Here is a 72,089-nt window from a genome sequence, read left to right as displayed (position 1 = left end):
TACGTATAGTATCACCAAATCCAAAACTGAGTAGGTCAAGCAAAGCCAGTGGGGATACGAACTAACCTTCCCCTTTACGAAACTCACGATTTTTCTTTGGATGCAGGCACCAGGATTGCAAAGTAATCAAACATACTATACACTCATGGGACAAACATTATTCAGGAACACGACTCTCTGAATCGTTACACTTGCAAACATTTGCTATCAGCATACACCAGTGATGCCCTGTATGTCACAGTGATCCAGTAATCGCAACACCGCAATCTACTATCAGCTAAGAAAGCTCTACTACCATTAGCCATTTTATTTCTTGCATAAGGCTACCATTCTGCCTTCTGAGGTTAAGCTCTACCTCCATCTCCAATCTGCATAAGGCTACTATTCTACCTTCTGAGACTAAATGTTGTCCCTATCTGCATTCTTGCATAAGGCTACCATTCTGCCTTTCAAGGATAAGCTCTACCTCTATCTGCATTTGCATTGCATAAGGCTACTGTGAGCACGTGATTTTTGTTTTACGCGACAATCGCTCCAAAAGAAATAAAAAATAATAACAAATGGTCCTGCTGTACAATTTTTGGATTTTACATGGCACTTTGTTAATTATTTATGATTTTTTTTGCCCATTTTTATTTTATTAAAACAAAATAAAAAAAATGTATGTGTCATGCGTAATTTGAACCGTAATCCGGTTGTTAAATAGAAAAATCATAAATATGCATTTTTTTTGTCCGTGATTGTTGTCTTATTTAATTTTACCTACTTTTAACATTTTTTATATGTGTGTAATAAAAACATTAAATATTAATTAATGGTTTTAGTTTTATTTAATTAGGTTGTGTGTTTAAGAAAATCAGAAATAAAGGAAAAGAGGGTAAAACTTGTTTTAAATGAATTTGGGCCGATTCCCATTTCAAAATCTGAGGCCCAAATGAGCAACCCAAGCCACCAGTCCGAACAACCCACCCCCAGGCCACAAAACGACGTAGTTTGACACCAAAACTACGTCGTTTCAATGACAATCCATCTCAACCATTCAAACCAAGCTGATCCAACGGTCCGGATCTCTCACCCATAACCCCCATTACTCGACCCGTTACCCGAACCAACTCTGACCCCTACTAAGCCAAACGACAACGTTTCTTTTAAGCCTTCAGATCCAAGCCGCCCATCTCTCCTCATCCAACGGTTGAAATCAATCCACCCATCCCATATATAAGTTTCCTATCATACCCTGCCCCCCCCCTATCCAAGACCCCAGCCTTCGTCCTCATCCCCTTCCCCACGAAACCCTAGCCGCCCCCTTATTCCTCACCATTAATCCCGGCGGCATGAATGCCGGTGGCCGTCACCTTAACACCCAAGGACCACTTTGACACCCTGAACATGGATCCACCAACCTTTCAGCTTGAATCCCCTCCCACCTTCTCGAATCTTCATTTGAAGATTCGAGTCAGAACCTGACTTACACCAATCGACCTCAACTTCACACTAGATAGTCCCCAGACCCCCCTCGTGACCAAACCATGCTTGGTTTGGTCCGAATCTGACCAGGGAAACATGAATCCCATATCTGATTTTTTGAACCCCAAGGTTCCTCGTGACTGGTCCGTATCTGTTTAAGCCAAGAGATTAAGGTCTAATGGACCTTAATCGAAGTATTTCTCATCTGAGAAACACTTCGATTAAAGTCCGTTCAACCTTAAGAAAGGCCTGTTCGAATCCAAGCTAAGGTTCTTTGATTTTTCGGGATTTAAAGTGAGTTTTGTTTTCCTTTTTCTTTATTCCATGTGCTGATTAAAGGTCTGTTCATGTTTTGTTTTAATTCGTGTTTTTGAATTTTACCTACTGTTTCCTGTCCACCTTGCCTGAACCTCTGTGTTTGATTGAGTCCTTCTTCTACTTGTTACTGATAATGTGTATATGTGTATGTGCTATGCGAACAATTGAACTTCAAATTTTGACTGATCAACTGATTCCTCGAGTACAATTTTGCTTAGTCAGTACAATTCGAATCATGTGTTTGATACTGTTAAATGTCTGATTTTGGTGTCGATTGTACGTGTTATGATTAGTATAGTCGAGTCGACATATGTCGTCAATTAGTTTCAGTTGTCCGAACAATAACCAATTGACCTGCTTCTATTAAGCATTGCCTGAATCAATTAGGGACTGGGTTTAGTAACTTATAGTTGTTAATTTGATTTCAGAAATCTAAGGTTTGGTCTGTAATTGCAATCTGAATTGATGGCATGTGCACTTGTGCACAACATGTGCATAAAGGCCTTTTTTTGAATTAAAATAGTTTGACAGCATATGCTGTCAGATTACATTCTGCTGCCCATATTCTACTTTAGTTTAAGGAATAATAAACCTTACTCAAAAGTTAAAGTCTGCCAGGGAATATCATGGGAGTGTGCTTTTATTTAATTGGTAAGTGGAAACTGAAAAGAAGATAGCACATGGGAGGGGTATTCGGATTGTCTAACAGGCTATTAAAGGGCTGATTTTAGGTTGATAAAAGGGAGAACTTCCATCAGTTTAGGGACAGATTTTGACATATACACACACACAGAGAGAGACACAGATACACATAGGGAACCCAGACTGAATATATTGAGCTGAGTTCTGAGAGAAGAAACAGATAGAGAGGGGACTAAAAGTTGACACTAAATTTCAGAAGAAGAAAGAAATAGAGAGAACATACAGATACATATTGAGAGAGGGATAACACAAAAATAGGAATTGCATTTCCATCGTTGTCTTGATTCTCACTGGCCTGGATTTGCCTGTTCCATATTGATTTTTTTTGAGTCCCGATTGAGGTTACTGGTTGTGTTGTAACATTAGTTCATTTCCGGATTTGTTCTGCCTAAATTCTGATTCCATACTACTGGGAATTTGCTTCATTCTGCCATTTTTCCATCGGCTCTAACTGCATCTTGCACTGGGATTTGTCCTATTGGTTACCTGCTGTTACTGCTGCTGCATTTGTTGCCATTGTTACTCTGCTGACTTCTCTTTTCTCTTCAATTGTAAAACACTTCCAGGTACACAACTTCTGAAACCATATGTTGTTGAAAGTTTGAAGTTTGAAGCAGAAATAAAGAAACGAATGTCTGTTTACTTTATAATACTTGTGTTCAAAATAGGTCAAATGTTAGTTTAGCCTGTATTTGTTTAACTTCAAACTGCAAGTATTCTGTATGAATTAACATACATTCTGATTTGAGATGAACTATTAGATAGCATTTGCTTGTTAGATCAGATGTGTTTTAATGCATACAACCATTAGGTTTTGTTTTAGTTATGACATTATAACATAGAATCATAGCAAGCATCTGTATGTATTTTGGTCTAGATCTCTGAACGGTCAAATCTGTTATATTTGGTTCCGTTTAATTTCAAGATAAGTGTACCCCAAACTAATTCTCATGCAGCATTACGTTAACAGGGTGACAATGTATGTCAACCCTCTTGTTAGACTACTTGTCCCTATATAGGTTCGATATGGGCTTCAATATAGATTCATTGTTTCGAAATAATGCTATGACTTTTTGAGGAAAATTAATAGGCATTCTCGAATCCAATTAATAGTACTCTTTCTTAATAAATAGCCGATTTCATTTATCAAGCCTAAATAAGTTAATTTTAAAATTCAAACTTAAGGTTTGTTTAATGTAAATTTAGTATGTGTTATTTGGTTTGCTTGCAATCTCCTTTATCAAATTAACAAAGCTTATTCACCCTTTGAAGACAAGGAATGAAATGATTCTCACCTCATAAACAACCAATTAGGTAATCAAGCAAAATTCGGATTCGTCACACATAGTAGAGATTTAATATGTTAGTAGTTTAAACAAGTAAGCTTGGTATATTTTCTTTTATTTTCTTTTTAGAGACAAATATAATAGAAATGTAGTCGCTTTAGGATGTCTTTTTTTTCTAAAAAATAATGAGACGAGCCTCGCCAAATAAAAATGCAAATTGCGGGGCCCTCAATAACTAATCATAATATTTAGAATTCAGGATAGGCCGTTTAGTGAATCTCATGGCCTTCTCCAAAAAATAATAACGCGTTAGACTCTTTAGGCGCGGCTCAAATAAATTATATTCTTAAATTCGGGTGCACATTGATGTGACCCAAATCCAAATCTCAACGGAGTCAAAATGTGTTGACGATCACGGGTGCATTGATTGTGACGTGGTTCGAGATGCATTTTCACGACGTTGCAATTCTATAAAAATAAATGATAATAATAAAAGCGGTTTAAACTTAATAAAAGCACGTAAGTCATAACATGTATTTAAATCAGATATTTAGTCATTATAACAATTTAAGCGACCGTGCTAGAACCACGGGATTCGAGGGTGCCTAACACCTTCCCTCGGGTCAACATAATTCCTTACTTAGAATTTCTGGTTCGCAGACTTCATTTGGAAAAGTCGAAAATTTCCTTGATTTGGGATTCAAGATAAACCGGTGACTTGGGACACCAAAAGTCAAACCTTTCCCAAGTGGCGACTCTGAATCAAATAAATAATCCCATTTCGAATATTGTCACTTAAATTGGAAAAACTCCCTCGCGCATTTACCCTTCGGGGCGGGCGCGCAAAAAGGAGGTGTGACAGCTACTATTTTGCCTTTCGAGACTAAACGCTGTCTCCATCTACATTCTTGCATAAGGATACCATTCTGCCTTCCGAGGTTAAGCTCTACCTCCATCTGCATTTGCATTGCATAAGGCTACCATTCTGTCTTCCGAGACTAAACATTGTCTCCATCTGCATTCGCATTGCATAAGGCTACCATTCTGCCTTCCGAGGTTAAGCTCTACCTCCATCTACATCTACATTGCATAAGGCTATTATTCTGCTTTCCAACTTGCATAAGGCTACCTTTCCACCTTCTAATTGGCATAAGGCTATCATTCTTCCTTCCGAGGTTAAGCTCTACCTCCATTTGCATTTCTGCATAAGGCTACTATTCTGCTTCCCGAGAATACTTGTATAAGGCTGTCATTCTACCTTTCGAGGTTAAGCTCTACCTCTCTCCACATTTGCATCTTTGCATAAGGCTATCATTCTGCCTTCTGAGGCTAAGCTCTACCTCCAATTTTCTTCGAAACTAAGCACTATCTCAAGCATCGTTTATTTCGTTTCTCTTACGGGCTAAGCTCTGCCCTTCAATTCGCAAGACTAAGCTTTGTCTTGTCCGCATCATGCTACCGCATCTCATGGGCTGAAAGATCGTCTCATATTGTATCTCATGGGCTGAAAGATCGCCTCATACTGCATCTCATGGGCTAAAAGATCGCCTCATACTGCATCTCATGGGCTGAAAGGTCGCCTCATACTGCATCTCATGGGCTGAAAGGTCGCCTCATACTGCATCTCATGGGCCGAAAGGTCGCCTCATACTGCATCTCATGGGCTAAAAGGTCGCCTCATACTGCATCTCATGGGCTGAAAGATCGCCAAATTATCCAAAGGCGTCATCATTCGGAGGCACCATCTTCATAGCCCGAGAACACCATGTCATGGCCTGAAGATCCCTTCCAATCTTTTTGCATATCATTATTAAAAGGCATCATGATTCAGAGGCACCATCCTTATAGACCGAGAGCATCATATCATGGCTTGTGAATCCTTTATCATACGCTTCATGGCCTAGGACGTCATCCTACCCATTCAAAGACAACATTCATGGTCCGACGGGAATTTGCATCATGTTTAAATTTATGCGCAATATACGCTTTATTGTTTCTAATTGCAGGTAAATCGGCGAGCAACGTCCATCCCGGTAGGAGCGACCCCGCTCTAGTACTCGCAGCCATATCAAACCCTAACTATTCCCATAAACCTGCCACTCATTCGACCCTAGATATTGCGTCCGTTCTTGAAAAGTCTCAATCGGCATACTCCGCCGGTGGATTCTGAACTACATATGGCCTGATTTCTGTAAAACTGGGGATATGTAGGCAGCTCAGAAGTCAGGGTGCGGCCTATATTCTTCAAACCATTTCGCTGGGTCAAAATTGGCCATCATATCTTTACCCGACAACTCTTTCATCCTTCCCGGGTAAAGATGGGCAGTTGTTGATACCCAATTTTTTCCCTATATATTTTCAATATGAAAAATACCTTCAAAATAGCATATATATGTATATACATGTATGTCCAAATGTTTTATCATTTTCCATAATTTTTTTAAAGGTTTTAAAATCAATTTATTCCCTTTTTTATCCATAAAAACCCAATAATTATTTCCAAAAATTGTTATTTTGGTAATCCGTCTATTGGATTTTTATATTTTATGCTAAATATAGCTAAGATAATTTTTGCATATTTATACAAATTTATTTAGTATATTTAAGCTAAATTGCATATAATTGCAATATTAGCCCTTTTAAGATTCAATTGGGTTTTATGTTTTATATTCATAAAATTAAGTCCTATATTTTTAAATTATTAATTATATGTTACAAATCATTTTAGTGCTTTCAATTTATTACCAGAAATTGATTTACTATTTTTATAATTTTAAAAGAGAAAAATTGGCTATTTAAATAATAGCCCAATTACATTTCAATTGTAGCCTAAATTTGATCCCAAATTAAACACAATTTCCCCAACCCAATTCCATTTCAAATCCGACCCCTAACCCAATTAAATGACCCAACTCGAATTCCCCTACCTACCATTTTGAATCTAGGTCGTTGATCTGAACTATTCGCCCTTCCATAATTAAACCCAAAAGACCCCTAAACCTACCTCATTTTTCGCCAACCGTTGCCTCAGGATCCCTTCCCTCTCAACTCTCTCTGCAATCCCTCATGAACCCTAATCCGCCTTAACCTCTGCGTATCCATGGCCTCTCGTGGCCATTGGAGATGTGTATCAGCCTCATATGACTCCTGGGCGTTTGTTTCTATGGTTTCATGGCCAGACCTCGAAGGGATCTGGTCCAATCCTTGCTTGACATCTGTTCATGGCCTTTCTCCGGCCATCCATGACCTTTCTCCGGCCATTCATGGCCTTTCAAGGCAGGTCCTTGACTTTCTTGGTTAGATCGGTAACTTTCAAGGTCTTTCTCACCTTTTCTGGATTTTCTAAAACCCTAATCTTTAAGGTCTTTCAATTTTCTTTCAGATCTACCTTAGATCTGTACTTACTATGAATTTCTTAAGTGCTTTCTCGAAGGTTCTTCAAACTTTTCTTCCGATTAGGGTTTCTCTTAACCTCTTTTTTAAAGATCTTTTCTCTGATTTTGGTGTTGTTTCATGATTTTGCTATGTTACCTGTTTATGCTTTCCTTCTACTTGAGTCAGCATGTTTAAAACCCTAGTTCCTTTTAGTCTTATCCGAGTTCTGAAATTATTTGCTTAAATGTGTGCTTATCTTAAGTTCTTCGTTTATGACTCTCTTTTCTTTGTTCGACTTGTCTAATTTGAGTTCTTTTCATCTTTTAAACTCGACTACCGTCGAAGCCCTAATTTCTTAAAAAGGGTTTTCTTTTCACTTATTACTACTGTGAGACATTTACTTGTTTCTGATTCTCTTTACTTGTTGCTATGTTTCTTCACTGTTGATTCTACGTGACTACTTGACCTACGCGACTACTGTGCTCCAAATATCTTTCTTACTGCTGAATCCTAGCTTACTATGTTGTTATTGTATGCCTGTGTTATATCTTTTGCTAATGTGTTTAGCATCGCATGTCTGATGCTTCTGTTCACTCTATTTATATACTGAAGTGCAGAATCATGTTTCTTACTTGATTGATCTTGATTTTGTGACTGATTGCAAAAGCTTTCCTTTTGTGAACCCTAATTTCACTCGCTTGTTTAAATTAATTGACTCCTTTCCTTTACTCTGATGTTTTGCCTTGCTGAACCCTTTCCCAAAATAAGCCTATTTTGTACTTAGACTTGATTGTTTATTTCATACTTTTACCGCCCCCTTATATGGCAATAATCAATATGTCCCCAAATTGATTTCTTTCCTTAATTAAACCTGCTACTACCCGATAAACAGTGATTCCTTAATTAAAGGGAATCACTTGTGTTAATTGATTCTGACTTGTGATTGTTTCCATGTTTGTGTTTAAGATTTTACCTCTTCTTCACTCGTTTTCAAAACTATAAATACTCACCCCCTCTTCTTTCAAGGACATGAACAATTGAGTTCAAGAACACACACTTACACTCAAAATTTTCTCTCTTTTCTCTATTACTACTTGTGTTACTTCTTTGTCTAGCCAGCTGAAAGCCAAAGCTAGACTGTGGAATCTTGCTTATTTCTTTCTTTCTGCACTTTGCTTCTCTACAGGTATGTCCTAGTTAATCTTCAAGCATCAACAACAACATGTTTCTTTAGCTATTTCAGTTTCCTTCACTCTTGCCTGTTTCTGCTTATGTTTGTGCAATCAAGTTACATTACTAAGCATGTTGTAATCTGCTCCCTCCCCTTCTAAATTAATGTTTTCCCTTATGTATGCACTATGTCAGTCACTTGTTATGTGATTTGCTGACTTATGAATCCCAAACTCCCATATCCTCCTATGTGTTTGTGTTCTTTGGATGGATTGTGGGCATGCCAGCATCATCTATTGATGTATATGACCAAACCTGACCCTTTCTGGGGTCATATGCTTCATGCTATGTAATCCCAAAACCCCTGACCCCTTTGTGTAACTGTTGATTCTATGTAGTTTGAGTGTTACTACTACTGTTTTCAAATCGCCCTTACCATTTACTATTTTCAAACCAGTTTTAGATAAATCTTTGTATTCTGCACTTCCACTATATTCTTAGAACCTAGGTTCTGCCCCTCTTGTGTGAGCCTTGCCTTGGGACCCTTGAGCTCCCTCTGAACTTGGATACATATGGGCTGGCCCTTCCACACTGCACTCATCTCTATCTGGTTATGCAAACCTGGGTGTAAGCACTGCTCGGAGTCCCTTGAGACCCTTAGGTTACTTTGACACACCCGGGTCTGAGAAAAGCTTTGAAACAAGTGGCATTTGAGGTGATTTATTCCATAACTCAGAGAGGAAGTCGGAATCAGGCTTCCTATGGTTGTATATTCTTATTTTACACTTTTCTGATGTAATTCAGTATTTGGTCTATAATAATTTGTAACAAATATTGGGGTTGGCTAGTGAAAAGGGATGGGGTAATTATGCATGTTTTAGCTATTAGGAAGGTAGAGAACATGCTCATAGGATCTGTTCTGTTTTAATTCAAGTTCTGCATGCTTTACTTTCACGCACTTAGATAACATGCCTATAGGATCTGTTTTTAATAAATTCTGCATGTTTTAATTCCACACTTAGACACCATGCCTATAGGATTTAAATGGATATAATCAGACATCATGTCTAAAAGGTTAAAATCAGCTTTGAAATTAGATGTCATGTCTATAGGATTAAAATCAGTATTTTTATAGAAATCATGCCTATAGGAATTTCGCTGTAAATCCTGCCTGCTTCATTTAATGTTCAATTAGATATCATGCCTATAGGACCAAATCAGCCTTTGATACTCAAATACCATGTCTATAGGATCTAAAACCAGTTTAGATAAAATCAGTTTGACTCGTACTGTTCTTAATCAGTTTAAACAACCTACTCTTTTTATTAATACGGTCTAGAAAGCATGCCTATAGGATCCAAATCGCCTGTTTAAATTAACCACTGCTCTACTGCATTCTTAATCAGTGATAGATATCATGCTTATAGGACATCACCAATACACACTTAGGCAAGTTTTAGGTAATTGCTTAATAAGATTGGATTCGCCTTTGTTTAATTAGCAACTGCTACAACGAGCAGGCAGGCCCGATTCGGACTACTTATCTGAGTTATGTAATAAATATGGTCTGCTTCAACAATTAAAACATCTTGCTTTAGTACTTTAAATTCTGACACTAACTATATTTAAGTCATGCCATTTATGTGCATTGTCTGCGGAGGTATATATGAGCCTCTTATTTGTTTATATGTTTCCCCCTAATATGCAGTCCTACGTGTTTTGTATGTTACCTTAGCCTTTTTACCTTTAAAACCCAAGAGTCAGCCTAAAACCCTCCCTCTTATAGGAATAGTAGTCCTAAATTCCTCCGGGACTGATAGGAACGGGACGGATAATAGTAGCATGCAATAGAGGTCTAGGCCAATCCGCACTTTAATACCTTAACGGGGTGGGAAGGGTAGATATGGATATGATGACCGGTGCGCTAATACCACGTGTATCCCCTCTTCTGAGGAGTATCATACCGGGTATCACATTGATGTGATCCATATTGTAAATAAACCTAGGACCCCCCTCCTCCTTTTTATATTCTCAAGTGTTTGTAGAGCTGTAACTCTTTTCAAAATTTGCCTTTTAATAATTATTTTCAAACTCTTATGTGTTCAAACTGAAATCTCCTACTATTTGAGCCTATATTTGTCTATCTGCTAATTGTACAAATTCACAAAAACTATCTGGTCGGGAACCACACTAGTGGATCTTGAGGGGTACCTAACATCTTCCCCTTAGGATAATTTCAAGCCATTACCCTGTCTCTGGTTATCAAACCAACTTAGAAATGAACCTTATAGGTGTCCTGATGCACCTTAAATCATTAGGTGGCGACTCTCCAAATGCAAACCCAGTTCCCAAAAGGAATGAGTTGTCCTACCCCAAAAATGTCATAAACCCAATTTTCCGATGCAAAGAGGGAAAAAGGGGGCGTGCACCTATGGCATAACAAATGTCTGGGCAAGTACACATCATAGCGTACATCAAGCTCCCGACAATATTTGAATACGAAACTCGAGACATGTCTTCCTTTTCATTTTCAATCATGGGACACATTTCAAGCTTAAAGTTTCACCTTTTGCTATAGTAGTATCCATGGATTTGCAACTATTCGTGCGAAAACTTTCCAAAATTTTCTTTATATAAGTTTCTTGAGATAGACTCAATAACTTTTTGGAACGGTCTCTTTAAATCTTAACTCCACGGATATAGTCTGCTTCACACATATCTTTCATGTCAAATGACTTTGAAAGCCATGACTTGATAGTTTTCAAATACTCCAAATTATTTTCGGCCAATAAAATATCATCCACATAAAGAGAAAGAATTACAAACATCCCATTGAATTTCTTCATATAAATACGATGGTCTTCACTGATCATGGTGAAATCATACGAGATCACCTCCTTGTGAAATCTCAAATAGCATTGCCTTGAAGATTGCTTCAGGCCATAAATAGATCTTTTTAATTTATAGACCTTTTCTTGGGCTTTAACAATGAAGCATATAGGTTGTTCCATGTAGATTTCTTCGTTTAGTTCTCCATTAAGAAAAGTTGTCTAGTCCATTTGATGTAATTCCAAATCTAAACATGCAACAATAGCCAAAAGTAAGTGAATTGAGGTAAATTTTACAACTGGTGAAAATGTTTCCTCATAATCTATTCCAGCTTCTTGAATAAAGTCTTTTGCCATCAGTCGTGCCTTGTATCTTTCTATTGAGCCATCCGCTTTGCGTTTAACTTTGAGAACCCATTTGTTCCCAATGGCTCTTCGTCCAGGAGGAAGGTCAACTAGATCCCAGACTTTGTTGGTTTGTTTTCATGGACTCCAATTCTTCTTTCATTGCTTTCATCCACTCATCTTTCCAGGGCTCGATAAAGTCTCAGTCACAGATTTTAGCTCATCCATTTCTGTGGGTGATACCAAGTAAACGTAATCTTCAATCTCATAAGTACGTTTTGGTATATTTTTTCTGGTGCTCTTTCGTAGTTGAAATTCAGATTCGTTAGAACGATTTTGGGATTGAGAACTCCCACTCCCACTCGGATCAAGAACAAGATCTTGATCGATTTGATTATCAATTATGTTAGAAACCACTTGCTGACTATCTGAGTTCAACATTTCATAAAGAGGCTCTCCATTCTTTACCTCGCCCTTCTTTGAAAAACTATTTTCTAGAAATGTGACATCTTGTGATTCAATCTCAGTAACACTTCCATCCTCTAATTCACCAATGAACACATACCCTTTGGAGTGTTCTGAATATCTTATTAAGATAGATTTCTTACCTTTTGGACCTAATTTACCAAACTTGCTAAAAGAATCTTTTACGTATGCAGCACAACCCCAAGGTCGTAAATCTTTTAAATTTGGTTTATGACTAGTCCATAGCTCATAAGGAGTGGAAGAAAATGATTTAGAAGGCACTTTGTTCACTATGTAGGTTGCAGTCAATAACGCATCTCCCCAAAAGGAGATAGGTAAATTTGTCTGCGCCATCATGGACCTTATCACGTAATGTTCTATTCCTCCTTTCTACTATACCATTTTGTTAAGGTGTGTGAGGAATGGTTAGCTATCTGGTGATGCCCTTTTCATTACACAATTCTTCAACTTCTTTTGAAAGATATCCACGCCCTCTATTGGTTCTTAAGGTCTTAATCCTTTTATCTAATTGATTCTCAACTTCATTCAGATATTTCTTAAAGCATTCAAGTGCTTCAGATTTATGAGAAATCAAATAGACATAACCAAAGCGCGTGAAATCGTCAATGAACGTAATGAAATATAAAGCACCAGACCTAGCCCTTATATTTATTGGACCATAGATATCTGAATGGATTAATTGCAATGGAAAATCAGCTCTCTTAGCATTTCCAAATGGTTTACACATAATCTTTCTGGCAAGATAATTTTCACAAGTTGGCATTTCAATTTTAGAGAAAGAACCCAAATGTCCTTCTTTAGCCAATATATTCATTCGATCCTACACTATGTGACCTAATCTTGCATCCATGTAATAACATCAACATCATTGTTACTCGAATAACATGACATAACACAACGGTCAACATAATAGTTATATATATAGAAGGATTACAATCTAACACAATGAAATCATCATAACGATGTACATGTAGGACGTCATGCAACATCAAGGATCGGCCACCACGCATGTCCATTCTGCAAGTGCCTATCCCTTTGACATCAAGCTTTGCATTATTTCCCATATGTACATGCCTTGATCCAGGTGGAACTCGATGAAACTCTATAAATGCTTCTCTATCATGGCTCATATGGTCGGTGGCCCCTGAGTCTACAATCCACACGGGATAAGATTCAGTTAGTAAACAGTACTAGATATATATATATATATATATATATATATATAGCACTTAGAGATGCATTTTAAAATACTACCTTTTTTGGCTCAGTGCACTCACGAGCAAAATGCCTGGAACTTGACAATTGTAGCACTTCATCTTGCTTTTGTCTTTCTTCTTGTAGAACCATTTTCCTTTCTTGGAATTTGGCTTATTTCTTTTCTTGGAGGATCTTTCTCCGGTATCCTTACCCTTTCGGTCATTTTTCCAGTTTCTCTTGCGCTTGAAGCTTGATCTCTCTATACCACTTGATTCTGCCACAAAGGCATTAGGTACAGCTTTAGCAGCACCAAGTCGCTCGTCTTCAAGCTCCACATGACGGGCAACATCAGCAAAAGTTTTGATGCTATTATTGTGGGTCAAGTTAGATGTTCCCAATTATTAGGAAGAGACCGAATCACTGCCTGAACCTGCTGCTCATCAGAGAGAACATGACCAACACTTTTGAGTTGAGCAATCATATTTAACATCACCCTTAGATGCTGCTTGACACTGTGATCATGACTTTTTTGTACGTGTCAAACTTGATTGTCAACTGTCAAAGGCGAGTCACAGTTGTATCCCCATATGCCTCTCTTAAATGTGCCCATATGGCTTGAGTAGTAGGATATTTCTTACATTGGTGGATGAGATCATCAGCAACTGAACTTACAATAATTTCACGTGCAGTGGAATCTTTCTTTTTCCAAATATTGTAAATTTCCAGATCCCTCTTGTGTTGGGCAATGTTACCCTCCTCTGGGCGACTCATAACATGGTTAATACTTTCAAGAGCATCTTGCTCTTCGAGTACATACCACATTTTACAATTCCAAATGTCATAATTTTCACCATTCAGTTTGGCACCCTTATTCAAGTCAACAATGATACTTTTCGATGTCATATTTGTTATTAGAGACAATATTACAAGTTTAACTCATCAATTAGATATTGCAGTCAATTTATGCATGTGATTACACACTCGAGCAAATTAATTTTAATATTAACTCTACATTTAGTATAGAATCGAAAGATCACTACGTTTTCATTCATCATCTATAACTAAATATTTTAATTAATATTAAAAATTACTTCTTAGTGTGTACTTTATTTAAAGTCTCAATCCATTACAAAATAAAATAATAAATAATATATGTAACTGATGAGATAAACAACATAATTTAAATTTCACTAAAATAAAACATATAATAACAATTTACATGTTTGCTAGGACATCCATGTACCAAACGAATACTAACTTTTGCACATGTACGTTAAAAGGTGCACTAGGCCAAATATCATGATAAATCTTAGTTAAAATTTCATCTCAAGGCTCTTGAAGAGAGTCCACTAAAATAGCTAATGTTTCCCAATCAGTAATTTCTACGTAATTTGCCAATTCAACTCTTTTTAACTGAAAAGGGTGTACAAGTTCAGGTACGGAAGCATCAGGGCCCATTTAAATTCCTTAAACTCCTTAAATTTCTTTTCTCCTTCCTTTTGTTTAGCCCTTCGATTCTTTTAACTCATTTTGCCTCACTCTTAGGATATTCCTGATGACTTCAGGCTCCGAGTCTGAATCATTATAGAAATAAGTCATGCGACAACGTATCCTTCTATGGTGTACCCTTCATTGACTTCGAGAACTTCTACTTGGAGAATTCGATCTTGTCCCTGTTCGGCCATATCTGAAATAGAGCTAAGGAAACAATAAGAATGGCTACAATCATTCAATATTACAATATATATCATAATTACTTGTAGAAGGATATCAATTGAGGGGTTAAGACTAAACTTATTTTTTATACTAAGAAGGCAGTAAAATTATTAAGATCTTCAAAGTTTAAAAGTTTCTGTCCTTCGAAGTTTTGTATGCAATGACATACTTGGGTTCACATCTCAAGAAACAATAATCATATTCATATGTAAAAACACTACAACATGTATGGAACCCATTCTTCTAGTTTTATGATTTCATGTAAAAGTTAAAATAATTTAATTAATTAAGATATTCGTCCACAGATTCAGTCAAATACAGTTAGATGACCATTGCAGTGAAAAATGTGACGATGGGTCATTAGGAACAATCAGAAGCCTCAATCTTTACTTATGTCACCAATGCCTTCGAGAAGATTTGTGTAACAAAAAATGTCAGCATTATGACAAATTGGTGATACCACACCAACACACAGTAGCAATAGCCATTGCTTTTATGTAAGAGAATTATATGGCTTCATGAGAATACTCAACACATAGAAGAGAATTCTATGGCTTCATATCCTTTTTTTTTCTTAAATCTTTATAATAGTCTTTTAAGTTCACATAAAATTCTTAAAAGTATGTCTCTGTTTAAGACAAACTCTAAGCAACAGAATTTTTTATTCTATTTCTAAGGCTACATAGAGCCGTACCAACACTGTTCAGTTAAGCCGAAACTATTCGACAAACAACAACAATCATTGATGGACTCGATCAAATCCACACACGGATTAAACCAAACAACAATACCTTAATAAATTAATAAGATTCTCACAAACATCATAAACAACAAACACAAGAGTCCAGTCACGATTCTCTTATTAACAGTGAATATGATTAATATTGTCAAGTAAATTTGATCACATATTACTGTAACATTTATTCGACGCAGATTTTCTTCCAATCTTTTCAGTCACGGTTTAGGAATCAAATAAAACTTATGGATCTGATGTCAATGATGATCTAATAGTAACAGGGACATCGAATTTGTGTACCCGTTAATAGCAGCAGAAGATTATTGAAATTTGTGTGATAGAAATTGCTCCACGCCGATTCTATTTCATTTTGATAATAGAATTTTTTATTCCACAAACTAAGTGTCCTCTGTGTATTTCTTGTGAGAAAAGGAGAGGAGTTCTTTGTATTCTTCTTCTTCATCTTCTTGTCTCTTTGAAGAGTACGTATTGTTCCCTTTTTATTCAGAGTTAAGGAAGAAAGCAGTTCTGAAGAAAAAACTGTTCCTACCAAAAAAAATAACCATATAGAATATATTCTCATAAACTCAACGTGTGGAGTTACTTCTCGTAAGAGGTTATTTATTCTTATCTATTCATAAATGGGTCGGGTCAGCCCACATGAAGCGACCCGCGACCCAAATTGAAAATAAATCCAACAAGTACTAGACGACATGCCTTAAAATTTACATTCAAATCATATTATTTCTATACAAGCAAAAATAGTTAGAAGGTAACACACACATCAAAACATATGTGCAATAGTGTAAGAATATTTCCAGAAACCTGGACTTAGGAAGAAATATTATTCCAAATACAACTTTCTTTGTTTAAAAAAGAATGAACATATTACTATTTGGGGATTCAAAATTTTCTTTGACCAAGTCTTTTGCAAATAGTTTTTAAATAATTTAAATCATTCACTATTATGATTATAATACCTTTTACGTAGTTTCTAGATATTTAAATTTTATTTCAAAAAATTAAAGATTTTATATCGGAATTCACACAAAAAATAATCAAATTAACCCTCGAACTCTGAAAATGTTAAAAAAAACTGAAACGGATGGAGTAGCTAGCTTTCTAGGTCTTTTTCCTGACTTTTTCTCTTGGTGTTCCTTTATTATTTTGGCATTAATCTCCTATCTAAATTTTTTTAATAAGGAATGCGCGATGTTTGGGATGTTATAGAGTGCATTACGTGCATCAAATTCGTGTCAATATGTTGAACGTTACATATCAATGACAAAATAAATATTTTTTGTTTGAAAATATGTATCATTATATTTTTTAAAAAAAAATAAAAAAATCTTGATCACAATGCACAAATCAAGTTGTATTAACTGATTAAAAAACATCTAAATGAGAGCATATTCCAATTGTCTCACGGAATAATTTCATGTGGAATATGTGAGTGAATATAATTAAAACTTTACAACTTTATCATGTATTATTGATTTGCAATCCAGGAAATTGACACCTTATTTTATCATTAACGGATTCTAAAATGACTATTTAGCTTTCCAAATTTAGTGCACAAATATGTATACAGAAATGTAAAAGTGCCACTAGTGTAAGTACGATTTGTGGAACAACATTTGTGTACCAAGGGAAAAGCATATAACAGAAAAGACATAACGCATTAATTTTTGATTGTGCGATGCCTTTGCACCTATGACGTGACAATATGAAACAATAGGATAAGGGTGAAATTAGGACGATTCATTTTTTCCTTCTTTTATTATTTTTAATATAATTATTTATTTCAAGAAATGGCTTTTTCCATTTCAAGAGATTCATGGCTGCTAATTGACGTCCGTATGTCACAATTGGATTCTGTTCTTTTAATTTATATTCTTTGATTTGTCTGCATCAAAACCTATTTGTTGGATTAAATTTATGGCACCTACTAGCATAGGCGAAGCTAAGATTTATTTAGCTTCCACTTTAAGTTATTTGGTTTCAAATTAATAATTTATATATATTAAATAATTTTTTAAGATAAATATTCAATTTGTATAAAAAATACTAGATTTGATCGAACTCGCACCTCGATCTCTAGCTCCGCCCTGCCAACTAGGAATGAAGTCACTACCAATAATAACAGCAAAGTCGTACGTAACAACTTTACAAGCATCACTGTAGAAGATGATTGAAATGATAAAGATGAAGAAACAGCCGTACAACATTTTTCCTGTTCTAATTCCTTGATTCCTTGATTTGATCTATCAATAAATATTCTTTTCGGTTTACCCTTTTGTAATAAAAGAATTATTTAAAATTAGGAAGATGCCTCATTGTGGGTTTTAACTTTCAATATGTTGGTTTTTGTTCTAAGACATAATGTCTTTCTAGATCGCTAGTGCCCGTAGAAATAGAGCTGTCAAAACGGTTCAGCCCAACCCACGTCTCTTGGATTTTTAAATTTAGTGGGCTAGGACGGACCGGCCACCATATGAATAGGCCTTAAAATGGCCAGCTCAACTCAGCCCTAAGAGGGTCGCGGGCTAGGGCGACCGGCCCTTCGTTTTTTTTCTAAAAAAAAAAATTTAAATCCTTAAATATATTTTCGTGACATAATCGATTAATCATGTAAACAACTTCTGTTTGCGTACAAAAAGTTTGAATCTCGTAACTGAAATGCAAATTCTCTATATCTCTAGCTCTTCTTTTTTAAAGTTACATGAATATTTTCTAAATATTTTTCTTTCATTTTCCTCAAATTCAGGGATTGCTTCAATAAGTTTATATGATGAGGTTTTTCAATTTAGGATTAACATCATTTGCTGATTTCATCATTATAGTCCATAAATTTTTTAAAATTCCTGAAATTTGCTAGTGGTCAATTTTTTTGTATATTTAAAATCTATCTTTTTCTCTACTGAAGAGCAATTTAAATATTAATAATATATTAAAGTAATCCAAACTGATCATTGGCCACTTAAAGTAATATTTTCTTTTGAAAAAAGATTATTATTGGACACCTAAAACTTTTTGAGTTCGTTATTAATTAAGCAAAAGAAAAACTAATTTTGTCATATTACATGTATGTCAAAAATCTAATTCTAATTGATATGGAAGGGTACATGAGTAATCTAGGTTTGGGGAATGGGGATTATAGTTAATGATTTTTTTTTTTTACTTTTTAAATATTAAATATTTAATAGTTAATTAATTTAAATTTAATTAATATTTGGGCCACGGACCGGCTCAAGCCCAGCCTTGGTCAAGCGTCAAGGGCCAGCGGGCTAAATTGGGTCGGGCTTATAAGCCGCAATTTTAAATGGGCTCAAAAAATTCTAGCCCAACCTACCCAAATATCGGGCTGGATTGGGCTGGTCTCACGGGCCAAGCCCATTTTGACAGGTCCGGGTAGAAATATAAAATTAGGAACTTTTACATTCCTATGCCATATAGGAAACTCTATTACCTTCAATGTTTCAGGTTTGATATAATTACATTTAGTATACCTAATTACTAATTATATACCATTAGTAGTTTTTAAGGGTATTAATTGCACTCCTAATTTAATGGTACCATATATTCCTTCTAATACCGCTCTCCCCACGTTTCTCTCTCCAATTCCCACACTTTTACCCACGTTTCCCTTCCACACCCACGATTTCTGTATCAAAATCCAATTATTTCTTCCATAGCCAAGACTTTGAATTCTAATTTGGGTTTTCAAAAGACATTGTTTGGATTGATTGGATGTTGTTGCAAAGAATTGAGAATTCTCTCTACGTCTCTCTCTATCTCGCAATCCCAAATTTCAGTAATATAAGAGGAAAGGAAAAGAGAGCAGCAATTCCACCATTGACAGCCATTAAAAAGCTTTGAAGCTTTGAATTCTAATTTGGGTTTTCAAAAATCATTATTTGTTTGGATTGGGTGTTATTGTAAATAATTGGGAATATGGTTTGGAGTTTATATCTCAATTTTAACGGGTTTTGGTGAAGATTAGACTTGGTTTTGGCTGAATTTCAGATTGAAACTTGAAGAAGAAGAAGAAGAAGAAGAAGAAGAAGAAGAAGAAGAAGAAGAAGAAGACATAACATACATTATATTGCAGAAATTGTAGATAAATTGTAGATTGTTGTTTATTTATTTTTGAGTTTTGTGTTTTTGTGTTAAAAGTTTTGATGGGAGCTTGTTATTCCATTTCGTTTGTTTTGGAGCTAACTTGTGCAGAAGAGAAGATGTTTTTTAAGTTATATATATATTTTTTTAAGTTATATATATTGCTATACCTTTAAATTCAAGAAAGTATGGTTGTATTGTATTTAAAGAGGCGTGAATTTGTAGAATAGGTTGAATGTGAGGAATGAGTCAAATAAGACTTACAATGGCTTGTTTTCTACATTTAATCTACAATAAAATTACATATCATTTGAAAAATTAATATGAAAATACAGAATTTCAATATTTCTACGAATTATCTACAAAATTTCTTAGGAAGATCTATCCCTTCAGCATGTTTTTTTGGATTCCATATTTAGCATAGCAGTTTCGTAAGGAGTAACAAGAGCATATAGGAGAATCACAGAATTTTAGTATAATCGGGATTTTCGACATAATTGCATTTTTTGCAGAAGATTTGTAGAAGTTTTAGTCGTTTTTTGATTTGTGAAACAGAAAACAAAACATCTACAATCAGAATACAAATAATCTATAATTTATCGACAAAATATCTACAAACTGGGTACGCTGAATTTTAATATCCCAGTTCCCATTCAATTGTAGCATAATTGGGATTTTCAACATAATTGCGTTTTTTGCAGAAGATTTGTAGAAGTTTTAGTCGTTTTTTATTTGTGAAAACAGAAAACAAAGCATATACAATCAGAATACAAATAAACTACAATTTATCTACAAAATATCTACAAACTGGGTACGTTGAATTTTAATATCCCAATTCCCATTCAATTGCAGCATAATTGGGATTTTTGACATAATTGCATTTTTTCAGAAGATTTGTAGAAGTTTTAGTCGTTTTTTATTTGTGAAAACAGAAAATAAAGCATCTACGATCAGAATACAAATAATCTACAATTTATCTACAAAATATCTACAAACTGGGTACATATTTGGACTCGACATGCTTCCCCTGAAATGTATGTTTCACATTTTTTATCCATATTTTTGTCCAAAACAGTACTAAATCATCCACTTAAATACAATTTTTGACAATGTTGTTCAACTTTCATACAATAGGTAAATGAATAAAAGAAAAATAAATAAACAACAATTTACAATTTTTCTTCAATTTATCTACAATTTCTGCAATATATGTCTTCTTCTTCGAGTTTCAATCTGAAATTCAGTCAAACCAAGTCTAATCTTCACCAAAACCCCTCAAAATTGAGATATAAACTCCAAACTATATTCCCAATTATTTTCAACAACATTCAATCCAAACAAATAATGATTTTTGAAAACCCAAAATTGAATTCAAAACTTTCAAGCTTTTTAATGGCCGTCAATGGTGGAATTGCTGCTCTCTTTTTCTTTGCGTTGTATTACTGAAATTTGGGATTGAGAGATAGAGAGAGATGTAGAGAAAATTCTGGAAACAGAGTGTATCGCAAAAACAGAGTATGAAAAATCTTGATCTGCGTTGTGAAAGATCAGAGTGAAGCCGGCGATAATTATGAATGTGCGTGATCTGCGTTGTGGAAGATCTTGAAAAATATTTAATTCCCCAATTTTAGCGCGCCTAAATAAGGAATCCTACAGCTACAATGATTCCTTATTTAATGCATTGTCTATATTTTGTAGGAATACTATTAGCATGAAGGGTAATATGCAAAATATGAACATATTTGATAATATAGTTTCATATATGGTATAGGAACGAAAATTTTCCATAAAATTATGCGTGGAGTAGGAGAGATAGGAAATGAATGTAGATTAATTGAGTAAATTTTATGGATTACCACATAACTTTTACTTTATTGTATTAAAGTTACTAAATTATTTTTGGTAATTAAAAAGTAGCGCATTTTACATAAGTTTCATGAAAGTTACTAAACTTTTTTGCTTAATAAAAAAGTCACTCAGCTCCATTTAAGTACCGATGGGAGCTAATGCCAACATAATATCCCGCATAAGATAATACAGTGTTTGGTTGGCTGGATGGAAAATAATTCCCGCAGAAATAATTATATAATGTTATAAATATATTATATTATGGATGTTCATTTAGTACTCCGTTGTAAATAAGCTTCCTGAAGAAGCTTATCCATATGGGACTCCATCGTAAATATGTTTATCTATTTAGTACTATATTGGAAATAAGCTTCCTGAAGAAGCTTATCACTTCGGTACCCGGTTATGGATAAACATTACCCCCAGTATAAGTTTATCCATACCGGGTATAATAGGCTTATCTTTTCAGTACTCAGTTATGGATAAACATTACCCCCGGTAAAAGATTATCCATACCGGGTATAATAAGCTTATCCATTCAGTACTCCGTTATGGATAAATATTGCTCTCAGTAGAAGATTATCCATATCTGGTATAGCAGCAGCTTACACAGCAGCTTGTAGCAGCTTACACAGCAGCTTATAGTAGCTTACACTGCAGCTTGTAGTAGCAGCTTACACAGCAGCTTGTAGTAGCAACTTACGGAGCAGCTTCCTTTCTTCTATAAATAGAAGAGATTTCAGTTCATTATGTACATCAGTTTGAATTCGAATAATATATCAGTTTCTCTTTATACTTGTCTTTACTTTATAGTCTTTATTTTATAACACGTTATCAGCACGAAGCTCTACCATCTCGAGCAAATATTTTGAAAGTATCTGAGGTAAGAACTTTCTTTTCCTAAATAATGTCAAATCTTTCTAAACTTGAATTTGTAGCCCTGGATATATCGGGCAAAAGCTACATGTCTTGGGTACTTGATGCTGAAATTCATCTTGATGCGATGGGTCTGGCAGACACCATCAAGGATAAAAACCAGGCATCAAACCAAGACCGTGCCAAAGCAATGATATTCCTACGCCATCACCTTGATGAGGGCCTGAAAATGGAATATCTCACTATTAAAGATCCAGTCATACTGTGGAATAATTTGAAAGATAGATATGACCACCTGAAGATGGTCGTTCTTCCACAGGCACGTTATGATTGGACTCATCTAAGGCTACAAGATTTTAAATCTATCAGTGAGTATAATTCTGCTATGTTCAGAATTATTTCCCAATTAAAATTATGTGGTGATAATATTACTGATCATGATATGTTGGAGAAAACTTTCACCACTTTTCATGCCTCGAATATGCTCCTGCAGCAGCAATATCGAGAGATGGGATTTAAAAAGTATTCTGAACTTATCTCACATCTTCTTATAGCAGAGCAACATAATGGGCTATTAATGAAAAATCATGAAAGCCGACCTATTGGTTCTTGTCCATTCCCTGAAGTGAATGAGACGAACTTCCACCAAGCTAAACGTGGAAGAGGTCATGGCCCCAGTCGTGGTCATGGCCGTGGTCGGGGAAGAAACCCCAATCATGGTAATAATAATGCACCAAAGAAGCCTCCTCACCACCAGCAGTGGAAAAGGAAGGAACAAAAGCATGAAGCGGTGCAAGCGCCAAATGCAGAAAATGCATGCTATAGATGTGGAGGAAAAGGGCACTGGTCACGTACTTGTCGTACGCCAAAGCATCTGGTTGAGCTTTATCAAGCCTCCCTGAAGAAGACAGAGAAAAATGCTGAAGCAAATTTTATTTCTGAAGATAATTTAGACTTCATGCATTTGGATGTAGCTGATTACTTTGCACTCCCAGAAGGAGAAATAAGTCATGTAATCGGTAGTGAATCTGTAGAAATGTAAATATTTTAATTTGTGTTGTTTGTAATAAATAGTATGGTTATGTAATTATTGTACATAAATAAAAGTTATGTTTTGATAATGATATTTACTATAATATATTTTATTTATGTTATTTTGAAGAATATGGATAACCCTCAAATTATGTTTGGATCAAAGACAAATCATGAAGATATGTGTGTTATTGATAGTGGAACAACACATGCCATATTCAACGATCAGAAATACTTTTCTTATTTGCATAAGGAAAAAGCAAATGTTTCAACAATTTCTGGTAATATAAGTTTGATTGAAGGCTCCGGAAGAGCCATAATATTTCTGTCTAAGGGAACAAAACTTATTATAGACAATGCATTGTTCTCCTCCAAGTCCCGAAGAAACTTGTTGAGTTTTATAGATATCCGCCGAAATGGGTATCATGTAGAGACAATAGATGAAATGAACAGGGAATATCTTTGTATTACAAAGAATATTTCTGGCCAGAAATGCATTGTAGAAAAGTTACCAACTTTATCTTCTGGCTTATATTATTCAAAAATTAGTACAATTGAAGCACACTCTATCGTAAACCAGAAGTTTACGGATTCAAATACTTTTGTGCTTTGGCATGGCCGTTTGGGCCATCCCGGATCAATAATGATGAGACGAATTACTGAAAATTCGAGTGGGCATCCATTAAAGAACCTGAAGATTCTTACAAATGACGAATTTTCTTGTGATGCTTGTTATCAAGGAAAAATGATCACTAGACCATCACCAATGAAGGTTGATATTGAATCCCCTGCCTTTTTAGAGCGTATACATGGGGATATATGTGGACCTATTCACCCACCAAGTGGGTTGTTTAGATATTTTATGGTCCTAATAGATGCATCTTCAAGATGGTCTCATGTGTGTCTACTATCATCTCGCAACCTGGCGTTTGCAAAGCTATTAGCCCAAATAATTCGATTAAGGGCACAATTCCCAGATTATCCTATAAAGGCTATTCGCCTTGATAATGCTGGAGAATTCTCATCTCAAGCTTTTGATGATTATTGTTTATCCGTTGGGATAAAAGTTGAACATCCTGTAGCTTATGTTCATACTCAAAATGGCCTTGCAGAGTCATTTATTAAACGCTTGCAATTGATAGCAAGACCACTACTTATGAAAACAAAATTGTCCACTACTGTTTGGGGCCATGCTATCTTGCATGCAGCATCACTTATCCGTCTTAGACCGACACATTATAATAAATATTCTCCGTCACAATTAGTTTTTGGTCATGAACCAAATATTGCCCATCTACGAATTTTCGGATGTGCTGTATATGTGCCAGTAGCACCACCACAACGTAGTAAGATGGGACCACAGAGAAGGATAGGAATATATGTTGGGTTTGAATCACCCTCTATTATTCGCTATCTTGAACCATTGACAGGAGATTTATTTACTGCTCGATTTGCAGATTGTCGGTTTGATGAAACAAATTTCCCACAATTAGGGGGAGAGAAAAAGGAAATCAAAAGAGAAATTGTGTGGAAAGTTTCATCATTATCTCACTTTGATCCCCGTACCCCTATATGTAATCAGGAGGTCCAGAAGATCATCCATTTACAGAATATAGCAAATCAAATGCCAGACGCATTTACTGATTTGCTATATTCTGTAAATGGATGATCTTCTGGACCTCCTGATTACATATAGGGGTACGGGGATCAAAGTGAGATAATGATGAAACTTTCCACACAATTTCTCTTTTGATTTCCTTTTTCTCTCCCCCTAATTACTGATTTGAAAAGGATAACTAAGTCACATATCCCAGCAGAGAATGTGCCTATCCGAATTGATGTCCCAATGGGACCATCTACTAGCATGAGAGCTAGTGAACCTAAAGCACGCCTGAAGCGTGGTAGGCCTTTGGGTTCTAAGGATCGAAATCCTCGAAAAAGAAAATCGACAAATGATCAAAACGATACTATGAAGGGATCCCCTGAAGAGACCCAAAATCTGATTAGTTCTGAGATTCCTGAAGAAATCAATGAACCTGAAGCTCATGTGAGTGAGGAACTTTTAATAAGTTCGAACGGTGATGGGATTAATTTAAATCGATTTGAAATAGTGGTGGATAATATTTTTGCATATAATGTTGCACTTAATATTATGCAAGATAGTGAGGATCTTGAACCTCGATCTGTCGAAGAATGTCGACAAAGATCTGATTGGCCAAAATGGCAAGAGGCAATTCAATCGGAATTGAAGTCACTTGCTAAAAGAGAGGTCTTTGGACCAGTAGTCCAAACACCTGCTGGTATAAAACCAGTTGGTCATAAATGGGTTTTTGTGCGAAAAAGGAATGATAAAAATGAAGTTGAAAGATACAAAGCTCGCCTTGTTGCACAAGGATTCTCACAACGACCTGGAGTCGATTTTGATGAAACATATTCACCTGTTATGGATGCCATAACATTTCGATATCTCATCAGTTTAGCACTACATGAAAAGCTTGAAATACATCTAATGGATGTAGTTACAGCTTATCTGTACGGTTCACTTGATAATGAAATTTATATGAAAATTCCTGAAGGATTTAAAATGCCTGAAGCAAAATCTCAGGAAATGTATTCAATCAGATTACAAAGATCTTTGTACGGTTTAAAGCAATCTGGGCGCATGTGGTATAATCGCCTTAGTGAATATTTGCTGAAAGAAGGTTACATAAATGATGTTATTTGTCCATGTATTTTTATAAAGAAAATGGCATCAGAATTTGTTATACTTGCTGTTTATGTTGATGACATAAATCTTGTTGGAACTCCAGAAGAGCTCCAAAAGGCAATTGAATATCTTAAGAAAGAATTTGAGATGAAAGATCTTGGAAAGACAAAACTTTGTCTTGGTCTGCAAATTGAACATTTAGCAGACGAGATCTTTATCCATCAATCTGCCTATACAGAAAGGGTCTTAAAACGCTTTTACATGGACAAAGCGCACCCATTGAGTACACCAATGGTTGTTCGATCACTTGAAGTGAATAAGGATTTGTTCCGACCTCCAGAAGAGGACGAGGAACTCCTTGGTCCCGAAGTACCCTATCTCAGTGCAATTGGTGCACTAATGTATCTTGCTAATGCTACAAGGCCTGACATAGCATTCTCTGTTAATTTACTAGCAAGATATAGTTCTTCTCCTACACGGAGACATTGGAACGGGATTAAGCATATATTGCGATATTTAAAGGGAACTCTTGATATGGGTTTGTTTTATGCTAACAAAGATAGTGCAGACCTTGTTGGTTATGCAGATGCAGGTTATTTATCTGATCCCCATAAAGCTCGATCTCAAACCGGCTACGTATTTACATATGGAGGTACTATCATATCATGGCGCTCCACAAAGCAATCTATTGTTGCTACTTCTTCAAATCACGCTGAGATAATAGCTATTCATGAAGCAAGTAGGGAATGCGTATGGTTGAGATCAATAATTCATTTTATTCGAGAAAAATGTGGTTTGGAATGTGAGAAAAGACCCACAATTTTATACGAAGACAATGCTGCATGCATAGCCCAATTGAAGGGAGGATTTATAAAAGGAGATAGAACGAAGCACATTTCACCAAAATTATTCTACACACACGATCTTCAGAAAAATGGTGACATTGATGTGCAACAAATCCGTTCAAGTGATAATCCAGCAGATTTATTCACTAAATCTTTGCCAACTTCAACTTTTGAGAAGATGGTATACAAGATTGGAATGCGGAGACTCAAATATTTGAAACAAGGTTTTCATCAGGGGAGTAAAATACGCGATGCACTCTTTTTCCCTTACTAAGGTTTTTTCCCATGGGGTTTTCCTTATAAGGTTTTTAATGAGGCACCTAACAATGCGTATTACTAAATATGTGTACTCTTTTTCCTTCACTAGAATTTTTTTCCCACGTGATTTTTCCTAGTAAGGTTTTAATGAGGCACATTATCTTTTAATGAACATCCAAGGGGGAGTGTTATAAATATATTATATTATGGATGTTCATTTAGTACTCCGTTGTAAATAAGCTTCCTGAAGAAGCTTATCCATATGGGACTCCACCGTAAATATGTTTATCTATTTAGTACTATATTGGAAATAAGCTTCCTGAAGAAGCTTATCACTTCGGTACCCGATTATGGATAAACATTACCCCCAGTATAAGTTTATCCATACCGGGTATAATAAGCTTATCTTTTCAGTACCCAGTTATGGATAAACATTACCCCCGGTAAAAGATTATCCATACCGGGTATAATAAGCTTATCCATTCAGTACTCCGTTATGGATAAATATTGCTCTGATTAGAAGATTATCCATATCTGGTATAGCAGCAGCTTACACAGCAGCTTGTAGCAGCTTACACAGTAGCTTATAGTAGCTTACACTGCAGCTTGTAGTAGCAGCTTACACAGCAGCTTGTAGTAGCAGCTTACGGAGCAGCTTCCTTTCTTCTATAAATAGAAGAGATTTCAGTTCATTATATACATCAGTTTGAATTCGAATAATATATCAGTTTCTCTCTATACTTGTCTTTACTTTATAGTCTTTATTTTATAACATATAATGTTTATTTGACAATATTAAACAATATATACATTGAGTATGCAAGAATCTACGTTTTGCAATTTTGAAATTTAAATTCAAACAATTTAACTTGCAAGTTGCAAAGAGCCAAATAACAATATCCAGCGACGGATCTATGTGCAAGGATGGGGTGGTACGTCATCCGTAAGTTTTGGCTAAGATTATGCAATAGTATATATAGATGCATGTATATATAGAAGAAATGTATCCAAATAATTAAAGTGGCTGCCCCAGTACCAAAATGATTCAAGGTGCCACTTGAAACGCACTATCGTTCCCACTCTAGCGGCAGGGGATCGTCCAGCTTGACACAATTTTTATAAGCCTTTGTTTGGTATGCATTTAACCGCTACAAATTCCTTTGTTTCTTCTTTGGTTTTATTAGTTCGTTTTAAAATTTCTTTCTTCTTTTTTTACTTTAAACATTAAATACTATAAAATATTAAAAAAAATCTTTCACAAATCTATTTTTTTCTCGTAAAAAAGAAATCCCCTCTGTTGTACTTTTCCAACTCCTCCATAATTTATGAATAAATGATAAAAAATAAATTTTTTTCCAGGAGCACAACTCCGATAAATCTATTTGTAGAAACCAAAAAATATAAATATAAATTCTAGAATAAGTTACGGTTCTAATCAAGGATGAAAGTTTATTTTGTTATCAAAATGATCTAAAATAGGACAATTGTATATATTATCGAGTGAGCTTAATTTTTATAAAAAATAGTAAATTGAATAATATTTGTAAATTTACTTCTGTTTTAATATTTAGATTATGAGTATAAGTTTTGCCTTGAGTATCCAAATATAAATAGATAAAACGAGCCTTTTTTTTCTTGTACAAAATGCATATTCCAGTTGAATCTTATGCTTTTTTTTCAATTTATTATAATTATTACATATTTTTAACCTTAAAGACGAATAACCCGAACCGAAATCTAAATAAACTAAACCGATTAAATTTATACCTTATTTAAACAATGTAAATTGTAACATGGCTATGTTCAAAATTTGTGGCACCCGGAGCCCCTGGATCCGTCTCTGATAATATCGGAGTATTATTCGAACAAGAATGTAAAAAAAAAAACTCAAATGCTGAATTAGCCTTAAATTTTACACATTGAACTTTAATGTTTTCAATACAATTTGTAAATTTGTATTTTTTTAACTTTACACTTGCAAATAACAACATGAGCTTAGAAATACAATTGAGGAAGTCGGATAATAGTATGGTATAAGCTAAATGTGGATGGAGCCTTCATTCATAACACAATGCAATGTGGCCTAGGAGGAGCCATCAGAAACGCGAAAGAAAACTGGATTATGGGTTTCAAGAAACGAGTATATGTTGTCAACCCACTGCATGCATAACTCCTGGCACTTCAAGAGGAACTATGAATTGCAGTAGAGAACAACCTCAGTCTCTTAGAAATAGAATCAGACTCCACAGAAGCAATCCAGATTTTAACACAAGAAAGTACTATTTTTAACAATATTGTTCTTTTCTGCAGGTGGTTAATGTTCCAAATGACGGGGACGAAAATCTTGCAGAGTTTTCGTCAAGGAAATTCAGTAGCCAACCAACTAGCCAAAGAACCCCTGAATCTAAGTAGAATAAATAATATTCAAATGCTAGTTGCTCCACCCTTTTGTGCGATGAAGTGCCTCAAGAAGGATGCAGATAAAAAAATAGTTTTTGTTAAGTATCTAACAAATGAAGCATGTAATAGACTAGCAACTATGGTAATCAATGTTTTGTCTTACATGACACTTCTCTATTTTGTAACCAAAGTACCCATGATAGCACTAGAAAAACTTGTAAGCCTATGACACCACCTTAGTATTAATGAATAATTTTTATTCCTCTTAACAACAACAAAAAAAAAAATTAATAACAACATGAGCTTTGACTTTCAAAACGGCCAATGGTGAAAGAGCGGCCACCTTTTTTCGTTTAACGAAAAAAAGGGCATGAACAAGGCCGGGCTAATCCACCGATAGTCCATTTAATGGGCCGATCGGTCGACTATCAGGCCCAAAACAAAACGTAGCCCAGCACCAAAATTTCCCAACCTAGCCCAGGCTTGTTCCCCATCTGATTCGATCGCGGGAATACTGATATTAAAGAAGAGAAAAATAAAATAGGCAATATTTAAGAAATTTTTCCATATACCAAATACCAATAGGTATTTTATAAAAGAGACAACTAAATAAATACATTCTTAGCAGGAAGCTACAAATTATATGGACCAAGAATCACGTTCCAAAAAAATCCAGAGCATTCAATTCCTTAAAAAAGTCCAAAGCGGTTACAATTCTTCTCTTTTAGTGGGTACAGCTTCCTAAATTAGCGCTGAACAATAACGAAGAGAACTCTTGAATTTTGCTTAAATTAGTAATAGCTATGCGTTTTCTGTTGCTACGTGCATATATGATATTAACGCACTCTGTTTCATTTAGGAAAACATATCTTACAGTTATTTTCGAAAAAAATATGTGTCTTACTTGTTGCAAATTAGCACGTCCGTGCAAGTTTTTGTCGAACAATGTCGAATTGTACATTATGCATGTGTATATAAATAATATAATTATATATATTATTGGTATAAAGTTTTATTTCTAATTGTATGTCACCATAACTTTTTACGCAATAAATATAATAATGGTATGAATAGTTTATAAATTATAATGGTATTTTTAGTATATTAATATACAGAGTATAGTGAATACTCCAGCCATTGTATGTATATATTGTGTTTTAATGTAATAATAGTAGATAATTAAATATATACATGGTATTGTAATAGTATACACATATATGTATATATTATACATACAAGTGGTATTTAATATATATATATATATATATATATATATATATATATATATATACACACACACACACACATATGGTATAATATATATGACATATTTTATTTATACTATTAATATAATATTTATAGTATTGAAAATTTTCGGAGAATATTTGTATGCTAAATTAATTTTTTTTAGAGAGATTTGAATGCTAAATTAAGCAACTATAAAATTTAGAATAGAAAATAGGAGAAAAGAGAACATAAAAAGATAACTAAGGATAAAACAGATTTCATAATTTGTGTTACTCATTAATTGTGCACATAATCTTTACACTATGCTAATATTGTATAAGAATATGCTACATATGGAATAAACAACAAATCATACCATTTTCTTAAATACTTTTTAAAAGAAGCTCAGTAATGTATTATTCTCGTTAAAGAAGAATTAACCTAAATTGTTGCCACCTAACTGCTTAAACAACAAATAACCAGTGATGTATAATATGAGTATAATCATATATATATATATATATATATATATATATATATATATATATATATATATATACCTACAAGAAAAAGTAAGCTGTAAATTTATCCTGCTATTTGAGTAAAGATCTCGACATTTTTACAAAAAATTAGACTTGTTGCAAGGGTGAAATGCACAAATGGCCCTCAAAGTGGATGATCTTGAAATTTTATCCCCAGTTGCCCCCATGAGCAGAACTTCAAGTTTAATAAGTGTGGCCCTTCACTTGTCCCATAGGCAATACTGCCAATAAAAGTATAAAATTTATGCAATTGTAAAAATAGTACGGGCTAACCAATTTTCGGACTGGTCATTCAAAAATAGCCAACGTTTGCCAAGTCATTGAAAATAAGTCACTATTTTGCTGCAACAGAGATCGGTCCAACATAATATACTGGAGTACGGTGCACCTGTATATGAACTTCCAGCATATTATGCTGGAACTCCAACACGCGAAAAGTTCCAGCATAATATATTGGAGATTCGAGCACCTGTGTATGAACTTCCAACATATTATACTGGACCGGTATACTTTGCGAGAACTCCAGTATATTATGCTGGAGTTCTAGTATACTTATGTTGGAACTCCATTATATTATGCTGGAGCTCCAGTATAATATACTGGAGTATTTTTTGAATTTTGAACAGTGTTTTCGTTCAGATTTATCTTTACATAAAAAGTTGCTAAAATTCGATTACTTTTGAAAGTGTGACTATTTTTGAATCACCACGTGTAAATCTAACTATTTTTAGATTTCTCCCATTTTTTGTTGTTTCAAGGTGGTTAGGACTTAGGACTCATGCATCGGCCCAATGGAGCAGTCCATGTTGAAGATCGGCTTAGGCCCTTGAAAATGCTGATATAGAGCCCAGAGCTCAAAGCCCAAGTTTCTGAACTGGAGCTTGCGTCAAACTGTAAAACATCTTAGGATCTTCAGTCGGAGCGTGAAAGTCCGATTCAATGGGAGACAACAGCGCTACAACCACCGCACCTTCGCCGGCGAAAACCGCCGCGGTGGAAGATGCTCTTCTCAAGCAATTCTTCGCTGAGGTCAGTGAAGTTGAACGCGATAACGAAGTTAACAGGTTCATCTCTTCAATCAATTTGCTTCTAGTTGTTATTTAGTCGATTTTTGTTCGCATATTCATATCTCCGTGTGTATAACTGTGCCAAGCAACTAGCTAGGCTGATATTGTATGCTAATCTGGACGGGTAATTTTAGCGTGATCTTTGGAAAAAAGATGCGTAAGGCTGGTAGGATTGATTACCGGAAAATTTTCTTCCCTTTAGGCGAAATAAATATTTTACCTTATAGTAATAAATTAGTGTATAAGGCGTATGAAACCATAATTTCGTAGGCAGAAGAATCCATGTGTTTATGATGATTTGAGATGTTAAATTGAGCGGTAAGGAACCAATATTTTTGTAATTGATTGTATTAAAAGGAGGAGGAAAACAAAAACCGTGTTCACTGTAATGATTTCAGTTAGAATCATAAAGCCAACTCTTATCATCATGATCAATGAGGATTTTGTTTTTAATATTAATTGATCAATGAGGTTAAGAACTCCAAAATGAGTCTCATGGATGATAACATGTATATCTGCCGTGAACTTATCTTGTCCTATTCCTGGGAGGCACTCAACTTCATGCTAAGTTACAGAACAAAAAAAGATAAAATGAAGAAGGGTGCTTTGTTATTGGATTGATGGAATAGTCTCATAGAAGTGTCATATCTTATATGCAGATGGCACTTCTTTTAATTCCTATGGTTTTTTTTTTTTTTTTGGGGGGGGGGGGATGGGGAAACGGTGAAAGAGGGTGGAGTGGTGGGAAAAAGGGGGGGATGGGGAAACGGTGAAAGAGGGTGGAGTGGTGGGAAAATCCCTTCTTCGCGGAGATCCTTGAGTGGATAGCATTTTAATAATTTTAAGAACATTGTTATAGGTTTTAATTAATCAGATCTATTCATCCGTTGTAGGAAAAAAACACTTAATGATTGTGATCTGAATGATTATGGTCCAAATAAACCACACTTAATAACTAGAGTATGAATGATTAAGATTTAGACCTTCATTAAGTGCAAACAAATGAGATCTTACATCTGTCTAGGCTTGGAAGGATTGAAAATACTAATGCGTAGAAGTAGCACAGTCTCAGTTATCCCAACCTGAAAAACGGAAATAGACTTCACTCCTTGTTTACTTCCTCCTTCTTATGAAACCTAACCTTCTTTCTCCACACCAACCTCAGCTATAGTTTTGGATGTGCCTCCCATTGAGGTTGAGTTTAAGTTAGACAGTTCTCATTTGTTTGTAGATTAAATCTGCTAGGGATCAACTATTTTCTCCTGTGGTTGTTGTAAAACCCTCAATGCAACTTTCTGGTTATCTCTTCAATAAGTTTGAGTTATCATTTTTTCTTTATAATATTGTGTTTGAGAGTGTTGTGTGTTTTAGTGTTTATCTACTGATATGAGTTGTTTTTTTTTGGGTCAGAATCAATTTGAATTCTGTTATCGATTTCCTATTTCTATCATTCAAGTTTGTTATTTGGGTTAAAATTTAAAAACTATGCAGGATCCTTTCGTGCTTCAAGTTGAATCCGTTTGACTACCTTAACCTGCCATTTGATTCATCCATTGATGAAGTCAAAAAGCAATATCGTAAGGTGTAAATTTGTGAAACATTTTCCATTTGACAAACCATTCCCTTATTCTGTCACACTATCTAATATGTTGACTTGAATTACATGTAGTTATCTTTGCTTGTTCACCCTGACAAGTGCAAGCATCCACAAGCAAAGGAGGCATTTGGCGGTAAGGAAGTTGTTCTTCCTTTTTGTGCAACTTTATATTCCATTTATTTTAGGTGGTTCTTTGAGTGAAGGATTATTCTATTTATTTTATCTCCTTTTGATAGGATAAATTTCACGAAGTTATGGGGATTGTGCTCTTCCTGTTTCATTTTAACTGCAAGATATACGATTTTGCATTAAGAATTTTGAGTGTAGTTTTACTGAACTTGGTGCATCTACCTTCAAGAAAACCATCACGAGAGCCTACTCCATTCACGTTCTTTCAAGTTTGTCTTTTGTAAAACCATACAACTAGAATGTTTTCATAGGTACTGGATGTTTTGACTTACATTGACCCAGATGTTCATGTAACGGCACAGTAAATGTGACATGAGCTTCTTGTTTTTGTTTAAATTACTTTTAAGGTGACACCGTGTAGCATATCATATTATGTTTTGGCTAGAACGTTGTTCTCGCTTCAAATATTGTCCTTAGAAAGCTTCAGAAGACATCTAACGTCGGAATAGGTTTTTCTTTTCAAGAGAATTCCAAGTACTATTGAAAGTCCACTTTCAAAGGACGCCGCAATGTGACCATCGGTCAAAATATCTGTTTGGAGTGACAACTTCGCTCATTTATTGGGAGAAACATTGCCATACATGTCAAGTCACACAGAATTAGAAGAAGCAATAAAGTGTTTCAGAAAGGAGTTAAAACCCTATCATCATTGTCAAAATTAGTCTTCTAAAGCTTTGTTGTAGTTTTGTAGATGGAAGTTCTGATAAATTTGCTATGTTACTGCTTGAGTTGGTTAAAACCATTCTAATTTTTCTGTTCTCGTGAAATATTTTGACCCAAATTCATTCTCATTATATTCGCAGCTTTAGCAAAAGCCCAGCAGTTATTACTCGATCCCCAGGAGAGGGATTATATTCTGAATCAGGTTAATGCAGCAAAAGGTCGGTGGTCCTTTTTCTTTGTTTCGTCCTCTTGTTTTCCTTTTATCCCTGCTTGTCACATTGTCGTCGAATCTTTTAAGGAGGTTAAAACTGTTTCTGCAACTATTCAATTGTGGACACTGTCAAAACTTCATTTTATTTATGTATTTCGTACTTATATGGGCAGAGTAACATGGCAAATTCTTTTTTTTCCTGGTATTGCAGGTCTTGTTTTGTTACTAAGCTAGTGGAAACTATATTCTTCTTTATTCTGTTGTATCTTTTTCGTCGCTTGTCTCTGATACTGACACAACTCTTTATTTTTCACCCCTTCTTGGGTATGAGGACAGAAGAGCTGAGAGCAAAGCGGAAGAAGCAACTTAAGAAAGATACTGCTAGCAAACTGAAATCATTAGTGACTGAGGTAAATATCTACCATAGGCTCTTCAACTTGTCCTTTCATCAAATTCCATCTACTTGAATGTCAATTTATTAGCTGGAATTATTGTTCCTGGATTTTAGTGGTTATCTTCCAGATGTTATCTGTAGCTTTGGTTGACCCCTTTTTTTACATTGAAAACTGCGTTGATCATTTCCCAACACACGAACACCTTGAAGCATGATTGTATTGCCACCTTGATTCACTCTAACTAATTTGATGTGGTTCGAACTAACTTTTCTCTCACGTATCTGCTAGTGAAACTTTATTAAATTCCTTGTGTTTTCTACCCCCAAGGTTGAGATCAGGGAGTCAATTGAGCAAATAAGAAAATACGTACAGCCAGTGTAAATTTTTTCTGGAAAGAAGTTGAGATGGTTGGTTTCTTGACTAACAGGGAAAATTCGACCAAGAACATGAGCAATCAGAAGAATTCCAGCATCAGCTGAAGTTGAAAGTTAAAGAAATATTGACAGAACAAGAATGGAGGAGAAGAAAAATGGCGATGAGGGTACTTATACCTGTCGTTTCCTCTAGCTGTCATCTTTTTAAATTTTTACTTAGGTTTCATGTCTGGATATTGTTTGTGTAGATATCTGAAGAGGAAGGTCGCTTGAAGAAAGATGAGGAAGAAACAAAAGAAATGTGGAAAAGGAAGCGTGAGCACGAGGAGCAGTGGGAAGGAACTAGAGAAAAAAGGGTTAGTAACTTAGTTTTATGTATATCTTTCTGTTACCGAAAACACAACTCTTGCAGAGTCTGACTGATATTAAGAAACTATATATTTCTAGTCAATTATCTAGTCTTGGGTCACAGCCCCTCTTGTTTGAGAAAAGGTTCAATAGCTACATTTTGGAATGTTTATTTTTATGTTTGAATGCATTTCTTCGGAGTGATGATTTGCGCATGTGACTCATTTATGTGACATCTGGTTTTCCATTTCAACCAGCTAACCTGAACACTAATTATATGTTCATTTGAAGTGTGTTCTCTTTCAAATAATTGCACATTGTCAAAACTTTAACTACTTATTTGTCTTGCTTCTTGATTGTTGGTAGAATTATATGTGCAATGTACATTTGCTGCGCGAGGTATTACCTATTGTGTATCCTCTGGTTGTATTTGTATTTGATGTGGTTATGAAAGAAGTTTGATGTGATTATACCAAAAGTAGTTACAGATATAAGATTTCTGAAGTAACTAGTACAACAAAGTTGCATCTCAGTGTATACTCGTAATCGCGTAAAATTCTATGATGAAAGTATCTATTGGTCTCACTTGCTTTAAAATGAGCAGAAACAGAAAGAAGGTAATTCCTTCTCTTTTTAAAGAGGGGTGGAGTTCTGACTCTATGCTAAGTCATTGGGTATCTTAGCTCTTAAGCTAAGACAGTATGCACGACGTTACAAGAGCCGAGCAAATGATGCTTTTGATTCGTGAACATGAGGAAGTTGTTGATGATTGCCGATAAACTTAGGTGGTTGCCTATAAACCTAGTGTTGTCATTATAAGTTAACTGTATTATCTGAAATAGTACAGTTAGTGCTGACTGCTGACGTGTTCTAAAAATCTACACTTCACTGAAGAGCATTATGTTTCTATTAGTTGAACTTCTTTTCTTCTTGTCATCAGGTGTCCAGTTGGAGAGATTTCATGAAAGGAGGAAAGAAGGTAAATTACCTTATATTGCAATCACTTGATATTTTTCCTTGTGAAGAATATGAGGGGAATGTTTATATGCTGAAGAAAATGTGAGTGAACAAACTTTCTGTGCTTCTGCAGGTTAAGAAAGGAGAAATTCGGCCTCCAAAGTTGAAAACAGAAGATCCCAATAAATCTTATGTTCAAAGACCTGTGAAACGAGGTTAAACACATGTTCTTAGTTTTGTGTCATTGATATTTAAGCGATTCTCATCTAAGCTTGAACTGGCAATGGAAGTGTAAGTTCTCGCTTGTATCAACTTGTATCTGTAGAAAACTTAATTAATCTGCAGCAAATTACGTGTTCATATTGGCAGAGTCCTTGCTATTCTTTTTTGCACCATATTGGTAGACTAGACCCCCCCCCCCTTTCCTCCTCGAGAAGATAAAAGTAACTTATCTCTCCCCTCCTACTCTCCATTGCCCTTCTTTTTACGCCCCCATGGTGCTTTTCGGTTGCATTTGACATAAATTTTTCTCTATGAGCTCGACCCCAGTAGCTTTTTTAAGGCCATGCGGCGACGACAATGATCCAGTGAAATCCATAAGTGGGGTCTGGGGAGGGAGTGTGTACACAGATCTTACCCCTATCTCGAGGGGTAGAGATGCTCTTTCTGAAAAGACCATCGGCTCAAGAAGACGAAAAGACGACGAAAAGAGATAATATATCAGTACCATCAATAAAAATCATAGAAACATAACGTCACATGAACCAGAAAATAGATGAAAAGCAAAACAATAACCAGTAGATAAAGCCTTGTACTAAGAAAACGAAAGAGGTGTGAACTGAACATTAACCACTAGCAGTCTTAAGACTAAATCCTACTTAACAGACTAGTCTCGCTCTGGAGCGTTGTAGAGAAATGCACAACTACCCCTTAACCTACAAGCTTAATGCTCGACCTCCACAACTTTCTGTCTAGGGGCATGTCCTCGGTAATCTGAAGCCATGCCATGTCCTGCCTGATCACCCCTCCCCAATACTCCTTGGGTCGCCACTCTCCTCGTACCCGCCAAAGCCAGCCGCTCATACCTCCTTACCGGAGCATCTGAGCTTCTCCTCTAAACGTGCCCGAACCATCTCCTTGCTTCCCGCAGCTTGTCATCCATAGGGGCCATACCCATATTCTCCCGAATATCTTCATTCCTTATCTTATCCATCCTAGTGTGCCCGCACATCCATCTCAACATCCTCATTTCAGTTACTCTCATCTTCTGGATATGTGAGTTCTTAACTGGCCAAGAGTCAGCCCGATACAATATGGCCGATCTAACCACCGCTCTATAGAACTTACCTTTGAGGATCAGCGGCACTGTCTTGTCACACAGGACTCCAGATGCTAATCTCCACTTCATCCACCCCACCCCTATACGGTGTGTAACATCCTTGTCGATCTCACCATCCCCCTGTATCACATTGAAACTGCCCTTTTTGGGAATGACCTGTGATTCAAGCCTCACATCCACTCCTGCTTCTGTCGGCTCGACGCTGAACTTGCACTCTAGGTATTCCGTCTTAGTTCTGCTCAACTTGAAACCCTTAGACTCGAGGGCCTGTCTCCAAACTTCCAGCCTCTCATTGACGCCGGCTTACGTCTCATCAATCAGAACGATATCGGCACTGCTTTTTTAAAGGCCCTGTTGACAAATAACTACAGCTTGAAATACGAGTCCATCTTTAAATCCAATATATTAGCTGTTTAAGGGATTCCACTGCTCAATATGCATTACAAGTGCGTAGAAATGTTGAACAAATATGATGTGAAGCTTTTGACCCGAAATATACTTGTACGGTTAGGGACAGACTAATATGTTGTAAAACTGAAGGAAAAGGGTCATCAATTAAGGCTGGATTCGTAAATCTCAGGCATCGTCAGTTATTAGTTTTGGGAAAAAATTGCACTTGATTTTGATCAAGATTTTCTTAAACAAACTATTGCTATGAAAATGTTTCCAGCATGTAATAGTTTATGTTTATTCTGAACATCTAACAATACATTCAGATGATGAATTTATCAAGTTCCCCAAATTCATTTTAATAGTACTGTGTTGAGAGGCCAAAAGCTTTATAGGGTGATAACTGACGTGCTAAAACTGCATTTATCAATAGCCGCTTCTATTCTCATTACTCGACTCCAACGTATCATTGGGATAATTTCAATCTGAGAAACCAAAAGACCACTCAAAGGAACCTCAGTGCAAAAGCAATAAAGAAAAACTGTCTAAGAATTTAGTGGCATTTACTAGCTGGCAACTGTAACAATCTCATGTTAATTGAGAGATCTCTACTACTACCGGTTGTCTCTTTTGCTTTGATTTTTGTTATTATCAATGTTGTTGTTACTGCTTCTTGTTATTGGTGTTAGAATTGAGAGATCAAATGTAATCTCAAGCTGCCATTGTTGTGGCAGTTGAGCTCAAACGAGAGAAGAAGAGAGACCAGTGAAGACTTCTAGAAAGAAGATACTTTGGGAAAAGAAAACTAATTTCATTCTTCATCGTATATCCTATATATACATGTGCAAGGAAAATATAATGACAACTACCATTAGCTAATTACAAGAATACCCTTACTAGTGTACTCAATTTTGACTAACTATGAATATGACTATACATATAAATACACTAATACTCTTAATAATTGTTTTTTTTTTCCCATGGATTTTCCTTTACTGTATTTCTTTTACTATACTGTGATTATGTTTTTCCTGAGCCAAGAGCCTATTTGAAATAACATATTTACTTCCACAAAGTAAGGGTAGGGTCTGCATACACACTACCCTCTCCGGACCCCACTTGTGGTATTAAACTGAGTTTTTTGTAGTATTTGTTGCTACCAAACGTTAAAAGATAAATCAGCTAAAAATAATAATCAGCCATTCCTTTTGTACTAAGTTTCTTGGGCGAGTAAAGCTTCATATCTTCACACAAGTTACATTCTACAAGGCAACACCACAGATTACACCAAGCAACACCCTCTATGATACATGAAACCCCACTGACATTTCAGGATTATGTATCTCACCAACCATATATGGAGACTTCAAGTCCTTTAAAACACCTAAACGAGGGAAAAAAAATATAGGAGTCATCGGGAAATATAGAAAAATGAAAACCTAATACTATCAATCCATGAAAATGTAGAAACACTAGTTGATCCTTCTGTCTATGGCTCAATGTACAAGGGAAAATTCTGCAGACTCCGAACTACTGTGTGGAAGAATAGACAATGCGCCTGCACCACTCCAATATCTGAATCTGTCTCAATTCTGCAGGAAGATCCCAAGTGCGTCAAAGCCTTAAATCTTCAAGTAGATAGATTTGTCCGCGACACACTCCAAATGGCGTCATGCTATGTACAGATCACTGGAAATCCCAGATGTTAGAGCCTGAGCCTGAGGTATAATATGAAAACAATTTTCACTATAATCTAAATCCAAGCAAGAGAACCTCGATCCTTGGCAACTTGAGGACGGCCTCTAGTTGGTGTAGGTGGCCTATTACTAATAGTCTATTCAATGTATATTATGAGGATACTCGACCTAAAGCAACCAATTATGTGCATTAAAATATAAGAATATAGTTAGAAGGCGGAAGCATAGCACAAACATATACCGAACATGTACCTTTAAAGCAAAGAGAAGAGTAATGGTTTCTAAGCTGTGCTGGCCCCTATCAACATATCTCCCAAGAATATAGGTAATCTATATACCTGAATAGTCAATTACACAAAATTAGCATTACTGAAAGATAAGAAAAAAAAAAAAAAAAATAAGTAAGAATTAGTACTTAGAACTGCACATTGACATATTAAAAAAATAGATCAAGTGATGCAAGAGTACAATGAACTACAGTTGTCAACCACACCATAACTTATAGAGTAGTAATCAAATGTCCATATTTCATGGTTTTCTCAAAAGAAAAAAAGACCCAAAAATACGGTAATTAAAAATTTACTCGTATCGGAATATTTTATTAATCCAATAAGTACATGATATATGTCTTCACGAATATGATTATCACTAAATCACACTTAAATAATATATATTTTTTCCCTTAATTTATCACTTAACCATAATAAATTAATATAATTTAGTGTAAACACCGACTACGGGCACCCAAAAACACTTGTGTATTCCTTTCAAACAAATGGCCAGAAAGGAAAAACTGTGATCAGCAAGAGAAGGCTTTGAGTTGAATATTCTAAGCAGATAAAAAAGACTAGCCTATTAGCAAGATAAGGATAATATGGTATTTGTTTACATTAGTGGAATTTTCAGATGCATATATCTACAAGACTACGTTGTTGTTACTACTTACTGTTTTTACTTCTTTTCAATTCTTTCTTTAACCAAGGGTCTATCAGAAACAACCTCTTTATCCTTTTAGAATAGGGGTAAGGTTGCGTACATCTTACCCTTCTCAGATTCTACTTATGTAAATTCACTGATTTTTTATTATTGTTATTGTTGTTATTATTGTTGTTGTTGTTGTTGTATATATATTGCAAATGCCTAATTTTGCACTTTCTTTTTTATGTTTATTATGTGCGTATGTGTAGGATTTAGGAGTTGTTGGTAGTTAATTAAAAGAGAATACGAGTGTGGGCTAAGATGAATTGGGCAAAAATTGACCCCAAAATTGGAGCCCAAAAACACCTGGACCTGTTCCATGATGAGGCCAACCCAGTAGAGTCTTTAAACGACATAGTTTCATAGTGAAACTACGTCGTTTCATTTAGTGGCCCAGAGATCGAATCTCACCCGTATGATCTCTCTTGATCAAATGGTCCATATTCATTCCACTACCCATGTATTTAAAGCCTCATATCTCAGAAATTTGCCCTCATTTTTCCCTTTTAGTTCTTCTATTCTTCCTCTCTCTTTACTCTCCCTTCTCTCCTCGCCAGCTCCTCCCACTACCACCTTGCTCCTCCGTCGAAAATCGCCCCCGGCGGCAGCCGTCGTCCAATCCACCCCAAAATTTTACCACTTCTTCCTCTCAACCTCCTCTCCATGAATCCAAGCCTTAAATCCTCCAAATCTCCACCAATCTTCACAGATCTACCTAAATCTGAAAAAACCCTAGTCACCGTCCACTACAATAAAAAGGCTTATCTGCGGCCAACATTTAGGGACGAGTTAATAATTCCGTCTCTAAAAGTATATGTATTGCGACGAAATTATATTGTGGTCCTTAATTTTGCATTTTATTGTGAAAGTACTAAATCTGTTCTAAAGAAATTAGTAACTGGTCCCAAATTATAATTGAGGGGCTATGAGCGGGAGAAAATGGAGCCAAATATAATACTAAAATATTTAAAAATGTTAAAAAATAGGCGCCACAACTAATTTACTAAAATTAAAAATTCCAAAAACTAAAGAGACTCCTCTCTTATTTCCCAAAACAAACTCATCGATCTGCCCTAGTCTCAAAACGCAATAGCGCACGCAGCTGCTCTGCCTCCCTCTATCAATCTCTCAAAATTTTTGTTTTCTCAAAGCAAAGGTTACGAATTTGTTGATTTGTGAATCGAAGGTCTGCCCTAATTTTCAACCTCCGTTTGCGAATCCAGGTATGCCTCATCTTTTGAGTTGCTCCTTTTCTTCTTTTTTCAACCTCGCTCTTCTGAGTTACCCGTTTGGAATTTCCTTTACTACTTTGCTATATTCGACTTCTTCTTCTTCTTCTTCTTCTTCTTCTTCTTCTTCTCTAATATTAAATTGTAAAAGGTTTCGCAATTTTGTTCTGAGTTTTTACTGCATATGTTGAAGTATTCAAGAATGAGATCCATAAATTTGCAAACTTTTGAGCAAATACACTTACTAAGTAGTGGTGTGTATTCGATGATAGTGAAAGAGCGATATTGAAATATATATGAGTGCCTGCTTATTAGCTCTCTGCTTTCGTAGTTCCAATTCTTACCTTCCAGCTATTTCTTGATATGTGCTTGTGATAATGAAATCTGCTGAATTCATTGCAACCGAATCAACTGTGAATTGGCAAGAGAAGTGGTATTTTGGATCGAGTTCTTTCAATTTGATGTCAAAGTCTTCATATTTTGTCTTTTCCATAACATGAGCAATAGTTCAGAGAAATTCACGATCTCACACCAATTACTAACAAACAGTATTTTTAGTTGCTATCGATATGTTTGATGATCTTGTGTCGCAAATTATATTCTTTGCATTTTTTTGGGTTTAAGTACTTACTTCGATCTTGGGGCAGGTAAGAAGGAACCATGTATACATGTTTCAGGAACTAGCATCTTAATTACAAGTTGATTTATAATATTTTATTTATCTTAGTTCCATTTGATTGTACATTACAAAGCATTAACTGGAAAAAAAAGAGAGCCTAATCACCTATTGCGACCTTAGAGTTCAACACAATTGTGCATCTAATCGTTATAAGTTGTGTTCATATTAGTATTTTCCTTGTCATTTATCTTTTTTAATCTAATTTTTATCTACTCTCCAAGGTTATGGCACCTAGTAAGCAATGGATGCAACTTGTTGATAATCGGCTTGATGAAGCCTACTTAATCGTGGAATGATATTAAGCAATATATGTCATTTGGGAGTATCATCGTGGAATAATATTAAGCAAGAAAAGTTGAATTACATGTGGGCAGCTACTGAGGTAACAAATGTAGTTAAGAGTATGCCTGTGCATTTTAAGCGTGATGAAACTGGAAAGTATATTACTGTGAAATGTGGCTATGTTGTGATAGATGTCAAATTGCTAATTTAGTTGATTAGTTATGTTTGTTGTAGGTATTTTGTTATATCAGTCAATTATATGTGTGAGTCTAACTGCTCTTTTACACATGAAATTACTACTGCATATGCCATTGTTCTGAACCTGAGTAAAATGAGCCTCAAGATATGATTTGTCTACTGCATTGCCATTGTTCCCTTCTTGCTGCTAGAATTGTTTGGTCAATTTGTAGTTTATCATTTGGCGGAACTTATGCTTACAAGTTTCGTGTGGGGTCACTCATTATTTGTGGGGAGCATCTCCAATAGACCTCCAAATTCAGTAGCTAGAACAACTTAAATGTGGGTCAAAGCCAATTAACATTTACTTCCTTCTAATTGCAATGTCCTGCATTCTGTCCTATAAGCAAGCAATTTTTAGTAGATGGACGGAAAATTAAATAAATCAAACAATTAATTATTATTCACCCAATAGAAGATATTGTATTCTCTGATATGATGAACACTATGTTACTAAATGTTATATATTCGAAGTAATATTAAGTTCAAGAGACTTGCCTTTTCCAATACTGTGGAAGCAGATAAGTTTTTTTCCTAAATGGTTTTATATCAACCATGAGATGATTGTATTTGGAAATTAAGAAAAACAACTTTGCACAGTGACAACCTTAAATTTTAGTGTTAAATTAACTTTATTTGATATCCTGATTTTTTTTATCCAGATTTCCGAGTAGAAAAAGAAATTAGTTGTCATAATCTCATTCAAAAGTCAATGTTTTATTATTTTTGCATGGTGATTATATAAGCATTGCTAGGACAACTTAAGGAAAAATATCAAGTTCTTTTTTAGTTTCAAATATTTCTAGGAGGTAGAGAAAATTATCAAATTCTCTATAATAATAATAATAATAATAATAATAAAAAGTTATCAAATTCTTTAGATATCCTATAATTTTACTAAGTACTTGGTTCCTCAAGTGTATATGTATATGTTATCTCCAGAAACTGATGAAGTACTAAAACTTTCTCTGATTCTTTTGGATCCTTTTTCTTGTCCTTTATTTTGGGATTTTCTTGAGTTTTATTTTATCAATTAGGGACAGGTTAGGATATGGTGCAGAAAATGATTGATAAACGGTTGTATCAGGTGGCGGAATTTTAAGGAATTGGAATATAAGAACTACTCAGATTACTCTTACTGTGTCTTCTTTCTTGCTATGGTAATGAATGTCATTGAACAACTATTGGAAGTGTACAAACTTTCTTTATTTCTCTGTTTAGGTACATCTATCTTTTACTGCAACTAAGTATCATAAACTTGAAGCAGTAATGTTAAAATATCCTCTAGAAGTGGGAATGTATGCATCAATGTTTTTATTTTTTGTAGCAGTGGTCTCGGGACCAGCTTGTGCACTTGCACACAACACTATTATTCTACCGAGCATCATTCTCGCCATCTTCCTGTTCAATGACCAAGGCATCAAAAGAATTAGTACACCTAATATTTGCTGCTGCAAATTCCTGCTTTTTATGATCTGTAGCAGCCCTTTTGCTAGGTGATACAACTGACCAAACCTTAGCCGCATTCTTTAGTCCACCAGCATTCCCTGTAGCTTCACAATTACTCCTGGAAATCTGTAGTACTTCACGATCATCTCCCTTGTCATGAAATCCAGTATCACCTTTAGTAGCACAATCAGTAGTACCAAACCTAGAAGCAGTACGATCTGCAGGTGCATTCAAACGAGCTGCTTGAATACCAGCAATAGCCTGATTCTCAACCAAATTTGTAGGCAGCTTAGCATCCTTGATCCCTGCCTTATCACCTGTAGCGACTGTAACATTCACTCTTGTTCCATTCACAGTACTAGTAGTCTCCAAACTTGCATTCACAACCTGTGAAACACCATCCATAGGCTGCACAATCTTGTTTGAAGTAACAGCTAGATCAGTAGCAGCATTCAAAGAACCAGTAGTAGCTGTATAATAGATCTCTGGCATCTCCTTGTAACTTTTCCACCTTGTTCATCTCAGCAGTAGGTAATAATGGATCATTATCACCATTCCTTCCGACCAAACTTTCATGTTGTTCCTTTCCATAATAGATCATTATCATTATCTCAGCAGTAGTGTTCTGATCTTTCTCCTTATATTTGTAATTGTTCTTAGATTTAATTAGTCAATATGTTATCACTTGATTTATGTGAATGGAGTTCAACTCTCTTAGTTCCTAACAAGTATAAATTTACTCCCAAAGCTTGTGTTTCAAGTATACATTCTAAGGTTTGTTCCTTGAGTGGAGTGGTGACTTTGGCTCTGAATCTGACAGATATGTTTGATAATTTGTGAATGATAAGAGAGAAAAAAGGACTATGTATAGACGGTGGTCAATCTGACCGAAGTTTGATTTATCATTCCAAATTTTTTCTAATTAACTTTCTATATTCTTGTAGCCTTGTTGATATTGCTGGGTAACACCTGATGAATTTTGACTCCTTTTGGGGTAAGCGGCTTAACCATTACTATTGTAAATTAACATATACATTGTTTTACCAATAGTTATTCATCGTCTTTTCAAAATTTTGTATTTACAGGTTTTGAAGATTGAAGCTACAAGTCAAGATGCAAGTTTGGAAGATACACAAGCTCAATATTATTTTGCTAAGAATGTTATGTAAAACTTGATATCATAGTCTAGCTCTGGATGTTAGTTAAGTTTTTTTGTTAAGGTGTCGAGCAAATATTGAAACTAACATCACTGGATGTTAACATTGCAATTAATAACTTTATTACCTTTTTATATCTAGATTTTTCAATAGCAATTTTATATTTATTGATAAACATATCTTTTTTGTGATATCTAGCTTTAGGAATACTTGTGGTCAATAAGATCGATATTGGAAATACGATCGTTAAAGTTACTGCAAATATTTTAAATAGGGTCCAGTGTTGCTCGTCTCTAAAAGATAAGTTATGACCAGTTAAATACTGGTCGCTACAATGGGTTAACAACCGAAAAATATATATTTTTTATAATATATTTATCGTCTAATAGGGAGGAGCAAGGTGGTCACTAAAACTCTTTTACGACGAGAAAATATATAATTTTAATAATATATTAATTGGCTACTGGGACGAGATATGTAGTCTCTAAAGGTATTTAACGACTAGATTTTTTATCCGTCTCTAAAAACATTTAACGACTAGTTTTTTGGACCCGTCGCTATTAGCCTTTAGCGGCGGAAGCTATTGCGATCGGTGGCGACCAACTTTTTTCCGTCGCAATTGGTTTATTAGGATTAGATTTGGATCTTTAGGGACCATATTTCCGTTCCTTAAAGGCCGTTTTTCTTGTAGTGGTCGCCTCAAAATTCCTCAAGTTTTAGCCCCCCGTACCGTAATGCTTATATAAATGGATAGATATCCTTGAGATCTATCTATTTCTACCAGTTTCATCACCAAAAAACCTCACCACCGCCAACCTCCACACCTACTACTGCGACCAGCCCGCTTCCACTACCTCACCACTGCCGATCCTCCGTTCTAGCATGAACATAACCTCGTAGTCTCTCTTTCTCTTTGACACAAATTTGGACTCAACTCTGGTTCGCTGCAGTTTGTGTTTTTCGGCATTTGTCGTCGAGAAAAATGAGGCGTGGAGGTCGATTCACCATCTATTTGTGTCGTACAACTAGCTAAAAGCTTGAGCGCTTAGGTAAAACCCTAATCTTTTCCTTTGTGTTTTTGATTTACTATTTCAATGCTATTTGATTATAGTTCTCTTTTTAATTTAAATTAGGTTAGTGGTTGTCTTAGTTAAACGCTTGATGTAGTTTCTGTTTCGATTAGCAATTAGGATTAGGTTTTAATTGTGTTATATGTTTATGCTTTTTCCTAATTATGTAATTCGTGCTTCTGATTTAATTAAATTAGAATAGTTGTTCTAGTTTGGTTTCTACAAACACTGACTCGTATCGATTCGCATTGTCTAAAGTTTTAGTTTATATCGATTAATTGTTGGTTGTTTGGTTTTGAATATCTATTTGGTTAAGTTACTATGAGTTTAGTAAGTTTGATGTTCTGATCAGTGTATAACCAAGCCCTCGTTAGGTTGTAACCATTGTGGTAATTGAGTTTATGTCTTCAAATGGGTCGTTTGGTTTTAAATTGCTTTTGGAATTGTGCTGGAAGTGTTGTTAATCCAGTTACTACTTAGCAAATGATGTTTGTCTGTTTGGTTGATAACTTGAGTCAAGTTTCATGGTTTCTTGTGTTTTGGTTAAAAAACATAGGGTGGTACTATTATTTGGTTGAAAGTTGAAGCTTAGGTAATTTGATCGTGATTTAGGGTACAAGTAGCCTACTTTTAACTAGTAGGGTGGCTGAAATAACTCCATGCTTTTGCCACAGCAAGTTGCAAGCTGTCCTTTCACCCTTTGGACAGCCCTTGGGCAGTGTTTTGGCAAACATGGTCAGTCTTTTTGGACAGATTTTTGGTAATCAAAATCTGTCGAAAAAGTGACTTTCTTTGCCTACTTAAAGGGCTGTTGTTTCCTCACTTCACACACACTCTAACAAACTTACACACATCTTTAGAGCTGCTTGAACACACAAAAATTTGAGAGAAAAATCAGCAACTGACATAGAGAAAGTAAGCTGAAATTGTAAGCTTTGTGAGTGGTTCTTAGAGTGAAAACTCTTTCAGAAAGATAAGCCTTTTAGAGTTGGTTCTGGGCTTCTATTCTAAGATTTTTGGACCGTTAAACGTGAATCTGCTGCTTGTTTTCTGCTATTTTTGCTGTTGTTTTCTGCTGCTTCTGTTGCTGAGCTCTTATTCTTCATTGTTGTGTTTATTTTCTGCGAACCAGGTAACCTTTAAACTCTGTAATGCAGATTTTTAATAGCAATTGATGAGGATTTGAGCATGTTTAGATTACTTGAAGCATCTTTAGCGAAATTTGCTATATGGATAAATGTTGAGGTTTCAGTCTTGATATCAAGCTTTGGATCATAATGTTAAATCCAGGATTTTTTATTTATTTATTTATGGCCTTGTCCTATTTATCTGTTAGCCTTTAAGTAGTATTTTATGAGAATCTTGGTCATGTTGTAGAAAAGAAAAATTGTTAAAGACTTGATGAAGATTTTGAAAGTAGGCAGAATGTATTAGTTTTGTAAAAAACAAAGAGCTATGTTTGGTATAGGATCTTTACCATTCTCTTTATTAGAAGTCCTACTGAAAGTACTAATATTATCAAAAGATCACTCGATGATCCATTTTATTACTCTATTATAGCAATAATAATGTTACTTTAAAATTAGTTTCTCGTTGTCTATATTTGTTTGTTCTTAATTTTGTATTTCTTTGGTCAGTGTCCTTATGTATTCATCCCTTTCCTGATTTTCGTATTTCTCTTGTTAGTTTTCTTTAGTACAACAACAACAACAACCCAGTATAATCCCACTTAGTGGGGTCTGGGGAGGGTAGTGTGTACGCAGACCTTACCCCTACCCTGGGGTAGAGAGGCTGTTTCCAAATAGACCCCCGGCATCCTTCCCTCCAAGAACTTCCCACCTTGCTCTTGGGGAGACTCGAACTCACAACCTCTTGGTTGGAAGTGGAGGTTTCTTTAGTATTTCTTTTTTAAGTTTAATAAAACTTGAAGTCTCTTTTCTAAGATACAAGAAATGGGATGGGTTGTTTGGTCAGTTGCTAAAGCTTAGTGTTGCTAGTTGAAAGTTTGAAATTAATACGATTGGACTAACAAGAATAATGTCACAACCCAAAATCTCAACCTGTCGGGATGAAGCCTAACATACCGACTAGGCAAGCCGAAACATGATAACAAATGCAACATAATAATGAAATTCATAAAAATATCATAAACTTGAGGTCTTAATACCATAAAAACTGCTAATACAATGTAAATACCCCCAGAGACTAGCAAGTATGGAATCATGAGCTACTACAACGGAATACAAGTTTGAAATTGAGCAATAAATACATAGTCTAAACTATAACAATAGTATAAAAGGAAAAGACAAGTCAAACTACGACCAAGGATGCAGCTCTACCTAGGCTCTAGCAGATAGTCCGAAAAGCAACCTACTGCTGATAACTGGTCCTCACACCTGGATCTGCACAATTAAGTGCAGAGTGTATTATGAGTACAACCGGCCCAATGTACTCAATAACCAACATAAATAAATACGGCAAGGTAAAAGGAGCACAAATTATTAATGATATTAGCTATCACCTGTGTAGTTTCATCTTTAATTCTAGTACAGAACAATATTGAAATTGTGATGGTCCAATAGGTCATCTAGAGGTTTAGCCTCCATTTTCATGTTTCAAGACCTCGACTAGCTCGTTTAGGGTTGCTCAATTTGTGTGCGCAGTATGTGTCTTGTTGCAAAAAGTTTTATGTGAAAACATTAAAGAAAATGTGAAATTTGCCTTAAAACTCATTTGAGTTGACTACGGTCAACATTTTATGCAAACGAATCCGGATTTATATTTTGATGATCCCAGTGGGTCTGTATCGTGATTTGGGACTTGGACGTATACCCGGAATCGAATTCGGAAGTCCCTAACTTGATTTAATATAATTCGTTGAAAACTAGTAATTTGAAGGCTAAAATAGTTCCTAAGTTTGACATAGGTTGACTTTGTTGCTACCGGTTCGGATTTCGATTCCGGAACTTGAAATAGGTTCACTTCACCATTTACGACTTGTCCGCAAAATTTGGTATAAAACGGAATTGATTTGACATGATTCGGACGTCCGATTGTAAATTTGCATGTTCTTGAGTTTCTTTAAAAATTTCATATACTTTGATGTCTGATTCGTAGTTCTACATATTATTTTGGTATTATGATCATGCGAGCAAGTTTGTATGATATTTTTAGACTTGTGTTGGTATTTGGTTTGGAGCCCCGAATGCTCGGGTGAGTTTCGGATAGGCTACAGAGTGATTTCGGATGACCCTCTGTTACTAGTGTGGTTTGCAGACCTCGCAATTGCGAGGTGGGGGATCGCATTTGCAACATTTGGCCAAGTCTGTTATAATCGCACTTGCAAAATTTGTTCGCAACTGCGAAGGGGACCTAAGAACAACAAAGATCGCATTTGTGATCATTTGATCGCTTTTTTGAAGTTCCAGCGTTCGCATTTGCGAACAAATTATCGCATTTGCGATGAAAACAGAGATGTGAGTTTCTTCGCATTTGTGATGAATTTCTCGCATTTTCCCGGGTGGCAATTGCGACATTTGCGACTGGATAAAAAACTGAGAAACGTGATTTTTAGCCTCATTTTCATATTTTGGAACTCTAGGCTCGGTATGAGGCGATTTTGAAGAGGGAAATTCATCTACAATCTTTGGATAAGTGATTCTAATCATATTCCATCAACTTATCTTAGATTTTAACATCAAAATCATGTGAATCAAAGTGAAAAATTGGGAAACTTTGCCCAGTTTTTGAAAAATAAGAAATTGTGTTTTGAGAGTTGATTTAGACTCGAATTTTAAAATTAATCACATATATGAACTCGTGGGGTCATGAGTAGTTACAATCTATCATTGGACTTGGGTTTTGATCGGACGGGCCCTGGATTGACTTTTGTTAGCTTTTTGAGAAAAGTGTAAAGATTTTAGCTTTATCTATTGTAATTGATTTCCCTAGCATTGTTTGATAATATTGAGTCGATTTTGGTTAGATTCAATTGGTTTTGAGGCAAATTAGAGAAAAGGTCCCAGTTGAGCTTCGATTTGCTTGCGGAACGAGGTAAGTATTGGGTCTAACCTTGATTTTGGGGAATTAAGAACCCTTGAACTACATGTTATGTGAATTACGTGTGTAACAGCATATATGCAAGGTGACGAGTGTATATATGCTGTCAAAGTAATTATTTCTATGTTTTCTCTTATTTCATGAATTATCTTATTCCATGTCTTAACTGTTACATGCTTTGATTGCTTTCTATACTGGAACTTGTTATTTGTCATAAATTATTCTTGTATTTAAATTTTCCTTCACTGACTCCATGATTAATTGCTTCTTGCCTTAATTGTCTTACTTGTATACTTAACTGTCACATACTTGGCTCTTTTGTTTCTCTTGTATTATTTGTAGCATTCCTTTGATTAGTACATGGTTCCTTTATTGCTTTGCTTTCATGTTATTTAATCATAGAGATTCTTATGAATTGAGTTGTTGGATTGATTAAATTTATTGAACTTGTTTATGGATTAGGTTGCACGCCGCAATGGTTGTGATATGATGGAATAAGGGAAGATTATGATATTGATTATGATGATATGGTGAGATTGGGTTATGCGCCGTGGATTTTATATGTGATTTTGATATTGATGTGGTAAAATAATGGAGAATTGTATGTGTATGATAGGATCGGGTTGCGTGCCGCAACGAATTATGTGTGTTGTATGCATTGATGTTATTGTGTTGATTTCCAATGTTGTTACATGAATTATGAGATCGGTTATTCTAGGTTCTCTGGTTACAATAATTGAGTTCGTTTTCATATATTAAATGCCCTACCTTCATTCCATGTTTTCCTTCTTTGTTATTATTATTGTACTATGTATATGTTATTGTAAGTGACCTGTCTTAGCCTCGTCACTATTTTGCCGAGGTTAGGCTCGATATTTATAAAGTATATTGGGTCGATTGTACTCATACTACACCCTGCACTTCTTGTACAGATTTTGGAGTCGGTCCTAGCGGCAATCAATAGATTGCTCGAATCCAGTGTTTGACGGAGACTTGAGGTATAGGTCCTTAGCGTTTACAGCCCAGAAGTCCCATTCTACATTACCATATCTGTTTATTTCGATTCAGACAATTATGCTTTCATTCAAACTATGATTTGTAGTACTCTAGTCACTCATGTATTCATGACACCAGTTCTGGGATGTGTATTTGGATTATCACCGTTTATCAGATGTACCTACTTTATTTCAGTTTATTTAGATTATTGATTTTCATTTGACTTGAATTATTAAAAATGATTAATAACTACATTTAACTTTGGCTTGCCTAGCAAGTGAAATATTAGGCACTATCATGGTCCCGAGAGTGGAAATTCTGGGTCGTGAGAGAAATCAAATCATCAAGTTTAGTAAGAAAACATATGTGTGTGTATAAGGGAAATTTCTCAAATACTCTGCTCAGAAATCAAATCATCAAGGAAATTACAAGGAAAGATGAAATGCAAATCCAATAACACACTGACCTGATTCCCTCACTTTTACATATTCGTTCCAAACCACTTATCAGTATTTCCAATATCCGCATGTACACTATCAAGAGATTAACATGAGAGGGTAACCCTGGAGGTGGATCTGTATCCACACGTTGCACGGATAACTCACGTACTAATATAGAACCCGCACGGACAACTCACGTACCAATAACACAATCCGCCTGGTATGGTCATAGGCACAACAACACAATCCGCCCGGCGTGATCACAGGCCTCCAGTCCAAACGTATCATACAAGAGCATTTAAACAAGTACACATGTATGAAACGAGTGAATATCAAATCTCATGCTCCTAGACTGGTATAAATGACATGCTAAGGTATAGGCATGCGCAAGTGTACTATCATAGCATAAACTGACAATTTCAGCGAAGAATAACATTTATCAGTTCATTCAGGGATTAATCCCCTACATAGCCTCAACCATGGCTCAAATAGTTCACAACAATATCACAAATGTGCGAAGAATCATAACTTAAGGTTTAACAGTCAAATTCTACTTATAGGTGCCCGAGCACAACCTGAACATGAATAAATAATCCTCGTGCCCGCACATGGGTTCATCCCCACGCGTGTACGCACACAATAGCTTGTAGCTATAACAACAATTCAGGCAACTAGTGCATCAATCGAGTTTAAATAAGGTACTTACTTCAACCAAATCAAATCACTTCGCTAACAAGCCCTTCCCACGCATATTGACCCCCGAAATCTAACCAAAAATAACGTAATACTATCAATAAAAGCTATAAGAATTGACTCCAAATGATAAAGCTAAGATCTTTAACCAAAGTCAAAAAGTCAACCCCAGGCCCACGTCCCAGAATCCAACAAAAGCTTTAAAATTTGAATATCCATTCAATAACGAGTCCAAACATACTTAAATTATTCAAATCCGATTTCAAATGGCCTTTAAATCCCCAAAATTTGGTCTATGAAGTTTCGCAATTTTTCCCCAAATTTTCCAACTCAAATCACTAACTAAATAATAAAAATAACGATGGATTCATGTATAATATCCAAATCTGAGTTAGAATCACTTACCTGATGATTTCATCAAAAATCCCTAAAAAATTCGCCACAAACCGAGCTCTCTAGGTCCAAAAGATAAAAATGAACTTAAACCCTCGAACACACCTTAATTGCCCAGCGATTTTCGCTTTTGTGGAACCGCTCCTGCGAAAATGGAGCGCACCTGTGGATCCCACTCAAGACCAGCCCCTCTACTTCTGCAGAAATACACCCGCATCTGTGCACGCGCACCTGCAGAGGAAATGTCGCACCTGCGACCATGCCCGCTCCTGCGATTCCCTTTATCGCATAAGCGACTTCGCTTCTGCAGAGAATTTCACGCTTCTGCGGTCCCAGTGTCCTCCACTCACTTCTGCACCTGTGCTCATAAGGCCACACCAGCGGCATCGCACCTACGACCACTCCCACCGCCAGTGCGATCACGCCAGAAGTCAGCAAATCTCAACAATGCTCCAAGTCCAAATTTGATCTGTTAACCATCCGAAATCTACCCGAGGCCCCTAGGACCCAATCCAAACATACCAACAAGTCCTAAAACACGATACAAACTTAGTTAGAACCTCAAATCATGTCAAACAACATCAAAAACATGAATCGCACCCTAATTCAAGCCTATTGAAACTAACAAATTTCCAACTTCTACAATTGATGCCGAAACCTATCAAACCAACTCCGATTGAGCTCAAATTTTTCACACAAGTCATAAATGACACAGTGGACCTATTCCAACTTCCGAAACCAAAATCCAAGCCCAGGAACCACAAAGTCAACTCTCGGTCAAACTTCTTAACTTTGTAAACTTCAACTTTTCCAGCTTTCGCCAGTTCAAGTAAAAATCACCTACGAGCCTCCAAATCAATATCCGAACACACTCACAAGTCTAAAATCACCATACGGAGCTATCAGAACCATGAAAACTCCATTCTGGAGTCATTTACACATAATTCAATATCCGATCAACTCTTTCAACTTAGGCTTCCTACCTTTAGACCAAGTATCCCAATTCATTCTAAAACATCCTCGAAACCCAACCAACCACCCCAGCAAGTCACATAACAACAAATGAGAATAGAATAAGCATTAAATGGGGGAATGGGGCTACAATACTCAAAACGACCGGCCGGGTCATTACATTCTCCCCCCTTAATCAAACGTTCGCCCTAGGACAGGTTTGGAATAGTACTCGGAGTCTCAAATAGGGGTGGATATCTACTCCGCATCTCCCGCTCTGTCTCCCAAGTAGCCTCCTTGACTGGCTGCCCTCTCTACTACACCTTCACTGAAGCTATATTCTTTGACCTAAACTTTCGAACGTGATAATCAAAAATGGCTATCGGTTCCACATCATAAGTCAAATCCCCATCTACTGATCCGTGCTGAAGTCCAAAACATGAGACAGATCACCGAAATACTTTCGGAGCATGGAAAAATGAAACACTGGAGCAAGTTTGTAAGCTACCTCTCCAATCCTATCAAGTACCTCAAAAGGGACAATATACCAAGGGCTCAACTTGACCTTTTTCCCGAACCTCATAACACCCTTCATGGGCAAAACCCTGAGTAATACCTTCTCCCTCACCATGTAGGCAACATCACGAACTTTCCGATTGGCATAACTCTTCTGTTTAGACTGTGTCGTGCAAAGCCAATCCTAAATCAGCTTAACCTTGTCCAAAGCATCCTGAACTAGGTCAGTACCTAATAGCCTAGCCTCACCCAACTCAAACCAACAAACTGGAGACCAGCACCGCCTTCCATACAATGCCTCATACGGAGCCATCTGAATACTCGGCTGGTAGCTGTTGTTGTAGGCAAAATCTGCAAGCTGCAGAAACTGATCCCAAGAACCCCCGAAATCCATGACATAAGCGCGTAGCATATTCTCCAATATTTGAATAGTGCGCTCGGACTGCCTGTCCGTCTGAGGGTGGAATGTTGTACTCAACTCAACCTGTGTGCCTAACTCTCATTGCACCGCTCTCCAAAACTGCAATGTGAAATGCGTGTCCCAATCTGAAATGATGGACATCGACACACTGTGAAGGTGAACAATCTTGCGGATATAGATCTCAGCCAACCGCTCCAAAGAATAGGTAGTCCCAACGGGAATGAAATGCGCGGACTTAGTCAACTGGGTCCATAATCACCCAAATAACATCAAATTTCTTCAAAGTCTATGGAATCTCAACTACGATGTTTATGGTGATACGCTCCCATTTCTACTCCAAAATATCAATCCTCTGAAGCAAATCGCCCGACCTCTGATGCTCGCACTTCACTTACTGACAATTCAAGCACCAAGCTACAAACTTTACTATGTCTTTCTTCATCCTGCTCCACCAAGAGTGCTGCTTCAAGTCCTAATACATCTTTGCGACACCTGGATGACGGGAATACCGCAAACTTTGGGCATCCTCAAGAATCAGCTTGCGTAACCCATCTACATTGGCCATACAAATCCGCCCCTGCATCCGCAACATCATATCATCTCCAATAGAAACCTCCTTGGCATCACCGTGCTGAACTGTGTCCTTAAGGATGAGCAAATTGGGGTCTTCATACTGACGCTCTCTGATGCGTTCATATAAATAAGATCGGGAAAAATGCAAGCTAGAACCCGATTAGGCTCTGAAACATCGAACCTCACAAACTGATTGGACAAGGTCTGAACATCAGATGCAAGCGATCTCTCACCAACAAGAATAAATGCAAGGCTACCCATACTCACTGCTTTCCTACTCAAGGCATCGGCGACCAATTGGCCTTCTCGGGATGATACAAAATGGTAATATCATAGTCCGTTAGCAGCTCCAACCATCTCTGTTTCCTCAGATTTAGACACTTTTGTTTGAAGAAGTGCTGAAGACTCTGATGATCTATAAATACCTCACAAGACAAATCGTAGAGATAATGCCTCCAAATCTTCAATACATGAACGATGGCTGCCAACTCCAAATCACGAACATGGTAGTTCTTCTCATGAGGTTTCAACTGGTGTGAAGCATAAGCAATCACTCTACCCTCCTGCATCAAGTACACCCAATACCAATCCGAGAAGCATCACAACATACTGTATAAGAACCCGATGTTAAAGGCAAAACTATTACTAGAGTTGTGGTCAAGGAAGTCTTGAGTTTCTGAAAGCTCTCCTCACACTCATCAAACCACTTGAATGGAGCACTCTTTTGGGTCAACCTGGTCAAAGGCGCTGTAATGGACAATAACCCCTTTACAAAGTGGCAATATCCAGCCAAGCTGAGAAAACTCTGAATCTCAGTAGGTGAAAATAGTTTGGGCCAACTCTGAACCGCCTCTATTTTCTTTGGATCCACCTTACTCCCCTTACTAGACACCACGTGCCCCAAGAACGCCACCGAACAGAGCCAAAACTCACACTTAGATAACTTGGCATAAAGTTTCTTCTCCCTCAACCTTTGTAGCACAATCCTCGGATGTTGTGCATGTTTCTCCTGGCTACGTGAGTACACCAGGATATCAGCAATAAATACTATCACAAATGAATCACGATATGACTGGAATACATTGTTCATTAGATGCATGAATGTTTTTGGGGCATTGGTTAGCCCGAAAGACATTACAAGGAACTCATAGTGACCATAGTGTGTCATGAATACTGTCTTCAGAATGTCCGAGTCCCGAATATTCAACTGGTAATATTGAGACCTCAAATCAATCTTAGAGAACACTCTAGCTCCCTGAAGCTGGTCAAATTGGTCATCAATGCTCGGCAAAGGATACTTGTTCTTAATTGTAACTTTGTTCAACTACCTATAGTCAATGCACATCCGCATAGTACCATCCTTCTTCTTGACAAACAAAATTGGTGCACCCCAAGACGACGCACTAGGCTTAATGAACCCCTTATCAAGTAGTTCCTGAAGCTTCTCTTTCAATTCCTTCAACTCTGCTAGTGCCATACGGTATGAAGGAATAGAAATGGGCTGAGTGCCCGGCAGCAAGTCAATACCAAAATCAATATCCCTATCGAGTGGCATATCCGGCAGGTCTTCAGAAAACACATCCGAAAAGTCTCACACTACCGGAACAGAATCAATAGTAGGAGCATCAGCACCAATATCCCTTACAAAAGCCAAATACGACAAGCACCCCTTCCCAACCATCCATCGGACCTTCAGATATGAATTCACCCTACTGGGAACATAGTCTAAAGAACCTCTCCACTCGATCCTAGATATCCCCGACATCGCCAACGTCACGGTCTTAGCGTGATAATCTAGAATAGCATGACATAGGAACAACCAATACATATCTAGAATCACGTCAAAGTCAACCATGCTAAGAAATAAGAGATCCACTCTAATCACCAATCCGCCGATAGTCACCAGACATGACCGATACACACGGTCCATAATAATAGAATCACCCACTAGCGTAGATACATGAGCAGGTGAAACTAAGGACTCACGGGGCATATCTAGATAATGAGCAAAATACGATGACACATATGAATAAGTGGAATCAAGGTCAAATAATGTGAAAGCATCCTGATGGCATACTGAGACAATACATGTGATCATTGCATCTGAAGCGACGACCTCTAGCTTTGCAGGTAAAACATAGCATCAGGCATGTCCGCTACCTGATCGACCTCCCCCTCTTGGCGACCTCTAGCTGCATGGTCCCCACCCGAGCTGGCTTAGTGGGTAGTGTAGTTGATGGTGCTGGTATCATCGGCCGAGAACTCTGTTGTAGAACCCCACTCAACAATCTAGGGCAATCTTTCTTGAGATGACTCAATTCCCCGCACTTGAAACAACCTCTCCTCTGATGGAGTTGCTGCCCCTCATAACCCGAGGAACTACCTGTAGAAACCTGGGAAGACGAAGCATGGTAAGAACTTTGTGCTGGTAATGCACTGAATGATGACTGACCCGAACAAGCACTATAAGAACCATGGCTGAATGATGTACCACGATGAACCGGACGAGCTATCTAAGCTGGCCTAAAAGGATGACCCTTGCTGTGATGGGACTGTCCTCTAGAAGAAACATCGCTGAAACCACCCGAACCATGAGGCCTCTTAGCCTCCCTCTCCTCACGCTCCTAACGACGAACCTGCTCTAGCCGCCTGGTAATATCAACCACCTCGTCGAACCTAGCATCCGATGCAATCTCCCAAGTCATGACAAAGCATAGTCCATAGTTTAGGCCATCAAAGAACCTCCTAATCCTCTCTCTCTCTCTCTTTCTCTCTCTCTTTCTGTGGGAACCTACCAGATCGCGTGACGAGACAACTCTGAAAATCTCATCTCATACTAGTCACGGACATACCCTCCTGGCGTAGCTGCTCAAACTGCCTATGCAACTCTTCCATATAGGTCTGTGGAACAAACTTCATAAAGAAGAGAACGGAGAACTCGTTCCACGTAAGCGGTGCAGCACCGGTTGGCTTGCTCGACTCATAAGACTCCCACTATCTGAAGGCTGCCTCCGACAGCTGAAAAGTAGTAAATGAGACTCCACTAGTCTCCAAAATAGCCTTCGTGCGAAGAATAAACTGGCATCAGTTTATGAAATCCTGAGCATCCTCTAACTCAGCCCCACTAAATGATGGAGGTCTGAACCTCCCAAACTTCCCTAACCTCTTCTGCTCCTCGTCAGTCATAGAAGGACCCACCTAGGTCTGAGCAACTACAAGCGGCTGGGCTGACAGTACCCCCGGTGTCTGAAGTCCCTGAACCACCTACTCTGAAGTATGGGCGGCATGAGTCTGTGCACCTCACCCAGCCTGAGAAGTGGATGATGCAGCCAGAACTTAAACCTCCTGAGCAAGGCTGGTGCATACAGTCAATATCTAGGCCAGAGCCTCCTAAAGGCCTGGAATCATAATGGGCACAACAGGTGCCTGAGTTGGTCGCTCAACCACATCTAGGATCTGCTCTTAGGCTCGAGCAACTGGTGGGTCTACAGGTGCAACTCTAGCTTCTATACGAGCTGCACCTCGGCCTCTACTGCAGCCCTGGCCTCTCGTGGCCCTAGATGATAGTACTGGTGGCCGTCAGCCCAATCTAGTAGCACGTGTCCTCACCATCTATGAGAGAATAGAATAGCAGAAGTTTAGTTTCCGGATTCAATAAATTTGTACGACAAGAATACAAGAAAGTGAAGTTTTCCTAATAGTTCAGTAGCATCTAAAAGATATGTATAGACGTCTCTGAATCAATATACAAGACTCTACTAAACCTGCTCATGACCCGTAATACCTATGAACCTAGGGCTCTGATACCAATTTGTCATGACCCAAAATCCCAATCCGTCGCGATGGCGCCTAACATACCGACTAAGCAAGCTGAAACATGATAACGAAGGCAACATAATAATGAAATTCATTGAAATAGCAAAACCTGAGGTCTTAATACAATAAAAACTGCTAATACAATGTAAATCCCTCTCCCCCCTCCTAGAAACAGGTAAGTACGAAGTTATGAGGTGCTACAATGGAATACAAGTCTAAAACTGAGCAATAAAAATATTATAAAAGCAAAAGACAAGTCAAACTGTCACCAAGGGTGCAACTCTACCTCACCTCTAGCAGATAGTCCGAAAAGCAACCTATTGCTGATAACTGGTCCCCACACCTGGATCTGCACAATTAAGTGCAGAGTGTAGTCTGATTACAATCGGCCCAATGTACTCAATAAGTATCGTAAATAAACACGGCAAGATAAAAGGAGCACAAATTATTAATGATACTAGTTATCACCTGTGTAGTTTCATCTTTAATTCCGGTAGATAATAATTGAAAATCAAATCATCAAGTTTAGTAAGAAAACATCAGTTTGTGTAGGTGTACAATATCTCAAATACTCTGCTCATACAATATCTTGGCATATAGAGGTGATACGCAGTTAAATCAGATAAATGATCAAGGAAATTGCAAGTAAAGATGAAATGCCCTAAGTACCCTTCTACATTACCCTACCTGTTTAATTCGATTTAGACAGTTATGCTTTCATTCAGACTATTTTTTGTAGTACTCTAATCGCTCGTGTATTCGTGACACCAGTTCTGGAATGTGTATTTGGATTATCGTCGTTTATCAGATTTATCTAATTTATTTCAGTTTATTTAGCTTATTAATTTTCATTTGACTTGAATTATTAAAAATGATTAATAACTACATCTAACGTTGGCTTGCCTAGCAAGTAAAATATTAGTCGTCATCACGATCCCGAGGGTAGGAATTTCTGGTCGTGATAGAAATCAAATCATGAAGTTTAGTAAGAAAACATGTGTGTGTATGTGTACAATTTCTCAAATACTCTGCTCAGATAATATCTTGGCATATAGAGGTGATACGCAGTTAAATCAGATAAATGATCAAGGAAATTGCAAGTAAAGATGAAATGCAAAATCCAACAAGACACTGGCCAGATTCCCTCACTTTTACATATCCATTCCAAACCACTGATCAGTATTTTCGATATCCGCGTGTGCACTATCAAGAGATTAGCATGAGAGGGTGACCCTAGGGGTATGGATCTGTATTCACACGCTGTACGGACAACTCACGTGCAAATAATAGAATCTGCACGGACAACTCACGTGTTGCACAGACAATTCACGTGCCAATAACGTCAATATATGGATCCGCACATACAACTCACATACTGCATGGATAACTCACATGCCAATAACACAATCCGCCCGATATGGTCACATGCACAACAATACAATCCGTCTGGCGGGGTCACAGGCCTCGAGTACAAACATATCATGCATGAGAAATTAAACAAGTATAAATGTATGAAACGAGTTAATATCAAATCTCATGCGCCTGGACTGGTATAAACGACATGCTAAAAAATAGGCATGTGCAAGTGTACCATCATAGCTTAAACCGTCAATTTCAGTGAAGAATAGTAGCTTAAACCGGCAATTTCAGCAAAGAATAATATTAATCAGCTCATTCGGGGATTAAGCCATACGTGGCCTTAACAATGGCTCAAATAGTTCACAACAATGTCACAAATATACGAAGCATCATAGCTTAAGATTCAACAGTCAAATTCTAGGCTTATAAGAGCTCTAGCACAACCCGAACATGAATAAATATTCTCGGTGTCTGCACATGGGTTCATCCCCACGCATGTGTGCACCCAATAACACGTAACTATTACAACAAATCAGGCAACTAGTGCCTCAACCAAGTTTAAATAAGATACTCACCTCAAACAATTCAAATCACTCCTCTAGCAAGTGCTTCTCACGTGCATCGGCCTCTAGAAGGCTCGAATCTAGCCAAAAATAATGTAATACTATCAATAAAAGCTATAGGAATTAACTCCAAATGATAAAGCTAAGATCTTTAACCAAAGTCAACCCAAAAGTCAACCTCGCGCCCAAGTCTCGTAATCCAACAAAAGTTACGAAATTCGAATACCCATTCAATAATGAATCTAACCATACTAAAATTATTCAAATCCGACCTCAAATCGCCTTTCAAATCCCCAAAATCCGGTCTATTAAGTTTCACAATTTTTTCCAAAATTTTCCAACTCAAATCACTAATTAAATGACAAATATAACGATGGATTCATGTATAATAGCCAAATCAGAGTCAGAATCACTTACCCCGATGATTTTCTTGAAAATTCCTCGAAAATCGCTAAAAACCGAGCTCGCTAGGTCCAAAATATGAAAAAGAACTCAAACTCTCGAATATACCTTAACTGCTTAGCGATTTCCACTTTCGCAGCCAGGAGGTCCACTTCTGTGAAACTGCTCCTGCGGAAATGGAGCGCACCTACGGATCCTACTCAAGACCAGCCCCTCCGCTTCTGCGAAGACACGCCTGCATCTGCGCGCGCGCGCCTGCGGAGGAAATGTCGCACCTACGACTATGCCCGCTCATACGCTTCCCTTTATTGCAGAAACGACTTCGCTTCTATGGAGACTTTCACGCTTCTGTGGTCCCAGTGTCCCCCACTCACTTTCGCACATGTGTTCATAAGGCCGCACCTGCGGCCACTCCCACCGCAGGTGCGATCACACCAGAAATTCAACAAATCTAAGAAATGCTCCAAAGTCCAAATTTGATCCTTAACCATCCGAATCCACCAGAGGCCCCCGGGACCCCCATCCAAACATACCAACAAGTTCTAATACACGATACGAACTTAGTCGGAACCTTAAATCACGTCAAACAATATCAAAAATATATCGCACACCAATTCATGACTATTGAAAGTAACAAATTTCCAACTTCTACAATCGATGTCGAAACCTATCAAACCAACTCCGATTGGCCTCAAATTTTGCACACAAGTCATAAATGATACAACGGACCTATTTCAACTTTCAGAACCAAAATCCGAGTGTGGTAACCATAAAGTCAACTCTCAGTCAAACTTCTCAATTCTCCAAACTTTAACTTTTCCAACTTTCGCTAATTCAAGCCAAAATCACCTACGAACCTCCAAATCAATATCCGGACACACTCCAAAGTCCAAAATCACCATACAGGGCTATTGGAACCATCAAAATGCCAATTTGGAGTCATTTACACATAAGTCAATATTCAGTCAACTCTTTCAACTTACGCTTCCTACCTTGAGACTAAGTGTCCTAATTTATTCTGAAACACCCTAGAACCCAACCAACTACTCCGGCAAATCACATAACAATAAATGAGCATAGAATAAGTAATAAATGGAGAAACGGGGCTACAATAATCAAAATGACCGGTCGAATCGTTACAAATAAGGGGCCAAATGAGCTGACTTGCTGGCCCATTTTCAGTAATAATAAAGTTGGCCAATTTTTTTAATAAGCAAGGCTGGCTCAGCGCCAAAGTATGTCCAAAAAGGGCCAGCAGTTTTTATACTCAAATAGTTGGCCCATTTCCTTTTAAATTAATTGTTGCCCACTCTTTAAAATAACAAGTTGGCCCAATTTTATATATTTTTATTTTTAGTCAAATAATCTCAATAAAAATCAGATTTTATTTTATTAAAATAACTTTACAACTTAGTCACCTTAATAATTAATTTAAAACGCTAGGCAACTAGTAGGTGTGCTTTAACTTCACGCACTTGCTTGCGTAGCGTGATTTTTGACATTCAAATAATTAATAATCTCACACCATATCCAATAGTTTTATTAATTTCTAATTTAATTAATCCTTTGCTAAAATCGCGGATTCGCTTGCGTAGCGCGATAGTTGATATTTAATAAATTTTCAAATTAATTTTTTCAATCCTTTATTAATTTCAAGTAATAGCGTGCTAATAATACTTTGTCATGACTGCGGAGTCGTTTGTGTAGCATTATTAGGACAAAAAAATTAATAAATTTCGTCTCGATCACGCATTCGTTTGCGTAATGTGGTTACTATATCTTATTATTCAGAACATCCTTTAATAATTCTAATAATCAAGCAATAAAAGCGGATAGGAAAAACATGAAAATCTTATAAATCACATTTTGACCAAAATTAATTTAAACCAAGTTATAGTCAATAAAGCGATCATAATAGAACCACGAAATTCGGAGAGTGTCTCACACCTTCTCCTTGGTCAACAGAATTCCTTACCCAATCTCCTATTTTCACAGACCAATTATAAATAGAGTCAACCTTCCTTTGACTAGGGATTCAGATAAAAAGTGACTTGGAATAGCAAAAAATCAATTTCAAGTGGCGACTCTGAACAAAAAAATAATCCCTATTTCTAATTGTCACTTTAATTGAAAAAAACTCTTTAACCCGCAATAATAACATATATATCTTTTTGAGGTAACAAGTTGGCCCATTCCCTTTTAAATCAAGAGATTTTTTCTTTCTTATACCATATATGAAACCTTATTACCAAAAATGTGCATAGTTTCTAATTTACCCGCCCTGTCCATATTTTTTCTACAGTTATTATACTAATCATTAAATACTAATTAATAGTAGCTGAATATTCCTAATTTGTCGAGCTAAAATTGAGGAACAGAATATTCTAAGCGTAAATCAGATCAAATCATATTCTTCCAGATATTCCTATTTAGGCGCGCTACAATTATGGAAGTAAATATTCTTCCAGATATTTTCCACCATTGATAGCCATTAAAAAGCTTGAAAGCTTTGAATTCACATTTGGGTTTTCAAAAATCATTATTTGTTTGGATTGGGTGTTGTTGAAAATAATCGGGAATATGGTTTGGAGTTTATATCTCAATTTTGAGGGGTTTAGGTGAAGATTAGACTTGGTTTTGACTGAATTTCAGATTGAAACTCGAAGAAGAAGAAGAAGAAGAAGAAGAAGAAGAAGAAGAAGAAGAAGAAGAAGAAGAAGAAGAAGAAGAAGACATATTGCAGAAATTGTAGATAAATTGTAGATATTTTGTAAATAAATTGTAGATTATTTGTATTCTAATTGTAGATGCTTTATTTTCTGTTTTCACGAATAAAAAACGGCTAAAACTCCTACAAATCTTCTGAAAAAACGCAATTATGTCAAAAATCACAATTATGCTACAATTGGATGGGAATTGGGATATAAATGTACCCAGTTTGTAGATATTTTGTAGATAAATTGTAGATTATTTGTATTCTGATTGTAGATGCTTTGTTTTCTGTTTTCACAAATCAAAAACGACTAAAACTTCTACAAATCTTCTGCAAAAAATGCAATTACGTCGAAAATGCCAATTATGCTACAATCGAATGAGAATTGGGATATTAAAATTCAATGTACCCAGTTTGTAGATATTTTGTAGATAAATTGTAGATTATTTGTATCTGATTGTAGATGTTTTGTTTTCTGTTTTCACAAATCAAAAACGACTAAAACTTCTATAAATCTTCTACAAAAAATAGTCTACAATTTTTCTACAATTTTTCTACAATTGCTGCAATTCTTCTTCTTCTTCGAGTTTCAATCTGAAATTCAGCCAAAAACTAAGTCTAAATCTTCACCAAAACCTCTCAAAATTGAGATATAAACTCCAAAACATATTCCCAATTATTTACAACAACACCTAATCAAAACAAATAATGATTTTTGAAAACCCAAATTTGAATTCAAAGCTTTTTAATGGCTGTCAATGGTGGAATTGCTGCTCTCTTGTCTCTTTGAAGGTTTGTTCTTCTTCATTAAGAAAATTTGAAACTGAAGGTAAATGTGTGTATGAACTTTGAAGATTTGACTTCAATTTTGATGAACTTTGTTGTTCTTCATTGATGAACTTCAACTGGAGTAAAATGGGGAATCAACTTTATTGAAGGGTTTCTTCAATTTTTTGTGAATTTAGAGGGAGAATTTGGTTTCAGAAGATGGAAAATGGTAAAAAGAACGTGGGTACGAGTAAAACGTGGGTGGGACTGAGGGGTTAGGAGAGAGAAACATGCAGATTCCTTTAATTAAGGAGTAAAAAATGTACAATTAATTATACTCTTAATTAATTATGGTATAGAATTGATAATTTGGTATACTAAGTGTAATTAAGTCAAACCTTAAACATTGAGGGTAATAAGGTTTCCTATGTGGCATAGGAATGTAAAAATTCCTTAAATCAATGGCTGCTCACTCTTTAAAATAACAAGTTGACCCAACTTTTTATGTTTTTTATTTTAAGTCAAATAATCTCAATAAAAATCAAATTTCCTTTTATTAAAATAACTTTACAAATTAGTCTCCTTAATAATTAATTTTAAACGCTAGGCAACTAGTAGGCATGCTTTAACTTCACGGACTCGCTTGCGCGGTGAGACTTTTGACATTCAATTAATTCAATAATCTCACACCATATTCAATATCTTTAATTAATTTTTAATTTAATTAATCCTTTGCTAAATCGCGAATTTGTTTGCGTAGCGCGATATTGATGTTTAATACATTTTCAAATTAAATTTCTTAAATGTAGTATTTTTTCCAAAAGTAATAGCATGCTAATAATCCTTTGTCATGACTGCAGATTCGTTTGTGTAGCGTTGCTATAACAAAATTAATAAATTTCGTCTCGATCACACATTCGTTTGCATGGTTACGACATCTTATTATTTAAAACATCCTTTAATAATTCTAATAATCAAGCAATAAAGCGGATAAGAAAAATATGAAAATCTTATAAATCACAGTTTGTTCAAAATTAATTCAAGCCAAGTTATAGTCAATAAAGCGACCATGCCAGAACCACAGGATTCGGGGAGTGCCTCACACTTTTTTCCCGATCAACAGAATTCTTTACCTAGTCTCATGTTTTCGTAGACCAATTATAAATAGAGTCAACATTCCTTTGACTAGGGATTCAAATAAAAGGTGACTTGAAAGACCCAAAAGAAAAAAGCAAATTCAAGTGGTGACTCAAAACAATACAATAATCCCTATTTCAAATTATCACTTTAATTGGAATTTTTTTTTAACCCGCAACTATAACATATATATCTTTTTGGGGTAAAAAGGAAAATGACACATATCTACAAGACTACATGTTTTTTCACCAAAGTCCAACTCACAGCAGTATCTGTTCCTTTTAGAAAGAAAACATTTAGTTCAGACAAAGAAAAGATGTTACAAAAAAATTGTAAGTAAAACCAGGTCAACCATTTTGTACTCCATACAATTTTGGTCATTTTAAGGTTTTGTTGGAAGCTCAAATCTTTTGATATTGCATTAGAGTCAAACTTTCATGAGTTCATTTGCGCAATTGCTTTAATTCATATTCTAGGCTTCTCTTTTTCAATTCAGCCAATCGAGCTACTAACATTGCTCCAAACCTACTTATAGGATGTCGAGCTTAATTTGTCTCCTTATATTCCAGGACCATCATGTTGAGCCTCCACTATCTCCACTTCAATAAAAAAATCAAATTTACGTGTAAACTTTAGAACTAGGTGGGTGTTAAATTATGTACTCATCCTCCATTGGTTCAAAAAACTTTACATGATCTTGAACTACACCCATTATCTCAAGGAAAAGGGGAAAAAATCAAATTTACGTTTAAATTTTACAACTAGGTTAGCGTGCGAAAGGGTGTTAGATAATGCTATTCATAAGTGGAGTAAATAAAGGTTTCTAAAGGGTTTAAATGCTCTTTAACTGGGGTATTTCTTTTTTTGGCCGCTTGAGTATACTTCTTAGGATATTTCTTATGATTTGACTAAGGATGACACGTGGGCAGGTTGGAGTGAATTTGGGTGGGTAAAGATGGGTCATTGCCCAACCTAGCCCAAAATGTACTTGGGTTAATATGGGTTGGGTCAAGATGGGCTAAACAATATGTCATAACCCAACCTGCCCAACTTGACTCATGTTTTAGAACCATACTCATCTTGCATTAAAAAAACCTTTAACCTTAAAATATGCAAATTGAAAAATATTTTCCGGCGTGTGTGTGGGGAGGGGGAAGGTGCAGAAAAAAAGAAAATTAAAAATATTAAAAAAAATTGAGAGGGTTTGCGCGGAGGAGAGGGGGGTAGGGTGTAGGGTGGTGCAGAAAAATAAAAAAGAAAAATACAAAACAAATGTAAAAAAAAATTGAGGGGGTTTGCGCGGAAGGGGGTGGGTGGGTGGTGCAAAAAAAATAAAAAATTGAAAATACAAAAAAAAAAGTAAAAAAATATTTTTGAGGGGGGTTTGGGGGTGGGGGGTAGAGGTATGGTGGGTGGGTAGTACAGAAAATTAAAGATACAAAAAAAAAAGTAAAATTGAGGCAACTAAGTAAATTTTTAGACAAGTTAGGTTGAGATCCTTTTGTTTTGGATGAATTTCATGGGTTGTATTTGGGCTACTTAATGGATCAGAATGGGCTATAAAAATAATGGGTTAACTTTGGCTCAGCCCAAATTGACCCATAAACTAAAATATTTGTAGCCCAACCCATTAATCTTTAGACGAGTAAGCGAGTTACATAAATTTGGGCTCAAATTGCCACCCCTAGATTTGACAGTCTTACATTTTCCAGTTTCAAAGAACAGTAACTTGATCTAAGGACCAACCTTGATTATGGAATCAGCACCTCAAGGCTATATTTGGACAAATATTCCATATACTGTCACTGTAGCATAATTGGATTAGTCTAATTTCCTAACCAACACTGTCGTACCATATCGAGAAATGATATACACGATGAACCAGAAAAAAGAATATTTGAAGTAATGGGGCAAGTAGGAGATAAGCAATCATACGGTTATGAAACTTTTCAATATAAAAGTTGCACGGGGCGCTTTATTTGGCCGCCCCCATTTAACTTATACCCATATTTTTAAAATTACTTAACCTATACTCTAATATTTACAACTTCAGATGCCTCCTTATTCCTGCAACATGTGCACTCCTTTAATTGCTATTGAAACATGAAAGCACGACTTGATTTCTTGTGCATTAGGTGAAGATGTTACTTTTACTAATAGTCTTGTTTTATAGGAGTATTGCTTTTCAAATTTCCTGATAATTCCATTATAGCAACCGGATCTTAATGACAACTTGTCATAGAGCTGAAGTTCAGCTAATATAAACAAAAACTTTAGCTCCTAGAATTCTGAAGTTCAGCAAATACAAAACAAACTTCAGCCCTGAAGTTCATCACAAATATAACAAAAAAGTTCAGGAAATATAAAACAAAACTTCAGCGAAAACATGTTGAAGTTCAGCAAGTAGAGAACAAAACTTCAGCTACTAGAATGCTTAAGTTCAGCAATTACAAACAAAAACTTCAGAGAACAAAACTTCAGCTACTAGAATGCTTAAGTTCAGCAATTACAAAAGCCAACACTTGGTTCAGCAATTTGCTACTTCAGACCCGTCTACTATAATGCTAAAGTTTGTGTGATTGTCTTTGCTACCTCGGGCTCGTATACCTGAAGTTACGCGAAAAGTGGGTACGCTTGCAATTTTTTTTGTAAAGCAGATATAAGTTAAAATGTGACCCAAAAAATGGGTATAGATGAAAATGTCCCTTTTCAATGCTATAATGGGATTAGTCATTGTTTAACTTTTTGTGTCACAATCATATTACACAATTTGGGAATATTTACCAAAGTATTTCTTCATTTATTTTTATTTTTATATTGGCTTAGCCAGGTAAAAATTACTCTCATTGCATCATTCACAATTGACGGTGCATAAAAGAAATCGCCTTTACTGGAAAGCAAGGAAAAAAAAAAGAAACAATATAGTTTAAGTACTTGTTAGTTTGTTTAATGAAGTGATATATCAAGCATATCAGCGGTGAATGCAATATTTTTAGTAAGGTGATCCAAAATATAAAGAAGAAAACATGCAAAAGAGTCAAAGAAACAGAACTCTACTAGTGAAAGCACAACTCAATACACTATTACAACTCTATCCGACGAGATTTATCTCTTCAATTGTTTTTATAATAACATCATTAGAAATAATATTAAATACTTCTCCTTCTACGTAAGGCACCAAGCAATCGCTAAAAAGTTCATCATTGAATCGGTCCAGCATGTCATTCTTGATAAACCTTATTGCCGAAAAATCTCTTTCAACGGAGGCAGTGTCAACTGGTAGGAGCAAAGCAAGCTTCACTAAGAGGAATACAAGAGAGTAATTTAAATGCTTCTTTGTCTGAATTAATTTCCTTGAAAGGTCAGAAAGTCCACTTAGATTGGAGAACCTTTCATCAATATCACGAACATCAATAATATAAGTCGCAAGTTGATTTTCAAGAGCATGCATATTAAACTCATCAAAGTCATCAGGATATAATTCAGTCATTCTCATTATCTTCCCGATGTCAAAACTAGAAAATGAGTTAATTGGATTCAAACAAGAAACTCCATGAAGCAAATCAATTGTCATCTTATCAAACCGATATTTGAGTTCTTGAAGTTGCCTATCAACAATTTTATAAAACACCTTAACACGATAATGATGTAAGACATTACAATCAGCAGGTTTACACCGTGATCTTCCAGAGTCAACATACGGCTCATCAAAATTAGGTACCAAAATGTCATACTTGATACAAAATGCTGATACCTTATCAATAAGCGACTCCCATCCATTGTCCCTTAACTTTTGCAACATTGTCTTTGCAATTTCAAGGAATAGTATGGCATTAGCAATGTCATGCTCCTTCTTCAGTAAAGATTTATTAAGTCATTTGTGATTTCTAAAACATCTCTCATCAAATACAGCATAAAAGCGACCTCAAACGTTTGACAAGTTCTGAGATATCCCCTTGCCTTAGCTCTTTCATCTATAGAATGTGCATCCACAACAATAGCATCAAGTACATCCATAATAGAACCAAACAAACTGTTAGCGGAAACATAAAAGAAAGAATACAAGATTTAACGTGGTTCAGATCAAAATAATCCTACGTCCACCAGAGAACAGTTGTCTTTTTAATATTAACAAAGGAAGAGGAGAGTTCCCAATTACACTTAAGAGAATTTCTCTCTTAACTCTCTACTCACTACAATGTGTTGTATTATTTTTGGGATGGTTTCTACAAATGAAGGAGTGCATCTATTTATAGAGGTAAAGACCTCCTCTTGATGTCATTGGTGACATCAAACTACCTCCTCTTGATGTCATGGGTGACATCAAAGGAGGAAGCTTCCTCCTAGCATCCACACCAACTCTTTCCACCAACTCTTCCAATTGGCATGCCATTGTTGACTAAACATAAACCAACACCTTCAATCTCCACCTTGGTTTGCGTTTCGAGCGTGCGTGTGAACAACTCTGGCCAAAACTTCTAAGCTTACTGGGCAACCCCGT

At 36.2% G+C, this 72,089-nt stretch overlaps 3 protein-coding genes and 2 long non-coding RNA genes across 5 annotated transcripts; 3 read left to right on the top strand and 2 right to left on the bottom strand.

Moving 5' to 3' along the window:
* The first annotated feature begins 32,342 nt into the window (after positions 1-32,342).
* LOC104226090 (J domain-containing protein spf31) lies at positions 32,343-37,641 on the top strand. Its single transcript, XM_009777982.2, has 9 exons — positions 32,343-32,544; positions 34,039-34,129; positions 34,217-34,277; positions 35,137-35,214; positions 35,544-35,617; positions 36,030-36,143; positions 36,225-36,332; positions 37,265-37,303; positions 37,415-37,641. Exons 1-9 carry the CDS (start codon positions 32,420-32,422, stop codon positions 37,499-37,501), a joined length of 777 nt encoding a protein of 258 aa, XP_009776284.1. The 5' UTR covers positions 32,343-32,419; the 3' UTR covers positions 37,502-37,641.
* Positions 37,642-43,805: 6,164 nt separating this feature from the next.
* LOC138882059 (uncharacterized) lies at positions 43,806-46,757 on the top strand. The gene is made up of 3 exons (XR_011403524.1): positions 43,806-43,975; positions 46,506-46,555; positions 46,647-46,757. It is a non-coding gene; the product is annotated as an uncharacterized lncRNA (long non-coding RNA).
* A 533-nt stretch (positions 46,758-47,290) lies between these two features.
* On the top strand, positions 47,291-52,625 carry LOC104226092 (uncharacterized). The gene is made up of 2 exons (XR_710745.2): positions 47,291-47,767; positions 52,310-52,625. It is a non-coding gene; the product is annotated as an uncharacterized lncRNA (long non-coding RNA).
* A 3,012-nt stretch (positions 52,626-55,637) lies between these two features.
* Positions 55,638-56,230, bottom strand: LOC138881529 (uncharacterized). Its single transcript, XM_070161763.1, has 3 exons — positions 56,105-56,230; positions 55,850-55,999; positions 55,638-55,745 (listed from the first exon to the last, which is right to left on the bottom strand). Exons 1-3 carry the CDS (start codon positions 56,228-56,230, stop codon positions 55,638-55,640), a joined length of 384 nt encoding a protein of 127 aa, XP_070017864.1.
* A 14,449-nt stretch (positions 56,231-70,679) lies between these two features.
* On the bottom strand, positions 70,680-71,605 carry LOC138881528 (uncharacterized). The gene is made up of 2 exons (XM_070161762.1): positions 71,549-71,605; positions 70,680-71,441 (listed from the first exon to the last, which is right to left on the bottom strand). The coding sequence occupies exons 1-2, from the start codon at positions 71,603-71,605 to the stop codon at positions 70,680-70,682; spliced, it is 819 nt and encodes a 272-aa protein (XP_070017863.1).
* Positions 71,606-72,089: the final 484 nt, after the last annotated feature.

This window comes from Nicotiana sylvestris, chromosome 11 (genome assembly GCF_000393655.2).
Source record: "Nicotiana sylvestris chromosome 11, ASM39365v2, whole genome shotgun sequence".
NCBI classification, from domain to species: Eukaryota; Viridiplantae; Streptophyta; class Magnoliopsida; order Solanales; family Solanaceae; genus Nicotiana; species Nicotiana sylvestris.
The sequence above is the reverse complement of the archived record's forward strand: the minus strand, read 5'-3'. Positions and strand labels throughout refer to the sequence as shown.

Coding starts and splice junctions, on each gene's coding strand:
- LOC104226090 (XM_009777982.2), top strand. CDS start 32,420: ATGGGAGACAACAGCGCTACAACCACCGCACCTTCGCCGGCGAAAACC. Junction 32,545..34,038: donor CGCGATAACGAAGTTAACAG/GTTCATCTCTTC, acceptor AAAACTATGCAG/GATCCTTTCGTGCTTCAAGT. Junction 35,215..35,543: donor TCAGGTTAATGCAGCAAAAG/GTCGGTGGTCCT, acceptor GTATGAGGACAG/AAGAGCTGAGAGCAAAGCGG.
- LOC138881529 (XM_070161763.1), bottom strand. CDS start 56,230: ATGGATTTCGGGGGTTCTTGGGATCAGTTTCTGCAGCTTGCAGATTTT. Junction 56,000..56,104: donor GAAGGCGGTGCTGGTCTCCA/GTTTGTTGGTTT, acceptor TGCACGACACAG/TCTAAACAGAAGAGTTATGC. Junction 55,746..55,849: donor GGTATATTGTCCCTTTTGAG/GTACTTGATAGG, acceptor TTTGGACTTCAG/CACGGATCAGTAGATGGGGA.
- LOC138881528 (XM_070161762.1), bottom strand. CDS start 71,605: ATGGATGTACTTGATGCTATTGTTGTGGATGCACATTCTATAGATGAA. Junction 71,442..71,548: donor CTATAGATGAAAGAGCTAAG/GCAAGGGGATAT, acceptor TCTTTACTGAAG/AAGGAGCATGACATTGCTAA.